General features: G+C 42.1%; 1 protein-coding gene and 1 pseudogene across 2 annotated transcripts; one reads left to right on the top strand and one right to left on the bottom strand.

The window, feature by feature from the left end:
• Positions 1–28,818: 28,818 nt before the first annotated feature.
• C14H2orf42 (chromosome 14 C2orf42 homolog) lies at positions 28,819–70,168 on the bottom strand. Of its 2 annotated transcripts, XM_065891162.1 has the most exons (10): positions 70,116–70,168; positions 53,296–53,573; positions 51,660–52,494; positions 50,835–50,945; positions 48,772–48,876; positions 46,053–46,157; positions 43,030–43,137; positions 39,355–39,455; positions 37,855–38,017; positions 28,819–29,498 (listed from the first exon to the last, which is right to left on the bottom strand). In XM_065891162.1, exons 3-10 carry the CDS (start codon positions 52,480–52,482, stop codon positions 29,290–29,292), a joined length of 1,725 nt encoding a protein of 574 aa, XP_065747234.1. In that variant the 5' UTR covers positions 52,483–52,494; positions 53,296–53,573; positions 70,116–70,168; the 3' UTR covers positions 28,819–29,289. The 2 variants fall into 2 exon arrangements, with proteins under 2 accessions (XP_065747234.1, XP_065747235.1); XM_065891163.1 differs by lacking the exon at positions 53,296–53,573 and having other exon boundaries at positions 70,116–70,147.
• LOC136134004 (small ubiquitin-related modifier 1-like) lies at positions 56,114–56,409 on the top strand (annotated as a pseudogene).
• Positions 70,169–72,089: the final 1,921 nt, after the last annotated feature.

Genomic DNA, 72,089 nt, shown 5'->3' with positions numbered 1-72,089 from the left:
TGAAAAAGAAAGAAATAAAAAGAAATAAAATTTAGATTATTTCTAGCTTTTACTACAATATTTAATACCATGTATTTGATCTAAAAGGAAGCATTAGAATGCCATCCCCAAATTTTGAGACTGCAACCAAGAGCAGACTGCAACCAAGCTCTTTCATTTTCCAAAGATTTCCCCACTTTTTTTTTTCTGCTTTAGAAAGGCAATCACTCTTGCCAGCATCTGAGTAATATTATCTTTACTATTATTATTTAGATCTGTATATAGCTTTACGGTTCACAAAGCACTTTTTCACACGTCATCTAATCGACGCACCAACACTATGAAACAGGTTGTTATTCCCACTTTACATTTGGAGAAATTGACGCTCAGAAACGCTATGTGACCTGTTGAAGATAACAATTATTGAGTGTCAGAGCTGAGACTTGGGTCCAGGTCTTGGGACTCCTAAAACCATATCCTCTACGATATACAAAGTATTATGCTGGGGGTCATGGGGGAGAGGTAGACAGCAGTAGAAGAAGGACAGGTATGGCAAAACTGTACAAAGCAGAGTGGTCAGTGCCATTGATGAGATACAGATAAAGTGCTACCGACTGCGGCCTTGCAAGGACAAAGCGGTTCCTCTCACTGGGGGACATTGTAGAGGCTTTTAGAGAAAAACGACTAAAAGTCAGGTCTTCAAGGATGATTAGGATCTGGATATTTAGAATAAGAAGGGGGCTTTCTAGGGGCACAGTGAGAGGGAAAGGAAAGTGTGGCTGATTGGGGAAAGGACCAGCACAGGGAATGGAAGATGGGGTGGGGATGGAGGAATGGAATGGTAATTGTAGCCTCACAGAGGCTAGAGCCAGAAAGGCCTTGGAGCTCATCTGGTGAGCAAATCAGAGATGGGGAGGAATTTGCTGAAGGCAGTAACAGGCAAGGAAAGGGCAGGGTCTCGCTTCTACCCTGGTCTCTGGTCACCCAGGCCAGTGCTCCTTCCATGCAAGAGACGTTTATCAATCTCCAGAAACTAAGGGGTCATTTCCATGGCATAGTCTTTGCGATGGATCAACGGCCCGCAGCAGGATGAGGGAACACAGCACCAGAGCTCGGGAGGAGACGGCCAGGAGGCTACTGCAGTGGCCTGGCAGGGTGACAGATGAGGCCCGAAGAAGGAGGAGTTAGAGGAACAAAGAGGAGGGATCAGAGAAATAAATATTGCAAAGGTCACGCTGCCAGGACCCAGCACCTAATCTGATAAGGGAGGCAATTCAGAGCAAGGGACTAGACCTGAGTTTCCAGCCCCTCAGAGAAGGAAGCTTCGGTGGTGTGAGGAGACCAGAAGCGGAGAGGGGGTGAGAAGTCAGGTGAGAAGCCAGAGAGAACAGGTAGACTGCCAAGAAATCCTGCAGCATTGTCGAGCAGTCTGCGCCTCCGGCTACTGTTTGTGAAAGATAGATATGTTGCTATAATTCTTCTGGAAAAATACGCGAGGAAGTGGTATCACTCGGGGCCTTGGGAGAAAAATGGGTGGTTAACAGACAGGGGTCTGTTGTCTGTCCCTTTTAGATTATACCGTTGGACAATGAGCCATGGGCATGTAATATCTAACAGCAAAATAAATTAGAAAAAGGTTTTCAAGTTGTGTAGAAAATGGAAGGAAAGAAGTAGGACGATAACACAAAGGAGTAACAGCTTCTTTTTTCCGAAGGAAAGGGAGACTTGAGCACCTTTGGAAGATGAAATTGAAAATGGGAGGGGGAGGGGGAGGGGGAGGTGAACAAGGGCCCGGGAGTGGAGTGGGGGGAGAGAGCTCCGAGGCCCAGGAGGAAGTCAGTCTTGCCAGGGAGGAGAAAAGACCTTCAGGAGGAGCAGGGTGGAAGGGAGGGAAATGGAAGGAACGTTGCCGGCGGATTCCATCTCAGAAAGCAGGCGTGATGAGGTGACACTGACACCCGGCGGGCCGGCAAAACGTTCATGGGCCTGGGGAGAACGACCTCTCAGACCTCACTGGTGAAAACGGGAATTGCTCCGGCTCTGGGGGCTGGATATTCAAGACAGCACCGTTTATGGTGGTAAAACACAGGAAACAAAGGGAAGAGAACAACAGAATTACTAAGCAAACCGAGGTGCTTTCATACCGTGGATTAATATTCAGCCATTATTAGAGTGAATCCCAACTGGGATTTGGGGTTTCCATGAGGTACTAGAAAAGCAAGACGCAGAGTAGTGTAGATTATATGAAGCCATTTTGGAAAACAAAAGGAAGTGTGTGTGTGTGTGTGTGTGTGTGTGTGTGTGTGTGCGCGCGCGGGCGTGCGTGTGTCTGATTTTACGTGGTCATGGGGAAAAATCACGTAAGTATATAGGTTAAAATTGGGATAGTGGAAGATGAGGAAGGGAGAGGGGGAAAATCCTTCCAACTTACACAGTAAAAGAAGCAAGTGCAACACAAAAGCAGAAACTACCGAGGACCCGAGATCGGCGATAAAGACCCTGAGGCCAAGGGTCGGGGCGCAGTCAGAGGAGCACCAGAGCAGTGGAAGCGCCCGGCAGCGTCGTTTCCAATTCGTGGCCGGCTGTGCCGGCTTCCTCCCTGCTCTTTGTTAAGGAGGACGTGAAGAGGGGAGGGCGTGCCGCGCCGCCAGCGCCCGGGGAAGGGCAGGGGAGGGTTCGCGGGCGGAGTCCAGGACCCTGCCGGGCCTCGCCCCGCTGTCCGTCGGCCGGGCCCTGTGCCCGGTTTAGCGTTTCCCCGCGGGCGGCGCTCCCCTGCCTGGGCCGCCCCGCGCCCCGCCGCCGCCGGGCAGCTGCCGCCTCCTGCTCAGACAAAGATGCCTGCGCCGGGCGCGGAGCCCCGGGGTCCCGCATGCACCCCCGCCGGCCCTCTGTCCCCCTCTTCCTGCCGCCGCCCGCCGCCCCGCTTCCCTCCGAGCGGCCCTTTGCTCCTCACCCCCTTTTTTAAAATCTCTCCCCCCACCTTTTTTTTTTTTTAATCTCTCCCTTCCGCCCCTCAGCTCCCGGTAACCTCTTATCTACTTTCTCCATCTCTACAAATTTGCCCGTTCTAGGTATCTCCTGTAAGGAATCGCACAATATTTCGCCTTTTGCGTCAGATTTATTTTGCTTAGCATAATGTTTTCAAGAGTCACTCATATTGTAACGTATATGAGGATTTCATTCCTTTTATTTTTTATTTTTTAAAATTTATTTATTTTTGGCTGTGTTGGGTCTTCGTTGCTGTGCCAGGGCTTTCTCTAGTTGCAGCGAGCAGGGACTACTCTTCCATATGGTGCGCGGGTTTTTCATTGCGGTGGCTTCTCTCGTGGAGCACGCACTCTAGGCGCACAGTCTTAAATAGTTGCGGCGTGCAGGCTCAGTAGTCGTGGCACGCGGGCTTAGTTGCTCCGTGGCATATGGGATCTTCCCGGACCAGGGCTCGAACCTGTATCCCCTGCATTGGCAGGCGGTCTTAACCACTGCGCCACCAGGGAAGCCCCTCATTCCTTTTATTTTTTATTTTATTTTATTTTTTGCAGTAGAATGTACAGGACCTGAAATTTACCATTTTAACCAAATTTAAGTGTACGGTTCAGTGACACTAAGTACATTCACATGGATGCGCAACCGTCGCCACTGTCCATCTCCAGTACTCTTCCATCATCCCAAACTGAAACTATGTACCCATTAAACAGTAAGTCCTCCAACCCCTGGCAACCACCATTCTAATTAGTCTCTGTGAATTTAGGGCATCCATCACCTTTGTGGGGTATCTGCAATTGCCCGTGTTCCCTCTTTGGGGGTTTGAGGGGGACAAAGCCATACACTGGAGAATATCCAGATGTGGATAACGAGGATGAAAAACCTGGTCATAGGAGAAAGCATATATAAGAAAGAGTAGAGGAAACTAAGAATATTCGAGAAAGTGAGGTCCTAGGATGATTTTAATTCATGTTTTAAAAATAAATAAATAAAAGGACGGCAGACATTAAAAAAAACCCTCAAAACCCTGGAGGTTTTACGTTAACAACAAATTTTTTAAAAGCCAACAACAGGCTCCCTTTCCTTCACCTGAGGACACAGCAAGAAGATGGTTCGCCATCTGCAAGCCAGGAAGAGGGTTTTCACTAGACAGTAAATCTGCTAGCACCTTGATCTTGGATTTCTCAGTCTCCAAAACTGAGAAATAAAAGTTTGTTGTTTACACCATCGGAAAAAAAAAAAAAAAAGCCAACAATGTGATGTGACTGGAAAAGACTCAAGGGACCACAAAGACTCTTCACCCAAGTGAAGGATGGCAGTGGAGAAAATGGTTAGAACTGTCCTGTCAATAAAAATATAAAGTGATTCATATTTAAAATTTTCTAAAAATAAAAAAAAAGAGGAAAACAATAAAATAAAATAGGGAATTCCCTGGAAGTCCAGTGGTTAGGACTCTGTGCTATCGCTGCTGAGGGCACGGGTTCGATCCCTGGTCAGGGAACTAAGATCCTGCAAGCCATGTGGCGTGGCCAAAAAAAATAAATATAAAATAAAATAAAATTTTCTAGTAGTCACATCAAAAAATTTTTTTAAGCAGTAAAACATTTTACTTAGCCCAATGTATTAAAAATTATTTCAGCATATAATCGATTTAAAAATTAATCATGAGATCTCTCCCATTCTTTCATACTTGAGCTTCAAAATTAGGCTGGCCACATTTCAAGTGCTCAGTGGCCATATATGGCTACTGTACTGGACAGTGCACGACTGGAACCTGGGATGGGTGTCAGACAGATATCAAGACCCATATTCCATCCCTTACTAAGGCTGTGTAATCACAAATTACTTGTTTTCTCTTAGCTGTTTCTTCATCTATAAAATGGAACTAATTATGAGGATTAATGGCACATGAAGCACTTAGTATGTGCTCAGTAAATTTTGATTATTATTAGTGGGAAATTAGGTGATTATTAATTTGAATTAATGAGATTTTGGTATTACTGTTAGTGTGACCTCATTCATTCCCATCAGATGCTGTGCTTTGGAGACAATCCAGAGGGACAAAGTTAAAAGAAATGGACAAACTGGGAAAACTTATTTGCAACATATATGATAAGCAATATGTTATTTTCGATATGTAGGAAGTGCTTGCAAATAAAATGAGGAATATGACCGGGGAATTCAAAAAAAGGACACAGGGCTTCCCTGGTGGCACAGTGGTTGAGAGTCCGTCTGCCGATGCAGGGGACACGGGTTCGTGCCCCGGTCTGGGAAGATCCCACATGCCGCGGAGCGGCTGGGCCCGTGAGCCATGGCCGCTGAGCCTGCGCGTCCAGAGCCTGTGCTCCGCAACGGGAGAGGCCACAACAGTGAGAGGCCCGTGTACCGCAAAAAAAACAAAACACACACACACACAAAAACAAAAAAGGACACAAACATCTGAAGTTTTTTTGTTTTTGTTTTTTAAAGGAAGACACATTTGAAGTTAAGTTCAACTATCCTAGGGACTGGATGAAAATAAACACATAATATCATTGTTCAGTAACAAATTGGCAACAACCAGAATTTGGTGGCACCTAATATTGAAGACGGTGTGAGGAGATCAACTCTCTATTCAAATCAAGATTTTCTGAAGTTTCCATCCTCAGATCTGATCCTAGATTGCCAGGGTAAACAAGCTGAGTTCTGGCTTCAAGGGGGCGCTAGCCAGACACCCTTTTCTACCCACCTTTTCCCTCTCCCAGGTGAAACTGAACAGCCACAAACACAAGCAAGCTTGATTTATGTTTCTTTATCACATGTGCAGTCACTTCATATTTGCTTTGCTAATAGTCCTTTACCACTGTTGTTGACATTTCACGTGGCTTGAAATAGCCCCAACATTATTCCAAATTTGGGCAGGGCTAACTGACATTCTTACTTAAGCCACAAAACCCCCAGAATATTCTTAGGCTTCGGCTAACTCCTTCAGGAATGCTTTATCTGCCAGCAGGTTCAGCTACATATTTGCGGGGCCCAGTGTGAAATGAAAACGTGGGACCCCTTCTTCATAAAAGAAGGAAAAAATGCTTTTCCCTTTCTTCGGCAGTCTCTCTCTCAACCTGTCATAACACGTTTTTATTTTGCTATTTTTTGCTATTTATTTTTCTATTTTGTGTTTTTTATTTGCTATTTTTTTGTTGCACTCTCAGGCATGGGAATACTCAGGGGGCAAGTGCAGACCCTCACAGGTGCCTGGGGCCCTGCATTCTCAGTCTGGGAAAACTTGATCTTCTGGTAGGGGAAGAAACTAACTCAGACTGATCTAAGTCGCTCTTCTGCTCTCTGCATTCTGCTCTACAGCCGTACATTGAGGTGAAAGATGCCTCATGGTGCAGTCATCTCAAAGGGAGGGAGGGTTACAGGGTAACAGGAAACAGAGAAAAAAATATGTCGGTTAGGAGTTCAAAATATTATCCCTGCGCATCCATCAGTGTCTGAGAGTTGGGTTAATGAGTCAGTCCCCAGAGAGCTGATCCACCCTTCGTGTGTTAATAAATCAGGTCTTGAGCCAGGCAAGGCTGAGGGCCAGTCAGACTAAGCTCTGAGGTGAGTTGACACCACGGGGAATCTCTGTGGATGGCCGGCCAGTCTTTACAGTGGTGACCCCATTCTGTCTCCCTTCACACACTTCTAGGAAGTTCCTAGACTGTTCAGGGGCTCAAATAGGAGAGAGGACGGTTAGCTAAAATCCTGTCTTATTGCATCACAAGAGGCCTCTCTTCAGGCACTTCCAGGCCCCTACTTTGAAGGGAAAAGCCTTCTGTACATTCAGTAAAATATAGTTATGTAGGAAGCCAGGGCTGAGGACGCCTTCAGTTACAGTTCAGTGGGACACGTTGGTCCCACTTGCTGTAAAGCCAGTTTCTACGCATGTGTGTTCCCTGCCTCCCCCACTCCCTGGAAGTCCAGCATTAAAAGAAACCAATGCAGGTCTCTCACTTTAGTCAGCCAAAGGATAAGAAATGATTCTTTCCTGACTCAGAGGGATGGGCCTAACACCCCAACACTGGCAACTACATGAACCAAAGAGGAAGGCAGGAGGGGGGCGGGGAGTGGGAAAGCACCAAGCTGGCCTCATTTGGTGTCCTTTCTGACATCTCCCCCAACCCCTGCAGTGCCCTTAGGGTTCAACTCTTCCCTGGAAGAGCTCCCTCCTGTCTGGTCGTTATGGTCACCCTCTGCCCCACCTGGACCATGTTCCTGTGACCACTTGAGCTTTGAGAAAAAGAGTGAGAAAGTTGAGGGCTTCTTATTAGTCAACATCACTCCTTTCCTGTCAGCAGCATTTATATTATTAACCATCTTCTTCTGAAAAGGCTTTTTCCTCTTTTTCAGGGGGTGAGGATATATTATCTCTATTCTGGTTCATTCATTTGTTTATTCACTCAGTCGTGCCTGTTGTATGCCAGGCATAGTAATGGATATGGGGACAAAAGGTAAGACTCCTGGTGTCTGTCTTCAGGTTCATCACTCACAAAGGATCTCCCCTTTCCCTGGCTACTTTTCCACCTCCCCACTTCCTCCTCTTCTTCCTCTCAGTGCTTAAAGATGACATCTCCTGAGGCTTTTTCCTTTGGTCCTCTTCTTTTCTCCTGCGTGCCTTCCTTCACTCCTGTAAGTCCAATGCCACCACAGTGCAAAAGTCTCTGAAATCCTACCCCCAGTTTAAAACTCTCTCCTGGCTTACATAATTGATTTTCCAACAACTGACCAGTTATCCTGGATGTCCCACAGTAACTCAATTAATATGGTCCAAGAAAACAATTCTCTAACTTTCCATCACTCCCACCCCGTCCTGCCTCCTGCCTCCTGCCCACCTTATCCTCCTGACTTGAATGCTTATGTGAGCATAAACACTCTTTCCCAGGATAAAAAATATGGTTTGTTTGACTCATTACCCATGGCCCTGCCTTTCCATAGCCAATCAGTGGTCAGTTTCTATAGATTCTACAGCCAGGCTGTGTCCCACAAATGTCTCTTTATTTTCATTCCCACCTCCACCCTGGCTGAGTCTCTCCTGGACTGCTAAAAGGCCTTCTATCTGGTTTCCATGCTTCTGGCTTTTCTTCTTTTTAATGCAGAGCTCCCAGCATGCTTTTTTCTTATCTGCAAAGTCTTCAGGTGTTCACCACTATCACCAGAATAAAATGCAGAATCCCAAACCTGACATCCAAGGCCTCATCAAAACAGCCCCATCCTTTCCCACATATTCTACTTTTCCTCAACGTAGGCCCTGAGCTTCAGCCAAAATGAACCACTATTTTCTCTTTTTTGGCTCATACCGTTTGTTCCACTTAACATGCTTTCCTAACTCCTATTTCTCCCAGTCCAAATCAAAGCCCAACTCAGATCTTTCCTATTCCATGAAGACTTTCTTTTCTCCCAAGTAGTTGAATTTTTTTTTTCTTCTCTAAAGAATCACAGCCCTCAATGTGTACCTGAGAGCCACTCATCTTGTTTTGTCTTACCTCTCCAAATGAAGCAGAATCTTGAGGCAAGAAGAGTTGATTTCCCGTGGCTGCATCTTCCAGGGCCTAGCACAGAGCCTTATATATAGAGAGTAGCAAAAAAACGAAGTAGAAAGAGCAAGAGCTTAGAATGAGGTCTGGTTACTAACTCTTAAACTTACGTCACGTCACCTAATCTTTCTCAGCCTGTTTCCTTATCTGCTAGTTCCTACCTCATGGGGTTTACTGTACATCAAGTAGATATATATGTGAAAGGCTTTACAGATGGCAAAAATAACCTACATGAATTTACTTAGTCAATAATATCAATATTTATTTCATTGAAAGGGAAAAGGTTACGGGAACATGGGAAGATATTCAGGAATAAGAAAGCACAGTGGTAAGCATTATCATAGAGGGCTTCTACTAAGTTGCCTAAAGATTCTCCCCTCCAATTGCACCTGGTTACACGGGGTGGAGACAAAGTCATCAGGCCCACTCCTAGCATGTGTGGGGCTTGGGACAAGCATGTAAATGGAGGCCCATATAGCATATGCCACATACCTTCATGACAACAAAGTTGCAAAATATGAGTGAAACTATGGTTTTATACAATTGAAAGTCTCACCAAAGTCGACTGAATTTAATTACTTTTACATATATTGGAGTATACTTTGATAGACTGGTAATATAAAGTAATAAACAGAAACTTAATTCTTAAATTATCATACGTTCCATAAAATTATTTTTCTTGTACTCATTTTGGCAAAACCTCTAAAGATGTGTTATAAGTGTAAAATACACACATGGATTTTGAAGACTCATTACAAAAAAAAACAGAAATGCAAAATATCTCATTGATAATTTTTGTATTGTTTACATATTGAAATGATAATATTTTAGATACATTGGGTTAAATAAAATATATTATTAAAATTAATTTCACCTATATCTTTTACTTTTTAAGATGTGCTACAGAAAATTTAAAGTTATGTTTTTAGCTTGTGTTATATTTCTGTTGCATAGTGCTGACCTAAGGATTAAAAATTAAAATGTATTTGAAGTGTATAAAATTTGAATAATTCATAAAATTTTAAACGGATGTAAAACATTAAAAATTATTTTTCATGTTTTCACAAATATTTCTTCTAAGATATTGAAAAATATTAAAATTAAAAGGAAAAATATGAATCATAATTAATGAATATCAAACATTTAAGTCAAAATTATTTAAATGAATTCAAAATTTTATTTAATTTTTTAAAAGTTTAAACATAATGACATATTTCTATAAAACCAGAACTATTTATAATTCTAGGAATAGATATATATATATATTGACTTTACAAAGAATTACGCATGTTACAAATACATTTATGTAAATTTAAGAGTAATATGAGTCTTTTAATATTGCAAAAGTTCATTTCCTAAGGTGTCATATGCAATGCTGTGAATATTTGGTAAGTCATGACTATGTCTGTAACCATGAACTAGAACACAAAGAAAGAAAATTGATAATCTGCACTACTGGGAAACCATACTTTATTTTGCAAGAATCTGTTGTATCTCTCCTATGGTATGTTGATGGTAGAGAAGGCCTTATCCTAATCCCCAGAACTTGTGAATATGTTGCCTTTTATGGCAAGAGAAACTTTACAAGTGTGGCTAAGGTAAGGATCTTGAGTGGGGGGATTATCTTTGTGGGCCCAATGTAATCACAAGGGTCCTTATGAGGAGAAGGCAGGAAGGTCAGAGACAGAAAGATAGATTGGAAGATTATACATCACTGGCTTTGAATATGGAGGATGGGGCCATAAGCCAAGAAATACAAGTGGCCTTTAGAAGCTAGAAAAGGCAAGGAACCAGATTCTCCTCTAGAGCTTCCAGAAGGAACCGAGACCAGCTGACACCTCAGTTTTAGGACTTCTGATCTCCAGAACTGTAGGATAATAAACTTGTGTTGTTTTAAGCCATTAAATTTGTGGTAATTTGTTACAGCCGCAATAGGAAACTAATACTCCTGCTATCTGAGAAGGATCCAACAATTAATTTGTTTTTTCTCATAATAAAGTGGTCTGTTCCTCATATCTTCCCTGAACCCCAAAGCAATCCTCCAACACAGAGGCACACAACTCACAACCTTCATAGCAATCTGGATGCAGTCTCCTTTTGTGTTGAGGACACAGGTTAACAGGTGGAGAAGAGTGTTTCCAAAGGCCTGAATACAGTTAGTCATAAGAGTAGGTGTTTAGGGTTATGAGAGGGACTGGACTGGAACAGAATACAGGATCCTGAGTGACAAAGATTCCTGTGAGTTCTTTAAATAATTTATTATTTTATGTGTTTGTGATACATGGGGCCCTCTAAAGTATAGGTTACAGAGTAGGCACTTCTTTAGTCTAAGCTCTAAAAGTAACAATTTGTTACAATTCAGTAACAAAGCAGGAAAGAGTGAATTAGTTGGGTTTTGTTTGTTTGTTTGTTTAGCACTGGTCTAATTAATTTCAAATCTAGAAGCAAAGGCATTGACAGAAGCCCTCTTTTTTTATGCCTAAAAGATCATAGAATTGTCTTGTAAAAGTTTGCAAACCAATAGTTTGATTATACTCAATGGGGTAATTCTAGAGTTATTCCTTTAAATGCTAGAACAAGGAAAGAATGCTCACTATTTTAAAACATTGTTCTAGAAATTCTAGCCACTGCAGTAAGACAAGAAAAAGAAATAAGATATTTGAAAGAAGACAAAAATATCAATATTTGCAGATGATATGCTACTTTACCTGAAAATATTAGAAAAATTTCTGAAAAACCACTAGCATTAATAGGCAAATTCTTGATTACGTATATCCCAATTACAAAATATCTACAAAATAAACATACACAAAAGTGATAGATTTTCTATATGCCAATAATATAGTTAGAAAATATAATGGTAAAAAAAAAAACAAAACCCTCAGAAACATGCAGAGCCTATGTGAAGAAAACTATCAAACATTACCTAAAGACTTAAAAGAATAACTAGAGAAACATTCTGATTTGCATGGAAAAACTAAATATTATTCCAATGTGTGTGTTTCCAATACCACCAAATACTTCTCTAATTCTTAGTGGACACTGACTACAATTTAACTCAATTCTGACACTATCTTCCTGGAGGTGGTGTCAGATCCCACAGGTTAAGTGCTCAGTCCCACAAGACTGCTCCCACTTCAGACACCAATTGCAAGTCCAGGTTGCTACCTGTGCTTCTGAGTGACCAGCTATAAATTGGGAGGCTCTCATGACCCCCTCCTTGGGTTCAATGAGTTTGCTACAGTGGGTCACAGAATGCAGGAAAACAATTCACTTACTAGATTACTAGTTTATTACAAAGGATATTAAAGGATAGGAATGAACAGTCAGATGAAGAGATGCATGGGGCAAGGTTTGGAAGGGTCCAGAACACAGAAACTTCTGTGCCCGTGGAGTTTGGCATATGCCACCTTCCTGGCAAATAGATACATTCTGATTAAGCAAACTGGAAGCTCTCTAAATCTCATCCTTTTGGACTTTTTATGGAGGTTTCATTACATATGTATGACTGATTAAATCATTGGCCATTGGTGATTGACTCAACCTCCAGCCCCTCTCCCCTTCCTGGTGGGTGGGACTGAAAGTTCCAACCTTCTAATAACATGGTTGGTTCCCCTGGCAACCAGCCATTATCCTTAGATGCTTTCCAAAAGTCACCTCATTAATATAAACTCCAGGGGACTTCCCTAGTAGTCCAGTGGTTAAGACTTCTCCTTCCAATGCAGGGGGTGTGGGTTCGATCCCCGGTCAGGGAGCTAAGATCCCGCATGCCTCACAGCCAAAAAAAACAAACAAACCAACCAAAACATAAAACAGAAGCAATATTGTAACAAATTCAATAAAGACTTTAAAAATGGTCCACATCAAAAAAATCTTAAAAAAAAAACCCAAATACACATAAACTCCAGTGTGGTTCAAAGGGGATTGTTATGAATAACAAGACACTTTTTTGCTCTTATCATTTAGAAAAAAATTCCAAGCATTTTAGAAATGGGATGAAGACAAATATATTTTTTTATTATAAATCACAATAACCCAATTACAAAGATGTCAATTTTTCTCTGTGGTAAACTGAGAAATGGTGCCCTCAAAGGATATACACGTCCTAATCTCTGGAACTTGTAAATGTTACCTTATAGGGAAAAACAGTCCTTGCAGATGTGATTAAATTAAGGATTTTGAGATGAGGGGACTGTCCTGGATTATCCAAGTGAGCCCCAAATGCCATCGCAGGTGCCCTTATGACATAGAGGCAGAGGGAGATTTGACACACACTGAGGAGAGGATGATGTGACCACGGAGATCAGGGTGATGCAGAATTTTATGTTATATGCACATCTGGTTAGAGAAATAACTTGAAAGACAGATCAAAAGTTAGCAGTAATTTTTTGCAGTGGGACGAGTATGGGCTATCTATATTTTCTTCTTTTTACTTACCTGGATTTTTTTTAAAACAATAAACATGCATTGGTTCTAAAAAAAAGTATTTAAATTTATGTGATTACTCTATTTAATTAGGAGCAATCAAAGTATCTTCAAAGTCAAGGAAGGCCAGTAGCCACCAGAAACAAGAGGCAATGAATGGATTGATTCTCCCCTACAGCCTCCAGATGGAGTGTGGCATTGTTGACACCTTCAGTTCTACTCAGTGACACTGATTTCAGACTTCTGGCCTCCAGAACGATGAGAATTAATTTCTCATCGTTGTTGTTAAGCCGTAAAGTCTGTGGTAATTTGTTATAGCAGCCATAGGAAACAAATACATCCTCAAATGGATGTATAAATTAAATATAATTCAATTTTTCATCCAATTCCATTTTTCTAGAATCTGGAAAAATTATTCTAACATTCTGAGAGAATAAGAAAATTAAAATGGCCAATACATTCTTGAAAAAAGAACTGTAATGAAGAAGGACTTATACCAGTAGATATTTAAGCATGTTAATGAAATTGTGATTACTACATGAGAATAGAGAAGCCAATCTGCAGAACAGAATAAAGTCTAAAGTCAAATCCATCTATACATATATAAGGATTCAGAATATGATTAAGATAGCATTTCAAACTGGTGGGGTAAGTGTGGCTTGTTCAGTAAAGGATATGATGTTGGGCAATTTGCTAACTACCCATTTGTAAAAAAATAATAATAATTTAGATTACTTACCTCATACCATGTATCACCATTAATTCCAGAAAGACTAAATATTTATGTGTAAAAATATCTACCCAGAGAGAATTTTTAATAAATTATTGTAAATCCAAAGGATGACATACTAGGCAGTCATTTAAAACAATGAGAAAAATATTTTATGACACGGAGAGATGATTACAACAAAAAGGCATGTACAGCACCATTCCATTCAGAATTTTATATTATATGCACATTTGGTTAGAGAAATAACTTGAAAGACAGATCAAAAGTTAGCAGTAATTTTTTTCAGTGGTACAATTATAGGCTATCTATATTTTCTTCTTTTTACTCATCTGGATTTTTTTAAAACAATAAACATGCATTGGTTCTGAAAAACAGAATTTCAATTTATGTGATTATTTAATTAGGAACAATCAAAGTATCTTCTTTTTCAAGATTAAATTCTAAAATGCCCAGTTGTAAGGTATATTTTTTCACTGAGCACCTACTATCTCTCAAGTTCTTTGTATATTATTTAATCTTTCACAATAATGTTATGGGACAGGTAATAAAAATATAAAAGAATCCCCATTTTATGGATGAGGCATTGAAGGCCTAAAATCAAGCATCAGACTAGGATTTGAAGGCACATCTGTTTTTTTTTGCTTTTTAAAAATTAATTAATTAATTTTTGCCTGCGTTGGGTCTTCGTTGCTGCTCACAGGCTTTCTCTAGTTGCGGAGAGCAGGGGCTACTCTTCGCTGCGGTGCGCAGCTTCTTATTGTGGTGGCTTCTCTTGTAGCGGAGCACAGGCTCTAGGTGTGCAGGCTTCAGTAGTTGTGGCACGCGAGCTCAGTAGTTGTGTCTCGTGGGCTCTAGAGCGCAGGCTCAGTAGTTGTGGCGCACAGGCTTAGTTGCTCCGCAGCATGTGGGATCTTCCCGGACTAGGGCTCAAACCCGTTTCCCCTGAATTGGCAGGCTGATTCTTTAACCACTGTGCCACCAGGGAAGCCCGGTACGTCTGTTTTTAAGGTCCATGCCGTCATTTGTAATACCAAAAGACTGGAAATAACCTAACTGTCCATCAGGTGAACCAGTTAAATTACAGTACATTCATACAATGTAAAACTCTGCAGCCATAAAAATAAAAATGAGAATGCTCTCTATACACTTATAAGGAAATGTTTCCAAGACATAAGTGTTAAGTCAGGGGAAAACCCAGCAAGGTGCAGGAGGTGTGCATAGCATGGCACCATTTATGTTAGAATGGAGTAAAGAAGAGTATATGCCTGTTTTAGATTGTATATGCATAAAAACATCATTAGAGGGATAAACAAAAACCTAGTAACAAAGCTATCTATTTGGGATGGGGGAAATGGACAGATGGGGCACAGGAACAGGAGAGAGACTTTTCACTATTTACCTTTTTATACTATTTTAGTTTTGAGCCATGTATATGAATTACCAATCCAAAAAAGTAAATACATATAAACATTTTAAAAGCAGAATAAAATTTTTAAAAACTCCTGTCCTTTCTGCTCTTCCACATGCCTTAGACATCTTTGGAAGGCAGTCTGCATCCGCTTTTCAATGAGACACACAGGGCAGCAGGCCTCTGGACTCCTCCGGTGGCTGGAACAACAGTGTCAGCACACAGACCAGGAAGACCGCCCGGCCAGCAAGCTGCGTCAAGCCAAGCACAACCTCTTTCCTTATCCCTGACTTAGAAAAACAAAACCAATACACAAATCCACTCATCAGCATTTCTGTAGCCAGCTGTTAACCAATCCTCTTCCTGCCCTTTACTCTTTCTTTTCTTCCTTTTTCCAGAAAAACCTGGAAAGCTCTGCAAAGCTTTGTAAAAGGACTTACTAGCTCTGGCTGCCTTGTTGTTTTCCTTCTCTCCTTTGGCCTGTGTCATCCTCTCAGGCAAGGACTGCAGTCTGACTTCCTGCCAGTTCGCCTGCTGGGTTCATTTCAGTGTCTTAAAAAAAAAACAAAACCAAAAAAAACCCAACTATATTTTCCTGAACCTACAAACCTCAAGTTAGACGTCATTTTGTCCAACTTCATCCAAAGTAGAACATCCCAGTTGTAAAATTTAGCAGAGTAAATGTATTTGGTTTTAAAACACAATCCCTTGGTTTCACTTTGTCTATCCAATCAACTCCGAGCGACAGCTCTCATAAAATATCTGCTCTTGCTAAGAATCCCACGGGGCAGGTCTATTTGTGTGTGGAGTTTAGCAGAGCAGAGGGCCCCAGTAAATTTCCATTTAGTAATTCAGTGACTGTCAATCGACACCTAATATGTATCCATGGCTGTCTGAGGCCCTGGGCTGGGGACAAAAACAAACATGACACTCAGCTCCAGCCCTCAATCTCTAATAACCCTGTTAGGGCACCTTCAGTTCATTAATGTGTCTGGACTCATTTGTTTTGTTCTTTAAATCCATTTGCAAGGTAACAAGTATATCACTAAGTTGTGGACATTTTCATGGTTAGCTGTGTGTCAGAAATATGATGTACAAGAATGGTTTTCTCCAGCCTCTCCCTTTTTTAAGATTTTGGGGAAATAGCTTTTACATTACAAAGATCAGAGTCAGAGTTCGAACTCTAGGTAACGTACTCCACACAAGATTCTCTAACCTTTTAGGGTGTTAATTAGTTGTAACAGTGTCAGAGCGTTCAGCTTTCATTAGCTATAATTCCTTGGCTCATATGCAGGATATTTGAGACATATGTCAGGTGCATTCAATGAAAGGTTCTGCTCAAATCAAATGTGAGTCTAAAAGCAAGTCATTCTCAGTGACACTGAGCTTGGCAGGGAGTCAGGTGTCTAGAACCATACCATATACCTCCCCTGAGGGTGCTGGGCCAGAACGCTGCCATCGAGCGAGTGATGCTAAATTTGTTGGGAACACGGGGCAGAAGGCCCTACGGAGACTGCAGGACCGCTCCCTATTACACAGTGTACAGCATCACCACGAATGCTACCATGAGATTCATTCTGTGCTGGCTCATTCTCAGAGGAAAACCCCAACCAGATTGAGAAGAAGGAACGCCACAGACTGAAAGCAGCAGCCAGAAGCTACTGCACCACTGTGGCTTCCACAGATACATACAAAACACACTGGCAGGAAGGAGTGTTGTGTTTCTCAGGTTTCCTGTCAGGACATCCTGGCTTGAAACACAGTTTGTCACTGAAAAATATAAGCTAATTGACAGATGGGAAACTGCCAGATTGCGTCCTTGAGAATCTCAGAAATCTGTCAGCTTGCAAAAGACAGCTCAAAAGCGCGTATGTGAATCACCCATTTCCATTAATAACAGGTAGATTTTCTTCCAGATAAAGAACATGGGAACATGGGGGGTATGAATTGATTCAAGGAATGTGGCTTGGGGAAGCTTCCATGTATGGATCCTGAGCAGCAGGGCCCTGTCGGTTTTGTTTTTTTTTGGCTGTGCCTCAAGGCTTCTGGGATCTTAGTTCCCCGTCCAGGGATCGAACCTGCACCCCCTGCAGTGGAAGCACAGAGTCCCAACTACTGAACCACCAGGGAATTCCCAGGGCCCTGACTTAAACAGCCTTGGACCAAATTTACAATAATATTTGACAAACTCAGGGACTTCCCTGGTGGTCCAGTGGTAAAGAATCCGCCTTCCAATGCAGGGGACGTGGGTTTGATCCTTGGTTGGGAAACTAAGATCCCACATGCTGCGGGGAAACCAAGCCCAAGCGCCACAACTACTGAGCCCACACGCCCTGAAGCCCACATGCCACAACTAGAGAGAAGCCTGTGCACCACAACAAAAGATCCCACACGCCTCAACAAAGATCCTGTGTGCTGCAACTAAGACCGGACGCAGTCAAAAAAGTAAAAAGAAAAAAAGAAAAGAAATTGTTAAAAAAAAAAAAAAAGATTTGACAAACTCAGGGTACAAGCATTACAGCATAAGGTGGTAGGCCCCATTTTGCTTGTAATTCTGAAGATCACCTGTGAATTCCCCATTGCCCCATGGACTTTGCTACCCGCATTGAACAGTTCAGTTCAGCATAACAGTATAAGGCTATATATTGAACACTGTAAGCCATCTCCCTGGGAGAACTGCAAGATAAAAAAGGATCCATTAAAAGGAGAGCGTAGGCCAGGGCCCTGTACTCCAGGTTTGTCAAGCTCCGGATTACACAGGGCACTCATACATTAATTAATTTATTCAGTTACTCATTCAACAAACATTTATAGAACACCTCTGAGGTTGCAAGCACTATGCTAGGTACTGGGAATGCAAAGGTGCATAAGACCCAGATCCCTGTCTTTGAGAAGTTTACGGTCAAATGGCGGAGAGCCAAGAACACCAACACTTAACAGTAAGGCAGTATGTGGATGTTTGCACAGAGTGTGCCTGCCCTGTTCCAAACGTGGTGGCACAAAGAGAGTTAGGGAAGAGTGATCAGAGACTGTGATGCTCGAGCTGAAAACCTGAAGAGTAAATACGAGCCAGCCATGGGAAGCAGGGGAAGGAAAGAATGTTCAGGCAGTGAGACCAACATGTGCAAAGGTAGGAGAGAGAGAGTAGACATGGCTGTGTGCATGGAGAAAAGAGGGTGGGGTGGAAGAGACGAGCGTGGATGAGGAAATTAGAACCAGGTGACCAAGGCTCTTGCTGTCATGCTTAGGCAGGGGCTGGGTCTCACGTTTGTTTTGTCCCCCGTGGGGCTCAGAGACACTGGTAGATACGTATTAGTTGCCAATAAATATCTGAAGACAATGAGGGGCCGCTGATGGGTTTTAAGCAGGGGAGTACCATGACCAGGTCTGCATAGGAGACAGGCATCTCCGGGGAAGACTTGAAGAGGCTTAGAGTGGAGGCAGGAAGACCATGGACGCACCTGCAGTGACTGAGGTAAGAGACGAAAATGGGCTGAACTAAGGTAGTACCAGTGGGAGTGGAAAGAAGTGGGTGGACACAGGATGGGTACATCGTATAGGAGAGAGGGGGCTGCCGTTTTTAGATCAAAGAGTATGGATATATTTATCATGTCTCATGGGCACTGCCAGACCACATGCAGAAATTATTGGTCAACCTGAAGATTCTTCAAAACCAGAAACTGAGACTATAAAGCTGGTGGTCTCCACTGCCCATTACTGTGTCTGGGTGAGATGCCACTTCTCAGGTCCCCACAGAACTTCTCTTGTGCTTATACCCACTGCCTCTTCTGTGCAGAGGAGGGAAAACACTGTTCAGAAAAGAAGGACACCTAATTATCTTTAAGTGACCAACCTCTGTCCACATGAAGAGGTTGGGTTATAAATGAAGAGGCCCCCATCTCTTTACAGAATGTCTAAGGGAACAACAGGGATCAATTCAAGTCCTTCTCACACAGAAGAGGAAGTCAGAACTCCAAGAGGGAGACAGACTTGCCCAAGGCCAGAGCTAGAGAGGAACAGAGATAGCCAAGAACACAAGTGTCATCCCCATCCCCCCCCCCCCCCCCCCCCCCACCAACAGAGGAAGTCCTTTAACTTTCCCCCAACCTTATCATTAACAGAGGAGGGAAGAGGAGGGGAGAGGTGAAGCCAGGAACGTAAGCTGAGCCAAGGTCAGTTACGGGCCACACCCACTTCCCCAGCTTCAAAGAGGACAGAGATGACTATGGACTTTGACACTTGCAGGTCGGTGCAGACTTTTGAGGCCCTGTTGTACATCCCTCAGCCTTGTTCCAGTGGGTACTGTCTGTTAACACTCGTAGTCACACTATCCACCTTTGATCTCTCCCTCCTCAACCACAAGCTTCTACTTCCCTGACTATTCTGTCTTATCATGCTCATAAACCATCAAAACATTTTCAGAATGCCAATATTTTCATCCCAATTTCACATGTGGCACCAAGAAGGAGTATGACAAACTTTATAGCTCTGAAAGCCTTGGTCAGAAAACAGTGCTGTGACACACAAGGTGGGCAGGCTGAGAACCCTCCTCAACTTCGTATCTCCAGCCTCACAGCCCCATCTGTGAACAGGGAACCTCCTGAGGAAACACATGTGGTCTCTGCAGATTCCACAGCCACCCTGTCTCAAGACCTGACTCCCCCCCCTCCCCTCCCCCAACCCCTGAGCAGGAAAAAGAGCAGAGAAGGTGCTTCTTTAGCTCTTTCCTCTTCCCCGCTTAGCTCTATCACATCTCACGACGTCAACACCTACTTTCTTAGAACCATATTTAGGGGTTTAGGGTACAATTCTGTTTTCCCCTATCATTGCACCTGGTTTTTCTGGCTTTCAGAAGAAGTGTTCCATTCATAGATCGTGGCTTATTTTTCCCCAGGCAGTGAGTTATATTCACAATCTCCTCGGTCACAACTTGGTCAGATCCCCCAACTCACAGAAAACGATCAAAGACTATGTGTACTTTTACTTTTATATTAGCTTGCACATAATTCATTAAAAATTTAGAAGAAAAACACCTCAGCACATCCTCCAACCTCCCCAGCCCTTGCTTTTTCTCCACAGCACATCTGACATACTGTATAGCCCTTCATCTAACCCTCCTTCCTTCCCTCCCTCCTTCCCTCTCTTCTTTCCTTCCTTCCTTTCATAGTCTTTCTTTCTCCTCACTAGAATGTAAACTTTTTGAAGGTAGGACTTTTGTCTGTTTTGTTCATTTCTATATCCCTAGGACACAGCTCAGCACCTGGCACATAGTAGAAACTCGATGAATGTTAAATGAACAAACTGTTGAATGAACGGTTGATTTTCCTTCCTTTTCTCTGGAGCCTACCACTCCCTCTTCTGCCACAACAGTGTTTTTTGTCTAACAGCTAAGAGATCAGATGACCATGTATTTTACATCAGCTCTAGAGGGGAACTTCACTGAAACGGCAGTGGGTATTTCTTCTCCACCTCCAACATCTCTACCTATTGAAATCGTATCCATTTGTCAAGTCCTACCGAACTCTTGTGTGGCACCATCCTTTAACCTCCTACAGTAATCTCCCCTACCTCTGAAACCACAGCACTCAATGGCTGCATCACTCATCTAGAATTTAGCACCTTCTGCCTTATGCTGATAATATAATTTTCCTGAATGTGACTGCAACAGGAAGGTCAACAATAAGACAAGGGTAGTATTTCCTTGGCAAAGCTGGCTTCCTGCCCCTGCTCCCCTTCCTTCTACCCTCTTTCCCACAGATCCCCACTTAGCAGTGCTTATCGTGCTGAATTGAACAAGGACCCAGATCTGGGCCTTACACTTTCAGGCTGGCCCATGCGAAGGGACTCACCTCTCAAACACCTATTAACCAAGTTCACACAGAGGTCGCAGGGCATATAAGCCAAATGCCAGTGTACTGACACATACCAAGGAACAGTGGACATTCTATGGACTAGAATGCTTGAATTAGCCTGACTAGCTGATCTTTTCCTCATGGGCTAAAGAGTGCTTGGTTAACAGGGACTCAGAACAAAAGTAACCGACCTAAAGTCACCTCTCTCCTTTACGGCTGGCCCCCCCCTTCCCTGCTACAGGAGCAGTCTGACCAAGGCAATCACAGCGCTCAAGTCCCCTTAGTCAAGACCTGCCCTTCCTCAGGCAGTACCAGGCCCACTTCTTTACTTCAGAGGATGGCCAAGTCCCTTCTGCTCAGTTCTCCAAACTGCTTTATAACTTAACCTAAATTACAACCACTTTCCAGCCCTTCTTTCCTGAGATTGCTCCCAGACATCTGATTAGTGTTCAGAGTGTCCTCAAACATTTGGGCAACAAATTTACAGACACGTTCTAGGTTTACTTTCATGGAGAGCTAATCATCCATTACACCTGGGTTTTACTGGTCTGAAAGCAAACTTATTTCCTGTCACTTAGGTATACAAGCTACATTGACAAAAGAGAAGACATTTCTCCAAATAAGCACCTGAGGGCCCATGCCTTGTAGATTTCAGGAAGTTCCTGTGACAGTATAGAAAGGACTGCTTTGGCAGCAAAGAGGAAGAAAAAAAACACCCTCCATTTAAAGTGGGCCAGGGTGAACTAAGGAGGCTCATCTTTTTTTTTTTTTAATTAACTAATTTATCTATGGCTGTGTTGGGTCTTCGTTTCTGTACAAGGGCTTTCTCTAGTTGCAGAGAGCAGGGACCACCCTTCATCACTGTGCACGGGCCTCTCACTATCGCGGCCTCTCTTGTTGTGGAGCACAGGCTCCAGCCGCGCAGGCTCAGTAATTGTGGCTCACGGGCCCAGTTGCTCCGCAGCACATGGGATCTTCCCAGACCAGGGCTCGAACCCGTGTCCGCTGCATTGGCAGGCAGATTCTCAACCACTGCGCCACCAGGGAAGCCCCCATCTGCTCTCTTGACCTAAAACACAAAAGCTATCTGCCTTGCTCAAAACCAAGGAGTATTTACCTACAAAGCCCTGGGTTTTGAGGAATGACTCCAAAATACCTGGGCCCTTATTAGTTTACCTTATCTTGGGAATTTCTCTATCTTTTGCTCTAGCCAAGTTCAAGAATTTACAAAAAGAAAGAAAAGAAAATGGAAAGGGGACTTCCGCGTTTGTTGTCTTTCTTTTGTCTCTTGCAGTTCCACATACAACTTAGCAGTGAGTACGGGCTGCCATTCTCAGGACATAACACAGAGAACACAGACCCCCCTGGAGGTAACAGTGAATCTAACTTACACAGGCACCACATTTCTGCCCTTCACACCATTGACTGGCAAATGAGCAATGGTTTGTAGATAGAGCAGGTGCAGGAGAGGTGGCTCCTGCCAGATGGTGCTAAAAAAAGGCCCAAGTCTGATACACAAGAGTCCTTCCATTAACCCATCCATGACCAAGGCAAAGTGTGTGGGTGGGGTTGGTCTTTCTCTGACTTTTGGGGCTTCTAGAATCTCAAAGGGTACCTTAAGTGATCCATCGCTTAACCTGGTTTTGCCTTGATACAAATGGCAGGGGTGGCCAAGAGACAGGGGATATAGAGGGGAAGCCTTTAGTGTAATATGCCTTCACTCATACCTTCTAGATGGTCCTGAGCTTCTCATACCCCAGAAAAGGGCTGACTAGGTACTGCCGCTTTCCTGCCGGAGTCCTGCAGTGGAACTTTAGTATGGCCTCTGAGAGCACTTCGTCTACCATATTCTTGCTGTAAGATGTGATGCATGCCATTTACCCTGCTGAACCTCCTCTATATAAAGGGATAATTCCACCTAGCTCACACGACCAGCTGTGGGAATCAAATGAGATAACTTGTGTGAAAAGGCAAATACAGTCTCCGATACATGCTAAATAAGCACTCCAGGATACATTACTTTTCTTTCCAGGAGATAGTCTTGCATTCTGTTTACTCAGACCAACTTCCTATAAACTACTGGAGGCTAGCTTGTCCCCAGGGCTCGGGCCATTCCAGGAAAGATGTCTTGACCATAGCAGTGTAACACGAGATGAAAAATTCCAGAAAGGGGCAGCTAGAGGAGAAAGACAACTGAAGGGTGCCACAAGGCAGAGTGTGCCCTAGACAGGGCTCCCAGCAGGAAATCCTGCGGCTTCTCACTTCAGCAGTATCACAGATGCTTGGGCCCAGAGAAAATCCCCCCCAACCACCCTTCCCTAAATTTTGACTAGACCCCAGGTTCAACTCATCAGATCATGGATGAACCCTCTGCCTTTTCCTCCAAACGCACTGGGCAGGCTGTGGAGCTCATGCTAGGAAAAGGGAAGCTTCTGTCCATTAAAAATCAGTACAGGGAACCACACAAAGCCTTTTGTTTTAAGGACTACCCTGGGATTAATGCCCCTGAAAAGTGGCTCTAAGGACCCGGTAAGAAAAAGCAATTTTTATATTTTGACTGACCGACTACCACGTGCTAGACACAGACTAGTGAGTCTGTGGAGTAGATATTTTGTAAAGGAGAAAACCGACAGAGATATGAACGACTCGCTCAGGTCAAACAGGCTGGCTAGAGCCCACGCTCCCTTTCCTTCCCCACCTGGCAAGACAGCCAGGGTGAGGCTCGGCCAATACTGGGAAAACGGGAGGGCCCGGGTCCCCGGGCGCAGCTGCTCCTTCCCCGCAGAGCCGCGCGGTCTGCAGCTCAGGGTGCGGCCCGGCCCCACGTGCCCCGCCGCCCCGGCGGACCCGTGGGCAGGAGTCCAGGATCGGCCCCGCCCGCGCGAGGGTGCCAGGAAGTCGGTGCCCGACCTCAGAGCTGATCTAAAGGCACCTGGGGCACGCCTGGGGGCCCGGCCGGCTAACGACCTCGGGAAGGCCTCGCGCCGAACCGCCGGCACCCCTCCCCTCCCAGCTCGCCTCGTCAGCTCCTTTCCCGCAGCCCGGCCCGCCGCCCTGGCCCACCCCAGCCCCACAGTGGGTCACGAGGCAGCGCCTGAGCTTCGTTGCCGGGTGCGGCCCGGTCAGTCCCGGCCGGGCCAGGGCTCGGCGCCAGCGCCCCCGCCCCCGCCGCCGCCCGGCGCGCGCCACGTCCCCGGCCCCGCCCCCGCGAGCCACGCGGGGAACCCCGGTGACGTCACCGTCCTCCAGCTCTCGCCTTCCCGCGCTCTCCAGAAAAGACGCGAAGGTGGTGACGTGTCCTGGGGTTTAATGCGGCTGCGCAAGAGACGTCCGCAACAGAACGTCCTGCGGCGCCGCCTGGTGGAAGAAAAGCACCAAACCCGCCGGAAAAGGCGGAGCGGGCGAGAGGAGAACGTGACTGACATCAGCTCGCGGAGCCGAGGGGGCGGCTGCCACGTGACCAGCCCCCGCCCTCGGCGCCGGGAGCCTTTCAATTCCTCATTTTTTTAGTACAGTGTGGAAGCTTGATTATTATGCCCCTTCTTTTAAGGTTAAAACCTTGCCTTTTCTCAAACTTATCAACATAAGTTATATTGCTGTAGAAAATTTGGGGTGGAAAAATAAAGGAAAAGATATGAAGAGAAGGAATAGCAGTACCCCTTTTCATATTTACTTCCAGACTTTCTTTTACTTTAATCTTGCTGTATGTCAGTGTAAGTACAAAAGCTCTTAAGGAGGGACAAAAAGCAGCAAAGCTAAGTTAGAAAAACACGGTAGAGACTTCCCTGGTGGGGCAGTGGTTAAGAATCCACCTGCCAATGCAGGGGACACGGGTTCGAGCCCTGATCCGGGAAGATCCCACGTGCCGCGGAGCAACTAAGCCTGTGAGCCACAGCTACTGAGCCTGCGCGCCACAACTAAGCCTGTGAGCCACAACTACTGAGCCTGCCTTACCTACAGTCTGTGCTCCGCAACAAGAGAAGCTACTGCAGTGAGAAGCCCGCGCACGGCTACAGAGAAGCGCCCGCTCACCACAACTAGAAAAAACCTGCGCACAGCAATGGAGACCCAACGCAGCCAAAAGTAAATAAATAAGAAAACACGGTAGAAGAGAGAAGTGCAGAATAGGCGAGACGAAAGGGTAATAGTATTAATAAACGTTTAACAGACTATCTTATTTACTCTGCACATCATCCAGACGAGGAAACTGGGGCTCAGAGAGTTAAATAATTTGCCTAAGGTTGCACTGTTAATAAGCGGGTGGCAGAGTGGGAGTTTGAACCCAGGGGTTAAAATCTGAACCTTAAGATGGTGGTCTGGGGAGAAGGGCGAAAAACGGCAGGGAACATATATGGTAGCTGACTGACTTTGTACTTCTGTAACTGTCGATGGGAACTAGTTCCTAGGAACATGGCTACTGCCTCCATCAGTTGGATCAGGTTTGCAGGAGTGTGCCATAAAGCAGCCCAGACTAATATGCTGCCTTGAAACACCTGGCTACATGCAAGGGCCACTAGTTTCAGAGTGTCACCGACCTCCAGCACTGCCAATGAAAGGTGGGGGTCAGCACCTGCTCAGGTATTAGGTCCTGCAACTCAAAGTGAGGCTTGCAGTCCAGCAGTGTTTCTTCAGTCCATCAACTTTCTTTATTCAGCTTGATGTTACAAATGCGGAGTCTTGGACCCTACCCTGGAACTTCTGAATGAGAATATGCTTTCTAACTAGATCCCTGGGTGATTCCTATGCACACTAAAGAACTGTTGTTATCATGTCACCCTGCTCCCTTGGTGATACAGGTGGGATGGTAGAAAGATGTGAAGGGAGCTTGTGGCGCTGGATGGTGGGAGGGCAGGGATAGGGAGGAGGTTTTGGTTTTCTGTTTTGGCTGCGCCACGTGCCCTGTGGGATCTCAGTTCCCCGACCAGGGATCGAACCCAAGGCATGGCAGTGAAAACCTGGAAACCTAACCACTAGGCCACCAGGGAACTCCCTGTAAGGAGGTCTAAAAAGAGGATCAAATACGGAGTATCAGTAAATATCACAAGATGTGAAGGAAGAAAACTAGGAAATCAGAATCTGGGAGATTAAAAAACAAAAAAGAGTATATTGAGGGGGGAAGCAGGTCCATCTTGGGAAAATTCACCAAAAAAATAGACACAAGGGCTGTTCTCTGTGACTGACCTTTCTGTGTTGTCTGTGACTTTTGCCTGAGAGGGTCCATTCACTCGAAGGGCCTGGAGGAGGGCAGCCCCTGCCCATTCCCTCACCTTCAGCACATAGAGTGGGATTTCTCTGAATTCTAGTGGAGGGCAAATTTTGGCCTGTTTCTGACATCGGACACCAGGCAGTGACAGCAGAGTGCTTCTTGGATGACATATACAGGTTGCACTCTGTAAGTGGCCAGGCCTGGGGGCTGGTGTGGGTGCATGTGTATGCACATGTGGGCTGGAGGGAAGGGAAGTGATTGGCAGATCAGACATGACAGGAATCAGTGAAAGATTGGGTGGACATATGTGAGTGGAAATTGCTAGGCCCAGAAAGTCACAGAGCTGATGACATCTGGTACCTTGAGAGAGCCAGGTGGCAGGCCTACAGAACTCCACTTAGGTGGGTGCTTCTTGGAGTCAGATTTTCTGGAGGTCTCTGAGTGGCCTGTCGCTCCTCTAGATAGTAGCAAGCTGTTGAGATGATAGCAGTTCTGGTAGAGGCAGGTGTGAACCAGAGTGTTCTGGGTGTGGGAATACAAGCTGTTCTCATCATGGTAGGGCCCCCCGCCATGTTGCCTGGAGGAGGAGTTAAGATGCCATCCATCTCAGACCCATCAGTACACTTAGTCTGAGGATGGTCCGTCTGTCTGTGCAGTAGACAGGAGGCTGCGTGGACCTGGAGGGTCTTGCGCTGCTCACTCCAGAACACAAAGAGTGGCTGCAGCATGGGAAAGCAGCAGGTGGGCAGCCCTCAGAGCTGGGAGATTCCAACGCCTAATGGAGGTGTGCAGTGGATGGTACAGATGGGAGTATGTATGGGTGGGTGCAGGGTTTGAAGAACACTGGACTGTTGGGAGTAGCTAGGACCACTCTACTCTTCTGGCATGGGGCAAGTCTGAAATGAGGTCAATACTGATGGTGTCCCAAAGGTGTCTGGATGCTGGGGGTGGGTGTAATGACCCTACTGGTACTCCTAGGACCATGCTTGACCTGGTAGAGAGGGTATCAATGTAGAAAAGGTCAATGTAACTCTGAACCCCATTTCAGATTTTGATGAACTGTGTTGGTGGGCTGGGGTGGTCCTGGGTGGAAGATCTTGGCGCTTGAGTGGGGGCCTCTTTTGGTGAATTATTTGCCCCAGCCATGTGTCTTATGGCTCCTGTGGTTCTTCTGGCCCCTGTGGTTGGAGTCAAGTACTGCTAGACCCAGCCAGGATTTGCCTGTCACTCACAGGTTTGGCTTGATCAAAAAGCTGTGACTGATGTCCTCAAAGTACTGAGGTTGAAAGACTTCTCAGAATAGGCCAACCACTGTGTTTCCTCGGGTGTTTTTGCTTTTAAAGCAAACACTCTGCCGCACCTAGTTTTAATTTCTCCTCTTCTCTATAGCTATCCAGGCCGTTCCTCTCCTTTATTTTATTTTATTTTGTCCGTGTGGCACGGTTTGTGGGATCTTAGTTCCCCAACCAGGGATCAAACCCATGCCCCCTGCAATGGAAGCGTGGAGTCCTAACCACTGGACTGCCAGGGAATCCCCACCTTCCTCTCCTTTAAAGCCCAGCACAGGTCTCATTCTCCATGGACCTCTGGACTCTCCTCAAGGATTTTCCCCATTGTCAGAAGCACTTGGGAGCTCTCCACACAAGCTAGCTCCTCAATCGTAGATAGACAACCCTTAATTTGCCTACCCATCCCCCTCTTGTAAGGGCACAGCTCCCCCTTTCACCAAAAATGATCACAGACTCCCCCACCCCCACCCCAGTTAGGCCCAGCAGAGCCTTTCTTTTGGGGATTTTGGACTTTGGATCAGGGAGAGTAGAGCAGTCAATCCTGCTCTAGTGTGGAAGTGAAAGCCATACTTTCAGGTGCATTAGGAGCCAGAATTCCTACCAGAAGGAGATGCTCTCTGCTGAGAGAGAGTGAAGCCTCAGGAGAGGTGGAGATGGGTCAGATGGACCCTGGCTGCAGGGGTTCTGAGGCCTAGCCACACCCCAGCTCCACCCCAGGATGGTTGTCCAGCCCTATTTTAATGTCCATGAACCAGTCATTCATTCGCATTTTGCCTGAGCTGGTTAGAGTTGGGTTTTTGTTATGTGCAATCAAAACAAAAAGCCTACCTAAGGACTTTTCTTGTCTTCCCAAGGACAGTGAATTATAAGGAATTTATATTATAAGGCAACATGACAGAGTGGAAAGAACATGCACTTTGGAATAAAATGAAACATTTTTAATGCTGTTTCCAGCAAGATACTTAATCTCAAAGAGACTGTTTAAATTTATAAAAGAAGGGGTGATGGCTAAACTCAAAGAATGATGAGGACTAAATGAGAAAAATGATCAAATGAGAATCTAAATGAAAATGCCTGGGATGTAGTAGGCAAACAGGAAATGTTCATTCCCTTCTTTTCTCCTTAAAGGCAGGCTTTCATTCTGTGTCTTTCAGTGTATCTCCATTCTGTGATCAATGAATTAAAAAATAGGAATTGAATTTTACCACCTGTTAAACTTTTTGGAGAGTAAAGAAGGAAAGAAAAATCAAGAAAACAAGCAATTACAAGCATTAGTTTGAAATGTCAAATACTGCCTTGACACCTGGATCTCTTTTTCCTGTTTTACTATCACCTGAATCTCCCGAAAGGTTTATAATTTTATAATTAGGCCAACATGAGATATAATTTGGAAAAACTAGTGACACTGTGCTTTGAGAAGAGAATAAAAGGGCATGACTGGAATTCTGCCAGGATGATCATCAACCTTCTGCCCTAACCAGGGTATTATTAACTTTCCAACACTGTTGGTGTAAGGCAAGTGCTGCTAACTTCTCAGAGAATTAGGAAAAGGTTGAAACAAACTCTAAAGGTGAGTCCTTCGAGAAGGTATGTGGGCTGGTTTTCTTTTTGTTCCTTCAAAAACTAGCCAGGAATACCACCCAATTTATAATGAAGACTATACACAGCAGCACCAAAAGGGCTATGTACAAGAAGAGTTTTTCTTCAACAGAATCCACTTGAATGTGTTGAGAAACCGCATCTTAGCTAAGAGTAGTTCACTAAGGAACAGAGCCATCTAAGTGCCTAACTAGTATTTAAAGTTGTCAAAGGGTGGGGATGTGCAAATTTAGCAGCGAAAGACCCTTTTGTTTTGCCTCAAGGGAAAGTGATGGTGGTCAGAGGGGCCAGTTCCAAGGGCTGGTCCAGGGGGGGCCGCTGTTCTTGGTACTCTGCCACATGCCCATTGCGGTGGTGACCATACTCAAACTTGATCCGCAGCTCGCCAATCTTGGATTGGGGAAGAATATCTGGAATCCACTCAATGATGAAAGGTGTTGGCTCCTTTTGATCTGGGGAAGTGTTGCCTGAAGAAAACAAAACAAAAGAAAAGAAAAAAGATTGATTAGTACAATTCCAAAATAAATTTGAGTCTGGACAGGACTTCCCTGGTGGCACAATGGTTAAGAATCTGCTGCTAATGCAGGGGACATGGGTTTGAGCCCTGGTCCGGGAAGGTCCCACATGCCGCGGAGCAACTAAGCCCGTGTGCCACAACTACTTAAGCCCATGTGCCACAACTACTGAAGCCCGTGTGCCTAGAGCCCGTGTTCCGCCATAAGAGAAGCCACCACAACGAGAAGCCCACGCACTGAAATGAAGAGTAGCCCCCGCTCGCCGCAACTAGAGAAAGCCTGCGCGCAGCAACAAAGACCCAATGCAGCCAAAAATAAATAAATAAAATTTAAAAAAAATTGAGTCTGGACAGATCTTACCCTGTTCACAAATTTTAAAAGGAAATTAAAAAAAAAAAAAAAAAAGGAAATGAAAAAGAAGTTAAAAAAAAAAACTATATGAGGAAAAAAAAAGGCACGGGGGGCCAACAAGAAGAATCAAGGGAAGGGAAAAGTGACTACTGCTGTATCTATCCAAAACAAAGTTTCAGGGAACTGTCTGGCATCCTCAAATAAAATAAGACCCAGCTTTTATGAAAATAGGGCCAAAAGAATCACAAGGAGAGCCCAGCCAGACTAAGAGGAAAAGACAGCTGGATGAGGTTAAAAAGGGAGACTATCAAGAAAAGGTCAAGGTTTCAAGGAAACTAGAAAGAAACAGACTTAAAATCTACATGGTTCTAAAACATATTACAAATCCATAATAACAAAAGAGTGTGGGGCTTCCCTGGTGGCGCAGTGGTTGAGAGTCCGCCTGCCGATGCAGGGGACACGGGTTCGTGCCCCGATCTGGGAAGATCCCACATGCTGCGGAGCGGCTGGGCCCGTGAGCCATGGCTGCTGAGTCTGCGCGTCCGGAGCCTGTGCTCCACAGCGGGAGAGGCCACAACAGTGAGAGGCCCAAGTACCGCAAAAAAAAAAAAAAAAGTACTGGCATATGTCTACACAGATTAACAAAACAAAACAGAAAGATCCAAAATTGATACAAAAAGAACAGGAATTTAAGATAAGGTAAAAGTGGCATTTTCAATTAGTACAAGAAATACAACTGTTTATTTCTTTTTTTTTTTTTTTTTTTTTTTGCAGTACGCGGGACTCTCACTGCCGTGGCCTCACTCGCCGCGGAGCACAGGCTCCGGACCCGCAAGCTCAGCAGCCATGGCTCAACGGGCCCAGCCGCTCCGCGGCATGTGGGATCCTCCCGGACTGGGGCACGAACCCGCGTCTCCTGCATCGGCAGGTGGACTCTCAACTACTGTGCCACCAGGGAAACCCACGAGTGTTTCTTATAACAAATGGTGTGCATCAACTACATAATTATCTGGAAGAAAATAAAAGGCAGAATCTTACCTCATAACTTACATCAAGATAAAGTCCAGAAGATCAAAGATTTAAACGTGAAAAACTCAGGTTAAAGAATGCTTTTGAAAAAATGTAAAATACTAGCAGAATTAAAAATAAGCATATGGTATCACCTTCAAAACTATGGAGACAATTAAGCATAGAAAACATAGTCCATTTAGCACAAAACAAAAGAACAAAACAAGGAGACAGAAGACCAACTCTATCAATTATAATAAAGGGGATAAACTATTGAAATTGGAGAAAAATCAAAACCAACAATATAATATTGATAAGAGATTCAATAAGAACAAAGTGTCACAAAAAAGTTAAAAGGATGGCAAACATCAGAAAAATGTAAAACAAAAGAAAGCTGGTGTCACTTGTAATATTGAACAAAGATGAATTTAGGGCAAATGTTATTTTTACATTGATAAAGTATTGCTATGTACTGAATCTACATTCTCCCAAAATTTCTCCCAAATTTTGTATCCTCCCAAGATTCATAAATTGAAAACCTAATCCCCGATGTGATAGTACTTGGAGGTGGGGCCTTTGAGAGGTGATTAGGTCATGAGGGCAGATGAATGAGATGAGTGCCCTTATTTTAGACCCCAGAGACATCCTTGCCCTTTCTGTAATGTGAGGACACAAAGTGAAGACTGCTGATGGCCGTCTTTGAGCCGGGAAGCAGGCCCTCACCAGACATCGAATCTGTTGGTGCCTTGATCTTGGATTTCCCACCCCGCAGAACTGTGAGAAATAAATTTCTGTTGTTTGTAAGCCACCCAGTTTATGGTATTCTGTTATAGCAGCCCAAATGGACTAGACAATATATTTTCATTGACATCTGTCAATAACTCTGATGTACCAAAAACACTGCATTACAATACTCAAAGGCTTTTTGCAATGTCAGAAGACATTTAGAGAAACATAACTGTAGTAGGAAATTGTCTCACAACTCTGCTATCTAAGTTGTATAAGTCTTAAAGCTACACAAGACTTTACATTGGATAAATAATAACATCTTTGCTAGCACAAATTAATATCATATATTAGGTTAGTGAGAAAATATTTTTAAATCCCTAAAATAAATAGAAATCGAAAAGGCACATCTTCTGATCTCAAAATAATAAAAGTAGAAATTGATAGCTAAGAATATAAAAATCAAACCAACTCAACCAACTGGAAATTTTAAATACAAAGTGTTGGGGACACAGAGAAACTAAACTATGATTAGAGACTATTTAGATATTAATAAGAAGAAGAACCTTAAATGTTCTTATTATCAAACATGAATTTTAAAAATTAACTGATAGGGCTTCCCTGGTGGCGCAGTGGTTGAGAGTCTGCCTGCCGATGCAGGGGACACGGGTTCGTGCCCCGGTCTGGGAAGATCCCACATGCCGCGGAGCGGCTGGGCCCGTGAGCCATGGCCGCTGAGCCTGCGCGTCCGGAGCCTGTCCTCCGCAACGGGAGAGGCCACAACAGTGAGAGGCCCGCGTAACGCATAAAAAAAAAAAAAAAAAAAAAAATTAACTGATAATTTCAAAAGGTATAAAAATTAAAAAATTCCAAGAAAGTGTTAGAAAAAATTTTTAAAGAGTTAGGAGAAATTTTTACAGACAAAAGCATAAAATAGTTCAAAACAGACATTCAGATAAATACAAGAGCCAGTTCTTTGAAAAAGACAAAAAATTCTTGGAGTATATAACTATAGACCTAGGTTTTAAAAGTTATGTGATTATCCTCTATACCAAAAATTATAAAAATGTACACAATTTAAATTTTGGATGAAAATAGGAGAATTTTTTGGGAAAAAAACAATTAAAATTGACTAAAGAAGAGGTAGGGACCGTGAGTACAAATATAAATCAGAAGAAATTAAGTTTTTAGAGAACTGCCTGCAAGTAAAGTTTAGGTCCAAGAGAATAAATTCTTTCAAACATTCAAGGAACAGATATTTCCTAAGCTATTTTTTTAAATTAATTTTTATTGGAGTATAGTTGATTTACAACGTTGTGTTAGTTTCTGCTGTACAGCAAAGTGAATCAGTTATACATATACACATATCCACTCTTTTTTAGGTTCTTTTCCCATATAGGTCATTACAGAGAATTGAGTAGAGTTCCCTGTGCTATACAGTAGGTTCTTATTAGTTATCTATTTTATATATAGTAGTGTGTATATGTCAATCCCCAAATCCCAATTTACCCTTCCCCCCAAGATATTTAATTTGGTCCAAAGCTTTCTAAAATCATTTTCTATATAACTATTACAAAACGCCAAAAAAGATAGCCTCCAAAAAAGAAACTGTAGGCAGTTAATACTTATGAATCAATAAGAAAAAATCCTAAATAAAGTATTAGCAAATAGACTCTACATAATACATATTAAAATAAAAAAGACCACACAGGATTTATTCCTGAAAGGCAAGATTACTTCAATATTAGACACTTATTCATAAAATTCACATTGTAAATCAATTATACTTAAATAAAATAAATAAATTTCATTGCACTTGGGTCAAAACAGTTCATCTTTTGAGGTTTCTCAAAAGACGGTAAAAAGGTATTTCAAGGGACTTCCCCAGTGGTCCAGTGGTTAAGACTCCCCCTTCCAAAGCAGGGATACAGGTTTGATCCCTGGTCGGGGAACTAAGTTCCCACGTGCTGTGGGGTGTGGCCAAAAATTAAAAAAAAAAAAAAAAAAGGTATTTCAAAAAATTAAATTCTAGGGAGTTCCCTGGTGGTCTAGTGGTTAGGATTCGGTGCTTTCACTGCTGTGGCCCAGGTTTAATCTCTGGTTGGGGAACTCCCACAAGCCATGTGGTGAGGCCAAAAAATAATACATAAATAAATAAAAATAATTTAAAAAACAACTACATTAAAAAAAATCAATTCTAGTTCCTAATAAAGATACTTAATAAACCAAGAATATGATATGCTGTTATAATAAAAAATTTTATCTGAAATCAATAACCAATAGTTCATTATTTAATAGTGAAACACAGAGCAGCTTTTCCCAGAAAAATTCTATGAAATGCTAATGGTATTCCCCTGAAAAGTGTTGACCGGTCAAATAAACTGGGGAAAACTTAAGTTAAATAAAGTTCAACAGGTATTTTAATTTCAGGATCTTTTTAATATGCAAATTTATAGGATGAGTTACTAAGAGGGATACATTATATTCTAAGACACTACTCCCTACTGCCTCCCTACTCCAGTTGTAACATTATCTGCGATCTGAGTATATCATACAACCAGGGAAGTTCTCATGTGGCAAAGTTTTTTTTCCCAGCAAAAAAGTTATTACAAAATTGACTGAACAAGGGTTCAGGGAGTCTTAGAATCAAGGGTCTTAGAATCAAAGAAATACAGTATGTAGCATTTCTCAAACTTATCAGATCATGGAACACTTTTTTCACAGCATACTTATCATTATCTCTTCTTCAAGACAGAGTTGGAAAATGCTATGCTGGAGGAGTTTTTACTATAGTAAAAATGATAGTTTTACTATAGTAAAATGAAAATCTCAGCTGCTAGCTTTAGTATTGTTCATTGTTGCTCTTGAAGTTGTAGCTAATTTAACAAGAAAAAAACAATGAGATATAAACATTTGATAGGAAACAAAATTATCATTATTTTTCAAGTGATATAATTGATTTCCCAGAAACAACAGGTAAACAACTATCATCGCTACTAGGAACTCATTAAGGAGGGCAATTTGATAGTAATTATATCAAAATCAAGAGCTTTCCATACATTGGCAGTAACAAGTTAGACACATGATAAATATCTTATTCCCAAGAGCAGCCAAAAATATATTTCACAAGAATTTGACAAAATAATTATAAATTCTAAATTTCTTGGTGACACAGTTCACTGCCCTGACAGTGCTTATAGCCTAGTCAGTAGAAAGACAGGTGAGTATTGGATGGCTAGGAGTGAAGGCTCTGGAGTCCAAAACTGCCTGGAGTTGAGGACCAGCTCCACCACTTTACTAGCTGTGTAACTCTGGACAGGTTACTGCACCTTTCTTGACCTCAGTTTATTCATCTGTAAATGGGGATCACAGAATCCACCTCTGAGTGGGCTGATGAGCATTAAATGGATTAATCTAGGTAAAGAACTTAAAATAACAGCTGGCACAGAGTAGGTGCTCATTAAGTGCTACTTGTTATAGTTGTCATTATTATTATTAAATTATTATACCCAAGTTAAAAATAGACAAAGAAAAAGCAATGCATCAAATACAAATGACTAATATGAAAATTTACTCTCATTAACATTTGAGGGTAATGCAAATTAAAAGAATGATAGAACATTTTTTGGCTATCAAATCAATAAAGATTAAAAAAAGAAACTCTTGGGGACTTCCCTGGTGATGCAGTGGTTAAGAATCCGCCTGCCAATGCAAGGGACATGGGTTCAATCCCTGGTCCGGGAAGATCCCACATGCCACGGAGCAACTAAGCCCGTGCACCACAACTACTGAGCCCACATGCCACAACTACTGAAGCCCGCGCACCTAGAGCCCATGCTCCACAACAAGAGAAGTCACCGCAATGATAAGCCCATGCACCGCAATGAAGGGTAGCCCCCTGCAATGAAGAATAGCCCCCTGCTCGCCACAACTAGAGAAAGCACATGGGCAGCAATGAAGACCCAACACAGCCAAAAGTAAAAAATAAAAAGAGAAACTCTTTCACGCATGGCTAGCAGGAGTAAACTGTAGAAATATTACAATCTTTCTGGACGGCAGCGCGACAAAAACAATCAAAAGTCCTAAAAATGTACATAATCTTTGACCCTCCAGTTTAACTTTTAAGAATTTACCCGAAAGAATATCCTAAATAAATTAGGAAATAATTAAGGCTATAAAAGGTTTGTCTAAAAGGAAGTTAATTATAAAAGGAAGCACTGTTCATAATAGCGAAAAGTTTGAAACAACTTAAATTCAGAATTGACTAGAGTGAGATAACGAATGAATTTTATGAAGCTGTTTAAAAATGTTGTATTCACAATAGCCAAAAGGTTGAAGCAATCCAAGTATCCAAACAGATGAATGGATACACAAAATGTAGTAGATACATATAATGAAATATTGTTCAGCCTTAGAAAGGAAAGAAAATTTGTCACATGCTACAATGTGGATGAACCTTGAAGAGATTATGCTAAGTGAAATAAGCCAGTCACAAAAGGACAAAGACTGTATGATTCTAATTTGAGTCATCAAATTCATACAGACAGAAAGTAGAATGGCAACCAGGTCTAGGGGGAGGCAGGAATGCAGAGTTAGTATTTAATGGGTAGTTTCAGTTGAGAAAGATGAAAAAGTTCTGGAGATGGATGGTGGTGATGGTTGCACAACAATGCAAAAGTACTTAATGCCAGAAAACCTTAAGCTTAAAAATGGTTAAAATGGGGGCTTCCCTGGTGGCGCAGTGGTTGAGCGTCTGCCTGTCAGTGCAGGGGACACAGGTTCGTGCCCCGGTCCGGGAAGATCCCACATGCCGCGGAGCGGCTGGGCCCGTGAGCCATGGCCACTGAGCCTGTGCGTCTGGAGCCTGTGCTCCGCAACGGGAGAGGCCACAACAGTGAGAGACCAGCGTACCGCAAAAAAAAAAAAAAAAAAAAATGGTTAAAATGTTAAGTTTTATATTACATGTTTTATAATAATAAAAAAAGTTTAAAAAATAATGTTGAAGACAGACATGGAAAGCTGTTCATGATATATTTTTAAGTGAAAAAAGCTGCTAAGATATGATCCCATGTTTTAGAAACTCTTTTTCTTTTCTTTTTTTTTTTTTAAATTTATTTATTTATTTGTTTGTTTTTAGTTTTGGCTGCGTTGGGTCTTTGTTGCTGTGCACAGGCTTTCTCTAGTTGCAGTGAGCGGGGGCTACTCTTCGTTGCGGTGCGCAGGCTTCTCATTGCAGTAGCTTCTCTTGTTGCAGAGCACGGGCTCTAGGCACGCAGGCTTCAGCAGTTGTGGCACACGGGCTCAGCAGTTGTGGCTTGCGGGCTCTAGAGCGCAGGCTCAGTAGTTGTGGTGCACGGGCTCAGTTGCTCTGCGGCATGTGGGATCTTCCCAGGCCAGGGCTCAAACCCGTGTCCCTTGTATTGGCAGGCAGATTCTTAACCACTGCGCCACCAGGGAAGCCCCTAGAAACCCTTTTCATGCACAGAAAAAAAAGTCTGAAAAGGTATACACCAAAATCTTAATGATGGTATCATCTATAGTGGGTGGGATTACAGGTGGTTTTTATTTTTCTCCTCCTTTATGCTCTATAATGAAATCTATGATTTCTGTATAATGAACAGGTATTACTTCTCTGATTTTATTTTTTTTTTAAATAAATTTATTTATTTTTGGCTGTGTTGGGTCTTCGTTGCTGTGCACGGGCTTTCTCTAGTTGCGGCGAGCGGGGTCTACTCTTCATTGCTGTGCATGGGCTTCCTCTAGTTGCGGCGAGCTGGGGCTACTCTTCATTGCGGTGCGTGGGCTTCTCATAGCGGTGGCTTCTCTTGTTGCGGAGCACGGGCTCTAGGTGTGCAGGCTTCAGTAGTTGTGGCACATGGCCTCAGTAGTTGTGGTTTGCGGGTTCTAGAGCTCAGGCTCAGTAGTTGTGGTGCATGGGCTTAGCTGCTCTGTGGCATGTGGCATCTTCCAGGCCAGGGCTTGAACCCATGTCCCTTGCATTGGCAGGCAGATTCTTAACCACTGTGCCACCAGGGAAGCCCTCTAATTTTATTTTTAAAGTACTGGCTCAGATGAAACAAAACACTTTATTCCATGACTGCCTTTACAAAATGTGTGAATGTGTCTTCTTTGTTCAAGGTCAAGCCCCAAAGTCGAGGACAGCGTAATACACACAGGTGACCCTCAAAGGAAGGTGTGCTATTGAAACCACCAATTTACTTACCAACTTTGAGAAAAGTTTTTAGTTCCAAGGGTCGCAGCACTGGTTGCTTTTCTATACGACCATAGGTTTCTGCTATGCTCTCTACTTCTACTTTAGGGCATTTAAACAGCTCATAAGTCCCATCCCGGTTCTGGATAAAACTCCGGGTGATTTCCAAAGGCATCTGCATGTGGAGACAATACCAAGAAAGGTGAGAAAGGAAAAACTTTCAAAGTAGACAAACACTGGATGACAACAGATTTTATTCATTCTTTTCTAAGTACACTCAAATTAACTAAAATCTCCCCTTGTATTTTCAAGTAAATTTTTTCAACAGTTCTGCCTTTCCTTTTCTCTCTGTAACTTTCATTTGAACCCTTCCCAAACCATAGTGAACTGAACGCCTAATACCTTCATGGTCACATGACTGCTACTGGCACAGACCTGCTCTAAAATCAGTTTTATTCCCTCCCCTACTGCTCTGCTAGCAACAATCTTCTCCTAAAAACCCTACCAATAGCACCTATAGCTGACCTCACATCCTGTGTGCTTCCACCATCCTTGGGACTAAGCCAGACAGAGCTTGAACTGAATTTTGCCTTTGCCACTAAACAGCAGGCTGAGCTTCTCATAGCCTGTTTCTCATCTGCAACATACTGTTAATACCAGTGCATGGTTGTGAGATTGAATGGGGTGATACAGGTAAGTAACGTGCAACACAGAAGCTCCACGACTTGACTTTGCTCTGGGGCTGCTGCAGTGCCTCCCTGAACCCCGCCCTTTTCAGGCTAGAAGCTGTTTCTGCGACATCCTCCATTTAAAGAAGTTCCTCAGGTGTCTTTAGTGCAAACATAGGCCTTTCCTAAAGTTCCCATGTAAGTTCTATAGTTATCAAACAATTTATTTTTCTGAATATAACAGTGCCTTGCAATTCAGCTAATCTTAATGTATTAAATCACACGATGCTGAGTTTTCCACACTATTCCATTATCATAGGAAGGGAAAATCCTCACATTTTTAGGATCTGCTTGAAAAAAATGTCTAATATTGCCCCTGTGAGAAAGGACACAAACTACTTAAGAATCATTTCTCTAATGAGAGCGAAATTGCAGTTTGGAGAGGAACACTGAATTGTGCTGGACCCACGGACTTCACAAATAGTATATCATCTCAAATTATATATATACTTTCTAGCTGCTTGCCAGTTAACCTAGGGCTTACCATGGCTAGAAGGGGATCATTATTTAATTTACAAGAAGGAACATCCCTGTTTTCTGATCCCAAAGGCAAAGAAAAAAGGATACTCCAATTTAAGATACATCCTCAAGCTACAGGGAATACCTATTAAAATCAGAGTTGGAACAATAAAGCCATGAATATTTCTGAATAATCTCTTAGTATGAAAAAAAGGAATTCTCTTTGGTGTCCATGACTCAAGGAGCTGGTGCAAACATACTTCCCGCACTTGCTTCCCTCTCTTCCCCTCTCTGCCCTCCCACTATTGGAGAAATAAACTCTTACCTCTGGGGTATCTAAGATTTGTTTAACTTGCAGGATATTCGTGATATGCCAGGTATACTTGGAAAAGGTTCCCAGTGGCAAAGCATCTTTGCGAACAAAAGCTTCAAGATAAAAAGGGGGTAAAATTAGACTATCGAAAAATAACATGCTCTTTCATTGAATTTGTTATCCAGTTTCTGGAGAGTTCAGTGAAGTGATATTCCTGCCTTATAGAATCTCAGTCCTCTAAAAAACGTATTTTATACACACACATACACACACACACACACACACACACACACACATATGTTTTGGGTTGGCCAAAAGGTTTGTTCGTTTTCTTCCATAAGATGGCTCTAGTATTGCTTAGTGGTATTTTTTTTTGCGGTATGCGGGCCTCTCACTGTTGTGGCCTCTCCCTTTGCGGAGCACAGGCTCCGGACGCGCAGGCCCAGTGGCCATGGCCCACGGGCCCAGCCGCTCCGCGGCATGTGGGATCCTCCCGGACCGGGGCACAAACCCGCGTCCCCTGCATCAGCAGGCGGACTCTCAACCACTGCGCCACCAGGGAAGCCCTGCCTAGTGGTCTTTAATTTCATTTGAAACAATCTTGTTAGATTGTATGGTGACAACTGTCATATCAGTTGCATTTAAAAAAAACATCAAAATTGGTGAATTTCTGTGTATCCATTTTAATATTGAAGATGGAAGAAAAAAAGCAACATTTTCCTTATATTATGCTTTATTATTTCAAGAAAGGTAAACATGCAACTGAAACACAAAAAAAGATTTGTGCAGTGTATGGAGAAGGTGCTGTGACTGATTGAATGTGTCAGAAGTGATTTGTGGAGTTCTGTGCTGGAGATTTCTTACTGGACGATGCTCCACAGTTGGGTAGACCAGTTGAAGTTGATAGCGATCAAGTCGAGACATTAATTGAGAACAATCAACATTATACCATGCGGGAGATAGTCGACATACTCAGAATATCCAAATTAAGCGCTGAAAATCATTTGCAGCAGCTTGGTTATGCTAATCGCTTTGATGTTTGGGTTCCATATAAGTTAAGTGAAAAAAACCTTCTTGACTGTATTTCCTCATGCAATTCTCTACTGAAACGTAATGAAAATGTTCTGTTTTTAAAACAAATTGTGATGGGTGATGAGAAGTGGGTACTGTACAATAATGTGGAACGGAAGAGATCATGGGGCAAGTGAAATGAACCATCACCAACGACACCAAAGGCCGGTCTTCATCCAAAGAAGGTGACGTTGTGTATGTGATGGAATTGGAAGGGAGTCCTCTATTATGAACTCCTTCTGGAAAGCCAGACGATTAATTCCAATAAGTACTGCTCCCAATTAGACCAACTGAAAGCAGCACTCAGTGAAAAGTGTCTGGAATTAGTCAGCAGAAAACGCTTCATCTTCCATCAGAATAACGCAAGACCGCATGTTTCTTTGATGACCAGGCAAAAACTGTTAGAGCTTGGCTGGGAAGTTCTGATTCATCTGCCGTATTCACCAGACATTGAACCTTCAGATTTCCATTTATTTCGGTCTTTACAGAATTCTCTTAATGGAAAAAATTTCAATTCCCTGGAAGACTGTAAAAGACACCTAGAACAGTTCTTTGCTCAAAAAGATAAAAAGTTTTGGGAAGATGTGTGATTATGAAGTTGCCTGAAAAATGGCAGAAGGTAGTGGAACAAAAGGGTGAATATGTTGTTCAATAAAGTTCTTGGTGAAAATGAAAAATGTGTCTTTTATTTTTATTTTAAAAACGAAGGAACTTTTTGGCCAACCCAATAGATATATTTTTTGGCCGTGCCACGCAGCTTGAGGGACATTAGTTACCCCACCAGGGATCGAAGCTAGCCCCGGCAGTGAAAGTGCTGAGTCCTAAGTACTGGACCGCCAGGGAATTCCCTAAAAAAGGAATTCTAGAAGCAAATCTATAATAGAGTTTTGGCAGAAATGTGACGAATCAAATGATAAGGATTTCTGCTATAAAAAGTCTCTGATGCTTCTTTTGAGATACTACTGATTTTTGACATCTTGGCAACTTGTTTGTTTGGTAAGTCTACACACAGAGGACTCTATTATAAAACAGCCTCTTACAACTTTAGATAAGTCAGAGGTCAAATCATAGTCCTTAAAATAACTACATAGAGTTTAAGCCTGCTCATGTGGTTGCCAATCTATTGCCCTGCCTCCCAGATTATAAAGGGGTTCCACTGAAGGACCCCAAAAGATCTAAGCAATGGGTTAAAATTAATGTATTAGGCCTAAAATGGTTTGTTTTTGTTTTTGTTTTGGCTGCACTACTCAGAATGCGGGATCTTAGTTCCCCGACCAGGGATCGAACCCATGCCCCTTCAGTGGAAGTGTGGAGTCCTAACCACTGGACTGCTAGGAAATTCCAGGCCTAAAGTTTAAACTGGAAGCATCAACACTGTCTCAAGGGACTTCCCTGGTGGCACAGTGGTTAAGAATGCGCCTGCCAACGCAGGGGACACGGGTTCGAGCCCTGGTCCGGGAAGATCTCACATGCTGCGGAGCAACTAAGCCCGTGCCCCACAACTACTGAGCCTGTGCTCTAGACCCTGTGAGCCACAACTATTGAGCCCACGTGCCACAACTAATGAAGCCCACGTGCCTAGAGCCCATGCTCGGCAACAAGAGAAGCCACCAGCCCCTGCTCGCCGCAACTAGAGAAAGCCCGTGTGCAGCAATGAAGACCGAACATAGTCGAAAAAGAAAAAAGATAAATAAATTTATTTAAAAAAAATACTGTCTCAAAAGTCAGATAGATAAGATAAGGTGTAAAGACAGAGATTTTTATGGCCCTAAACAGAGAGATTCACAGCTTGACCTATTAAAAGACAGAATTAAACATCAGTCCTGGGAATTCCCTGGAGGTTCCGTGGTTAGGTCTCTGAGCTTCCACTGCAGGGGCACAGGTTCGATCCCCAATCAAAAACTAAGATCCCACATGCTGAATGGCTCAGCCAAAAAACAAACAAACAGAAACGCTTCAGTCCCTATTACATCATCAAATAACAATTTACTGAAGAAATAGCTCTGATTTCTAGCTGTAGTTACTCTTGGGCTATTTGTCCCTGAGCAATCTTTTCCTTCTCCTTTTCTCTCCCTTATTTCCTCATACTACCAAATAAGTATCTTGAGATCTCTAGTAGAAAGGTATTATATAAAACCAAGAAATAAGTATCAGAATACTATAATTATAAAATGTTCCAAGCCTGAGAATCACTCTAAAAATAAAATCTCCCTTCATCATAAATGGGGAATCGTGAAAAACAAGTTTTAGCTTTTGACACATACTGTAATATGCTTCCAAGAAGCCAGCCCAAACAACAATTGGCGACTGCAATGCTTTTGTTGAAATTGGTTCATATCTAGAAAATATCCAGCTTCTTGGTGGGCACCTTCATTGTGCTTCATCGGTGATTCTTTTACCAACATTGTGCTTTCGGAATCTTTCCATCAACTCTTACTAGCATAAGCATGGGGCCTTTGAAGAGTGTGATCATTATTCTAAGAGCTGATGGGCTAAGGCTTCATGCTCTGAGCATGTAACTGGACGTCCTAATCATGAAAATTCCACACAATTTTTCCAAACATTATTCTCTAAGGTCAAGACATCTATTGCTATTCCTGAGGAAAAATCCCATACCTGTGGTAGAGTTGGGAAGCCGTTTTTTTGCACTTCCTATGGATATTCTCTGTTGCAGGGCATCAAAAAAGGACTGAGGAATGTGGAACACCAGTGGCTCTGGTTTGCCTATAGGAAATAAGAAGAAGCTCATTTAAAGAAACTCAGTGGGCTTCCTGGTGTGTAGGGGAAGGTGGAAGAAATGGAATTGATGGGTAGAGTAATAACTAAAAATACCACTGAGATTTTTTGCGCAGCACAGGCTCCGGACGCGCAGGCCCAGCGGCCATGGCTCACGGGCCCAGCCTCTCCGCGGCACGTGGGATCCTGCCGGACCGGGGCACGAACCCGCGTCCCCTGCATCGGCAGGCAGACTCTCAACCACTGCGCCACCAGGGAAGCCCTGAGATTTCTTTATACAGAGGCAAAAAGAAGGCTTTGATTGACCTTTATGAGTCAAGCACTGTCGCCTGCCCTACTCTTGACCCCTTGCAATTAAAACAAATACAGCACACTCTTGTCATCTACCAAAGATAACTTTTCAAATCCCTAATTTTGTAAACACTGCCACAGCACAGACTTCTCCCTTTAAAGAGGACATGAAATGAGATGAGAACATTGAGGCTGAGATGAGAAGGTAAACTTGATTCACTGCTGCTCACTATCCCAGGCACCTGCTGTTTGCATTCATTTTCTCAGATGGTCAGGACTGCCAATGCCAGAGACTGCAAAGTTAGGACACTTTATCCAATAAGCATCAGTCTCCTCTCTGATGTGAAGACAGGCAAACTGTTTGAAAATACGTAACAAACCTCCTTTAAAAAGTAGCAAGAAAAAAAAAAAGTTGCAAGACACTAGGTCAACAGAAAGAGTGTTCAGGGGAGAGGGTGAAAGAGTTCAGAGTTTTCCTTAAAAACTCTGCCCAAGAAGCAAGCTCCAACAGAGGGAAAACATCCAGAACCACATGGCTTAACATATAGCTTCCACCTGCGTGTAGAAGGTGTAGTTCTTAAAGACAGTTCACCTGCCTTTCTGAAATAAAGATCAAGCCAAGAAAAATGAAAATGAAAGGTTTTGTAGAATTCCATATTAAGGTTTTACATTCTATCAATTGATTTTACCTACTTAATTGAATGCAGAATGCCAATGACAAAACTGTCACTGCTTTTGAGCCACTAAAATTATTTTTTAATTTTTATTTATTTATTTTTGACTGCATCGGGTCTTAGTTGCGGCACGCGGGATCTTTCGTTGCGGTGTGCAGGCTTCTCTCTAGTGGTGGCGTGCGGGTTTTCTCTCTCTAGTTGTGGCGCATGGGTTCCAGAGCGCGTGGGATCTGTAGTTGTGGCGCCTGGGATCCAGAGCGTGTGGGCTCTCTAGTTGAGGGGCTCGGGCCTTAGTTGCCTCACGGCATGTGGGTTCTTAGTTCCCCGACCAGGGATCGAACCAGCATCCCCAACCAGCATCCCCTGCATTGGAAGGCAGATTCTTTACCACTGGACTACCAGGGAAGTCCCAAGCCACTAAAATATTAATATCGGGGCAGTTTAGAGAAGTCACTACAGAAAGGTTTTTAAAATCTTTCATCTTGAAATTAGATTATGATCTGCAGAGATCATTACAGCTCTAAAACTGCTAACTTACCACAACTCAGCTGATGGGATGCTAGGGTTTAGGTAAATTAATCTTGAAAAGCCCTTGTAAAAGACATAGAATCACAGTCCAGGAGAGAGCTGATGGTGACTTTGACAAAGGTGGTGGTAATGGAGATGGTGAGAGGGGGTGTTACAAGGAATGGGATGAAAAAGGACCACAGTTTATAGTTTACATTATTGTCAATGTTCTGTTTTAAGTTCTGGGAGGTGGGTTAGTAGGTATTTATTATATTATTTAAAACAATATATAAATAAATTTTTAAAAGAAAAGAAAAACATAGACTTTCTCTTTAACCTTCTCTAGCTTATTTTGTTTTTCTAAAAAGTAACTTCTGAGGTTTTATTTATTCTGAATTAATATAAATAAAACTAAGCATGTATTTCAACACCTCCATTCTTGTCCCTTCACCATGAAGCCACAACTGATCTAATCCTTCAAAACCCATGTCTTCCTACTGAGTGTCTGCTGTTGGGCTACCATTCAGTTTGGGGTGCTTTATTTTTAAAATGATATTCATAAACTTCAACATATTCAGCAAAGAACATCAAAATGATGTGAGGTTTGTAAATATGCCACGAGGAGTGTTTGAAGACCTGAGATGTATCACTTGGAAAAGAGAAGACCTGTCAGGCAGAGCAAAGGGTGTGTGCAGTGGCAGGAACTGTTATTTGAAAACGGGAACAGACTTATCCCGTGTGACTAGAGCACAGAACTAGAACCAACAGGAAGTATTATCAGCAAACATTTCCACTTAGTATGAGGAAGACCTTCCTCACAGTTCTCACTGTCTAACAATGTCATGAGCTGCCTCAAAAAGCAGTGAGCTGCTCATCACTGCACAAAGCCTGGAAAATCATCCATCAAGGATGCTTTTAAGGCAATGGGCAAGGCTTGGGTGGATGGTCCACCTCTGAAACTGCTGAGGTTCTATGAGGCTATCATGATCAACCCAAATCCAGCTTGTGTTCTCCAATCTTCCTTAGCATGTCTGTGTAATTTTATATGACTGTCTTAGTCTCACAGGTTTAGAGTTTTTTCTAAACTATTTTCTCCCTTGCTTTAAGTGTGAGGATTAGAATAATCTTCTAAGGCTTTGGTATCTCCCTTACCAAATACACACCCATGCATACCCCAAGACCAAGGCTCTCTACCTTTACTTATTATTTGCTGTGGTTTTTCTCTTCCATCTCTAAATTCATTTTGCTGGTCCTGCATTTTTATTATGTGATTATTCCTTTATTTCATTTAGATTTCTACTCTCTTGCGGCCCAGAGCACTCTAGACTAAAGCCCAATTACTTTTTCTATCAAAACAAAGTAGAACTATAACACAATTACTTTCATTTCTCCGACCTTCAGCAACAGCCCAGTTGGATGACCAATACTTACCATCAAACTGATAGTGCATGGTTTGATGGATGCGTTCTGTGACACTGGCCAGCCAGTCTTGGAAGGATAAGGTCACTTGTGCCTCATCTAACAGCTGACTACAGCCTAGGGAAAAACAAAACAAAACTCTTCATTAATGTTTTTCTTACAGAATTTAACAGTTAGTTGAAGTTTGAAAAAGCTAAGGAGTTTATACGTAAAAGAGGAACAAGCTGAAATTCAAAGAAAGTAGATACAATAAGTGAAATGGAATATTGCAGGATTCTTTTAAAGAATCCAACTAGTAAAAAAAAGGAATAGAAAGCTCTGAGAGACTAATGGGTTTAAGATTATTAACCACAAAAGATTTGCAGTCTTTCAACATCAAACTGCAAATTGAAGAACGGCCTTGTATAATGGCTGTTTTAGAGCCATTAATTGGCCCTATTCCTGATGAATATGTCTATATACCCAATGACCTACCATTCTATTCTATTTCTTCTCCTGAAATGTTTTCATATGACTGAAGTATATATCCCCTTTTATTTTTATTATTTTTTAAATAAATTTATTTATTTTATTTTTGGCTGCGTTGGGTCTTCGTTGTGGTGCGTGGGCTTCTCATTGCGGGGGCCTCTCTTGTTGCGGAAAACAGGCTCTAGGCGTACAGGCTTTAGTAGTTGTGGCCTGCAGGCTGTAGAGCGCAGGCTCAGTAGTTGTGGCACACAAGCTTAGTTGCTCCGCGTCATGTGGGATCTTCCCAGACCAGGGCTCGAACCCGTGTCCCCTGCATTGGCAGGCGGATTCTTAACTACTGTGCCACCAGGGAAGCCCTATCCCCTTTTATAAAGAGATAATGATGCCAAAACGACTATTCATTTAAGTTACAATTCTCATAAATAAATGCATATAGTGCTAATTTGGATTAAAAGCTATTTTCTTTTTTCTTTGCACCAAAGTGATAAAAATTTGTTTAAAATCTTCTACCAGATACTTTTTTTTTTTTTTTTTTTTTTTTGCGGTATGCGGGCCTCTCACTGTTGTGGCCTTTCCCGCTGCGGAGCACAGGCTCTGGACGTGCAGGCTCAGTGGCCATGGCTCACGGGCCCAGCCGCTCCGCGGCATGTGGGATCTTCCCAGACCAGGGCACGAACCCGTGTCCCCTGCATCGGCAGGCAGACTCTCAACCACTGTGCCACCAGGGAAGCCCTACCAGATACTTTTGATTTGTTTACTTCCTGACCTTTCAAAAACATTTATTCTTGGACTGTGTAAGTTCTTAATTAATTAATTAATTAAGATTTGGTCTTGTATTGTTTGCTATTTATGTATCGGTCTTGTCTTCAAAACCAGAGTATGAGGGCAGGGATAATGTCTAATTTTTAATCACCCAGCCATAGTATATGAGAGTTAAGAAAATGTCGACCCCCAAACTTACAAGCTTAACTATTCTGAGTAGAAAATTGACATATATAAATTTATAAGTTATATTCAAATTAAGTCATTCTGTCTCTTAAATGTTACTGCTTTTAGGTGTTTTCAAAGTTCACTAACTTTGGAGAACAGACTATATTTGTCTTTCTCAACAAATATTCATCAGTATAATTGTAAGATATGTTTCTTCTTCAATTTGGAACCCCTATACCAAATTGCATATGGGTAATCAGCAACAAAAGGAAAATATTTTACAAAATATGTGCTGCCAAAACATGTCAGTAATTTTTGTTGCGTTTATTATTTAAAGACAATTTGGGGGGGGGGCTTCCCTTGTGGCGCAGTGGTTGAGAATCCGCCTGCCAATGCAGGGGACACAGGTTCAGTCCCTGGTCCGGGAAGATCCCACATGCTGCGGAGCAGCTAAGTCCGTGCGCCACAACTACTGAAGCCCGTGCGCCTAGAGCCTGTGCTCTGCAACAAGAGAAGCCACCGCAATGAGAAGCTCGCGCACCAAAATGAAGAGTAGCCCCGCTCGCCGCAACTAGGGAAAGCCTTGTGTGCAGCAACGAAGACCTAATACAGACAAAAAAAAAAAAAAAAAAAAAACTGGGGGACTTCCCTGGTGGTCCAGTGGTAAAGAAATCACCTTACAATAGAGCAGACGCAGGTTTGGTCCCTGGTTGGGGAACTAAGATACCCCATGCCACGGGGCAACTAAGACCAGTTGCCACAACTACTGAGTTCGCGAGCATCAACTAGGGAGCCCGTGTGCCGCAAACTACAGAGCCCATGCATTCTGGAACCTACATGCCACAACTACAGAGCCCACGCGCCCTGGAGCCTGTGCGCCACAGCTAGAGAGAAGCCTGCACACCACAACGAAGAGCCCACGCGCTGCCACGAAAGATCCGCACATCTCAACGAAGATCCCAGGTGCCGCAACTAAGACCCGATGCAGCCAAAAATAAATAAGTAAATCTTAAAAAAAAAAAAAAGACAATTTGGTTTTGAGACTGATTCGAGACCAGTGGGACTGACAGCACAGATCTTAGCCTCAGTGCCTGCTAGTATTTATCTAGGGGGACAATATGCAGCATTTCTTTTGATTATATTGCTTTGGGCATCATTTTTTTTTTTTTTTCCACCCTGCTCAGCCTGTGGGATCCGACCAGGGATCCAACCCATGCCCCTTGCATTGGTAGCACAGAGTCTTAACCACTGGACCACCAGGGAAGTCCCCTGTCTGGGCTTCTTCAGGATGATTTTCCAACTCTTTAGCCTATCCTGGGGAAGAGAAACTTACCCTGCCTTTTTAATGAAGAAGCAACCACAGGCTTTTTCAGGCCACTTTTCCTTAGATTACTGCTCACTGCATCTTGAGGCAGCAGTGAACTGTTCATCTGTGCACCTAAACCACAAATCATTATAGTGTTTAATAAAATGTCTGCAGAATATAAATCGATTCAATATTAATTTCTGAAGTCTAAAACATATAAAAAGTCTTTGCTAATTTCTAAGTTAGCTTCAGTTTCTAGAAAGAATTAGCATTAGCCTTTATACATAACATTTTAAATGTCTCACACTCTTTACAGGAAGTTGGTGGGGGGACTAGAAGTGAAAGGAAGAAAAAACTTCACCCTTTGTTCCCACCTTTCAGACAATCACTATTAATTTTCTGGTGAACTACTGTCCATTTTCTTTTTTGTAAATAGTTTATTTTGCTGGTTTTGTGCTTTAAGTAGCTCTAAATATACTGGGATTTCCAGATTTAGCAAAAAAAAATTTTTTTGAACTTCAAACAAACAAATAATTTTTTAGTATAAATATGTTGCAAAGATTGCATGGGAAGTACTTATACCAAAAAATTATTCACTGTTTATCTGAAATTCAAATTGAACTGAGCATTATGTACTCTCTCTGGCTACCCGAGTGAGCTAACATTTCTCCAAACTCTTTATAGTCATTTTTCATGGTTACCTGGTATTCTATCAAGTGGTTTATCACGGGTCATTTAACTATCCCCAGTGGCTGGCCCTCAGTTGTTTCAAATTTTTCAATATTATAAATAACTACACAATAGGCATCTCTGGACAAAATGCTTTTCCTGTACAAAGGATTATTTCCTTAAAAAAAAGATTATTTAGAAGTGGGATTACTGAGTTAGAGGGTAAAAAAATTTTTTTTTTAATTTCAAATTTTCCTGGGAAAGACCCATAATCAAACATTTAACCACGATCTCTGCTCTTTATTGCTGCCAGAATTACCCCTCAAAATCACAGAAATAACCGTGTCGCTTCGTTTCTCCATCTTTCTCCAGCTTCCCAGCACCTGAATGCCTGTGCCTGACCCTCTGACCCACCTGCAGCAATACTCCCTCTATGGGTAGGAACATTTTTTAAGGTTCTTAACAGATACTACAAATGATTAAAGCAACTTACACTACACTAGTCATGCTGAAGAACACTGATTTTACCTTTGCCTGTGGTCTCATCGCTTAAATATCTTTGCTGATTTGGTATCCCAAAGTATCCTGTTTTAATTCGGCATTTATAAAATGCTTGCATTTCTCTCTTCACTAGTGTATTTGGAGTTTGGTCCTCAGGTGGGGACCGGTAATATTTTCCTTTTGTTTACAGCCTAGGTCGTTGTTTTTAAAATTATTTTTTAAAAGATTGATTTATTTGGTTGAGCCGGGTCTTAGTTGTGGCATGTGGGATCTTCGTTGCCACGTGCGGGATCTTTAGCTGTGGCATGCTAATTCTTAGTTGAGGCATGTGGGATCTAGTTCCCTGACCAGGGATTGAACTCAGGGCCCCTGCATTGAGAGCGCGGAGCCTTAGCCACTGGACCACCAGGGAAGTCCCTAGAGCCTAGGTCTTTTAACACTTACCGACTAGGACACTTCAGTATTTTCATACTGATTTATATGAGTCTTTAACTGACACTGATATATTTGAATTTAAAAAGAAAAAAGATACATATATGGAGCCACTTGCTGAAGATGCAGATAACAAACTATATTGCTAAGTTATCGTGGAAAATATAATTAACCATTGTCACAAATTAAAAAAAAATATCTATTGATGAAAATTTCATAACACTGTCCTAAGGCAGAGTAAGGTGTAAGACTAGTCTGATTAAGGGATGAGCAAACTAAAAGTGGAGTTTGGTCAGATCTTATACTTGGCCAGTAGAACCGACTCTTAGCTTCACTTGAGAAAGAATCATCAAGGGAGAGTAAAACTTTTTTCAGGAAACAGCAACATTATTTCTTATACTTGCTGAGATTCAGTGAAACACATAGAACACAGTAAAACCACCTCTAAAGGTAACACCACCAAACAAACAAACCAAACAGCTTCTCACCAGATACTTCCTCCTTCTTCCTCTTCTTTGGCTTAGAGGCAGTAGACTCACAAGCTGATACTGTTGATTCTGAGTGGCAACCTAGCTGGGGCACAATAACCTCCTTTAGACCTAAAATATAAGAAAATATCTGAATTATTAATACTACCCAAGAGTAAGTATGGGTCCCTATCTAGAGAAAATTAATTTCTAAAAATCCAAATCCCCAAAACAAATTATAGAGTGACTATCTGCTTTAAAATCAGTTCCTTTAAAGAACTCTCCCAAACGTATGTTTTTGTTCATAGACCATTAATACGATAAAAGGCTCTACAGAGAAATGTAAAACTAAAGAGTTGGGAGCTGCTGCCAACTAAAGATCGTTCAGAAATGAAAATGAAAAGCATCTACAAGATAAAAATGTTAAAAACATAAGATGATGTAGAAACATTTAAAGATCTTTTGAGCAAGGTACTAGTTTTCCCCATCTTCAAAGATAAGAAACAAGCAAGCAAGACAAAATAAAAGGGATTTTGTTTGTTTTTTCTTTGTTTTTACTAACATAGGGCATCTGTGGAGTAAAAAAATCAAAGCAAAGCTAACTTTGCTAGATTCATTGTTTCAATGAAAATGCACAGGTAGTCTCTTGATCATTAATTTCAACTAACCAACCAACCAAACTTTATGCAAGTATGCTCACTGGGATTAAAAGAAGGAATGCTTTTCATTTGATTTATCTAGCAACTGCTTCTGAAGGTTGCTAGGACAATCTCCAAATGCCATCAGTGGGACACTTTCATTGCCATTTTAGAAAAACAGAGTAACAGTGTCAACGACACCACCTACCGCTGGAATCAAAATTTAGGAAGTCTGAGAATTCCTGAGCCAATGTCTCGTCACTGGCAAAGGCACAGATGCAAGCAAAGAAATGAATGCATCTCTGGACCGCCTCATCCTTGGAGGCATTCGACTTCTGTGATTTCAGAGTCTGGCAGGAGCAGAAGAAACGGCGCTCAGGCAAGCTTTTGGCACTGATTTTCTGCACAAACGATGTATGCAAATACCCCAAACTATGCTTCTGGCTTGCCTTGCATTTCACCACCAAAATGTTTTTAGTAATCCTCTGTACAAGGGGACCTGTGGGTTCCGTGGCCAACTGCCAGATGGTTTGCTTGGTTTCTGGGGAGGCCTGCACTGCATTCAGGACCGAGCTCTTTAGCGTCAGAGGGGTGGCCTCTGCCTGGCAGTTCACGGCCAGCTTGATGTGCTGACACTGGTTTTCCACAACACCCTGGGTGGCAGCTTTCAAGCATGCGGGGACGTAACACCGTCCAGAGCTCAGCTGAGTGATGAGCGTCCCATCCACTGTCTGGATGGTCGTCTCTGAAACACCTAGCTCCACAAAGCATCGGTAATCAGGGCCCCGGTCTCTTTGCCGCACCGAGTAGACTTGCAGATCAGAGCCTGTTATGATTTTGACAGCTTCAACACTAGGCTGCTTCCGTGCACCATACCGGAATATGGTTCCACATGTCTTGTTCTTACAGCTCAGTCCCCGGGTTCCATTGTATGTGCCACAGCGGGGACACTTCCTGATTCCCCTCAATGTGGCCTTGCCCAAATCAGATAAGAAAGCTGGGACTTTTGTCCTTAGAGAGTTTGGTTCCATTTTTCACAGGTCCTAGAAAAGGCAATAAGCCCATCAGCCTGACTATACATGCACACACACACATGAAGTTAAAATCACTTATGATATCTAGTATACAAAGTAAAATGTAAGAAGCTATCCACTATTCTCAAATTGTACCCTCAAAGAGAACATCCACTTAAACCCTCAAGCAAAATAAAAGTGGGAGGAGATATGGGGATATATGTATATGTATAGCTGATATACTCTGTTATAAAAGCAGAAACTAACACACCATTGTAAAGCAATTATACTCCAATAAAGATGTTTAAAAAAAAAAAGTGGAGGAAACTTTGCCTTTCACATCGCTCTCTCTCTCTACATATATATATATATATATATATATATATATATATATATATATATATATATAATTTTTTTTTTTTTTGGCTGCATCTCATGGCATGAGGAACTTTCCTGACCAGGGATCGAACTTGCACTGCCCCTGCAGTGGAAGCACAGAGTCTTAACCACTGGACCACCAGGGAAGCCCTCTCTCTCTATTTTTTAAGTCCTAATGTAATAACTGAAGCATTTTTCTAGATTCAATCCTGTTCTATACAACAACCTAGATTAGTTAACCTACATCTTTTTTTTTTTTTTTGGCCACACCACGTGTCTTGCGGGGATCCTTAGCGGTGAAAGCACAGAGTCCTAACCACTGGACCACCAGGGAATTCCCTAGTTAACCTAATCTTTACATGCACAGATGTTTGACTTGAGCAAAGACTGGAGAATGGGAAAGATGAATTCCTTCCCTTCCACCACTCCCCACAAAACCCAGCCCAATCCTACCTCTATCAGTTGCCCGAGCATCCAGAAAAAGTGTGAGCTGAATTCATAAGACCTAAAAGGTGTTTCATTAGTTTGTGATGATCATATAGGACAGACGAAGACATAATCATGTGCATAGTAAATGACGCTGCTTAACTCAAAGTCTTCTGAAGTTTGAGCTCTGTGTTGTAACAGTGCAGACATTCTGCCTTCTCCTTCTCGACCAGCCAATGGCAAAGCTCATGTCCAATGTTCTACAGTCAAAGATTCTCACCGCCCTAAGTGGAGACCTTGGCAGTCTATAAGTAACACAGGAAAAAAATATTAAAGTTATACAAAGACAGGATGATTCTTTCCTCCCAGAAAAGGAATCTAAGTCTTTCACAAATACTTGAGAAATATTTGATAGAAATTGTTATAGTTGCTTTATACTTTGAATCGCAAGAAGGTAAAACAGTGTTAATGTCATTACACAGGGAGTTGTCAAGAACCCCTAGAGCCATGGTATATAATTGGTTGAACACTCATCCTTCCTAATAGTAATGCACTGCATTTTTAGAGTACTTTATGCTTTTCAAAGTGATTTCACATTCATTATTTCATTTGAATTTCGCCATATTAGTATCTTATTTGAGCCAAACAATTGCTCTTCAGATGAAAATCAAAAAGTTAAGTAACCTGCCTGAGGCCACCCAGCAAAATCAGCAATGTGGTTTCTACTAACCCAGTGTCTGCTAAAAAGAGTGCGAATCTGTTTTTGATTTCCCCCAATATTACGAAAATTTTCAAACATATAAAAAAATTGAATTATACAGTCAACCTTCATATACCCACCCACTAGATTCTACAATTAACATTTTACTATATTTGCTTTATTACATACCTATCCAACCCTTTCTCCATCTGTCAATCCCTTTCATATTTTAATGCCTTTCAAAGTAAGTTACAGGTATCAGATCGACATGCATATTATTAACTAAAGTTTAATAGTTTTAATGCTTTTTAGAAAGGTAAATCTGCTTATGATTTTGAAGTAGGGAAAAGCTTTGCTTTTCCTCCCTGACCCCAAAGAATGGTCTTTTTTTTTTTTCCGCTGCGTTGGGTCTTCGTTGCTGCATGCGAGCTTTCTCTAGTTGCGGAGAGTGGGGTCTACTCATCGTGATGCGCGGGCTTCGCATTGCGGTGGCTTCTCTCGTTGCGGAGCATGGGCTCTAGGTGTGTGGACTTCAGTAGTTGCAGCACGCGGGCTCAGCAGCGGTGGTGCACGGGCTTAGTTGCTCTGCGGCATGTGGGATCTTCCCGGACCCGGGCTCGAACTTGCATTGGCAGGCGGATTCCATTCATTCATTTATTTATGGCTGCGTTGGGTCTTCGTTGCTGCGCACAGGCTTTCTCTGGTTGCGGTGAGCGGGCGCTACTCTCCGTTGCGGTGTGCGGGTTTCCCATTGTGGTGACTTCTCTTGTTGGGGACACGGGTTCGTGCCCCGGTCCGTGAGGATCCCACGTGCCGCGGAGCGGCTGGGCCCGTGAGCCATGGCCGCTGAGCCTGCGCGTCCGGAGCCTGTGCTCCGCAACGGGAAAGGCCACAACACTGAGGCCGCGTACCGCAAAAAAACCCTTGTCCCCTGCATTGGCAGGCAGATTCTTAACCACTGCGCCACCAGGAAAGTCCCAAGAATGGTCTTGATAAAAGACTCTCCCTTCACATCTTCTATAGTCCACTGATTAACAAACTGGAAAGTACAAATAAAAAAAGCCTAAGAAGGCCCACCTTCTCATTGGCTATGAACTAATCCCCCAACTGTAATATCTGCTGAGTGAATAAAGCTTTGTGAAATATGATTTACAGCAGGGCTCTGCACCGTGGCACTACAGACGTGTAGGGCTGGGTAACTCTTTGTTGCAGGGGGCTATCCTATGCATCACAGGATGTCTAGTAGCATCCCGGGTCTCCACCACCAGATGCCAGTAGCAGTCAACACACTTTCCCCAAGTTGTAAAAAAACAAAAATGTCTCCAGATATTGCTAAATGTCCTCCTGGGGGCAAAATCACCTGTTACAAACCACTGACCTAGAGACATTAGCCTGTTTACACAGCATTTCCTTCTTAGGTCAATAAACTTCTTTGATAGGTACTGTCACTCAGCCAAACATGAGTTCTTAGGAGAAAATGTTGTTCCAAAGTCAATTATCTCTGTGACCAAGTCTTTTAACTTCTGAGCTTCAGATTGTTTTATATATAAATCAATTTTTTAAAAACCTTTTTATTTTTAATATTTATTTTATTTTATTTTGGCCGAGTCGGGTCTTTGTTGTGGCACATGGGATCTTCGTTGTGGCATGTGGGATCTTTCGTTGCGGCGCACGGGCTTCTCTCTTGTTATGGCGTTTTCTCTTTTCAAGTTGTGGCGCGGGCTCTGTAGTTTGCGGCACAGCAGGCTCTCTAGTTGAGACACACGAGTTCAGTAGTTGTGGCGCGTGGGCTTAGTTGCCCTGTGGCATGTGGGATCTTAGTTCACCGACCAGGGATTGAAGCCACGTCCCCTGCATTGTAAGGCAGATTCTTTACCACTGGACCACCAGGGAAGTCCATATAATTCAATTTTAAAATTACACTGATGATGATGATGTCATATTATCATTAAAGTGTAAAAACAGAACAACTTTGCTCATTAAGGGAGGAATTACTTGCCAGTTATAGTTTATTTTGTAAATAAATCATGTAGAGCCGCTGTGTTGTGCTGTGGGGAAGGGAGACGGATTTGTAGACCCCAGAGCGAGGTTCTGCCTACCCGAGGCCGCTGCTGTGCGGAGACCCCAGGGGAAACCACAGTCACCATGTCTGATCAGGAGGCAAAACCTTCAACTGAGGACTTGGGGGATAAGAAGGAAGGAGAATATATTAAACTCAAAGTCATCAGACAGGAGAGCAGTGAGATTCACTTCAAAGTGAAAATGACAACACATCTCAAGAAACTCAAAGAATCATACTGTCAAAGACAGGGAGTTCCCATGAATTCACTCAGGTTTCTCTTTGAATTGCTGATAATAACACTCCAAAAGAACTGGGAATGGAGGAAGAAGATGTGATTGAAGTTTATCAGGAACAAGCAGGGGGTCGTTCAACGATTTAGATATTTTTATTTTTTTCTTTTCCCTTAATCCTTTTTATTTTTAAAAATAGTTCGTTTGTAATGTGGTGTTCAAAACAGAATTGAAAACTGGCACCCCATCTCTTTAGAACATCTGGTAATTTGAATTCTAGTGCCCATTATTCGTTATTGTGTGTTTTCATTGTGCTGATTTTTGGTGATCAAACCTCAGCCCAGTTCATATCGCCCTCTCCTTTTTAAAAATTACACGTGTGCACAGAGCACCCGCCTTTTCCAGGACTGTGCATTTACAGGCTTGTGATAAATAAGACTGACTAACGCGAGTGCTCATAATGACTTTCCAATTGGCCCTGAAGTTCTAGCATGTGATCGCTTTGCTCCTGGACTGTGACTTTCCGTGGGAGATGGAAGTTTTTCAGAGAACTGAACTGTGGAAAAATGACCTTTCCTTAACTTGAAGCTACTTTTAAAATCTGAGGGTCTGGACCAAAAGAAGAGGAATAGCAGGTTGGAGTCAAGGTGACAGAGGTGGTGAAAATAATGACTAACTCCAAAGATGGCTTCACTGAAGAGAAAGCATTTTAAGATGAAAGAAAAATCTTGTCAGAAGATCCCAGAAAAGTTCTACTTTTCATTAGGAGTTAAAGTTATTCATGCAGAAGTGTATACAGCAGAGCGCTGCTCTTTTTGACTTTATTTATGCTTTTTGGCCTAGGATATGGGTTTTAAATGGACATTGTCTGTACCAGCTTCATTAAAATAAATATTTGTAAAAAAAACAACAAAAAAAATCATGTAAATCTATGATCTTTTCAAAAATGCAAATTGAAAAAAATGTTAAAAGACAAGTCATCTTACAAAATAACAGTGCAAAAGCAAACTAAAAAGCTAAAGACCCTTTTATGCCCCACTATTGTCACTACAACTATCCCTACATGCCCCCCCAAATCCTCACTTTTCAAGAGTAAACAGAACAGTATTCCACTGTAGGGTTATATCATTTTGTTTATCCATTTACCACCTTATAGATACTTGGATTGTTTCCACTTCAGGGCTATCATGAACACTGTTGAGAACATTAACATGCAAGTCTTTGTGTAGACAAATGTCTTCATTTCTCTTGGGTAGATACCTAGAATTAGAATTACTGGGTGGTAGGGTAAGTTTACGTACAAGATTTTAAGAAACCGCCAAGCTGTTTTCCAAAGCGACTGTGCCATTATACATTTACACCAGCAACACATGAGGGTTCCTTTCTCCATTTCCTGGCCAACACGTGTTACTGTCTCCTTGGTTATAGCCATTTGCCTATAGTGGGTGTGAAGTGGTATCTCACTTGGTTTTTATTGCATTTCCCTAATGAATAATGATGTTGGCAAAATTTCACGTGCTTACTTAGCCATATGTCTATCTCTCTGGGGAAATAACTATTCAAATATTTGGCCCATTTAAAAATTATGACTCATTATATTTGATTGCATAAAAATGAAACTTTTCTGCATGGAAAAAAGTACCTTAAACTAAGTTCGAAGATGAAAACAAACTAAGCAACAAAAGCAGTGCAAGACTTGTATGATGAAAACTACAAACCATAATTGAAAGAAATTAAAGACCTCCTAAAAAATGGAAAGACATCTTTTCATGTTCATGAACCAGAAGACTTGATATTGTTAAGAGGCACTATTCCTCAAATTGATCTACAGGTACAACATAATGTATCCCTATCAAAATCCCAGATACCTTTTTTTTGCAGAAATTGACAAGATGATTCTAAAATTCATAGGGAAATGCAAGGGACCTGGAAGAGCCAGAACAATCTTGAGAAAGAACAAAGTAGAAGGAGTTACACTTCCTGATTTCAAAATTTACTACAAAGCAAATTAAGACAATGTGGACAGAGAAGGACAAATACTGTATTACATCACTTATATGTAGGACCTAAAAAAGCCAAACTCATAGAAGCAGAATAGAATGGTAGTTGCCAGGGGACTAGGGGATTGGAGAAATGGGGAGATGTTAGTGAAAGGGTACAAACTCTTCTAGTTATAAGATGAATAAGTTCTGGGGATCTAATATATAGCATAGTTATTATAGTTAGCAATACTGCATTTATACTTGAAAGTTGCTAAGAGTAGATCTTACATGTTCTTACCACAAACAAGAAATGGTAATTATGTGATGTGATGGAGGTGCTAGTTAATGCTATGGTGGTAATCATTTTGCAATATAAGCATATCACACTTTAAACTTTACACAATGTTATATGTCAATTACATCTCAAAAAAGCTGGAGGAAAAAAAGACAATGTGACTTAGACATACAGATATACAAATCAGTGAAAGAGAACTGAGCATTCAAAAGTGAACCCTCACATTTATGGTCAATTGATGTTCAACAAGGACACCAAGATCATTTAATGGGAAAATAACAGTCCTGTCAACAAATGGTGCTGGAACAACTGAAGAGCCACCTGCAAAAAAATGAAGTTGGACCCCTGCCTCACACTGTATATAAAAATTAACAAAGTGGATCATAGACATCAATGTAAGAGCTAAAACTCTTAGGAAGAAACACAGGCATAAATCTTCATGACTGGGACTTCCTTGGTGATCCGGGGGGAGGACTCCACGCTCCCAATGTGGGGGGCCCGAGTTCAATCCCTGGTTGGGGAACTAGATCCTGCACGCATGCCACAACTGGGAGTTTGCATGCCACAACTAAAAACAGTGCCGCAACTAAAGGATCCCGCATGCCACAATGAAGACCCCGCATGACGCACCTGACACCCAGCGCAGCCAAAATGTATAAACAAATTTAAAAAAAACTTTTTTTAAATAAATAAATAAATAAACCTCGAGACCTTGGATTAGGCAATGGTTTCTTAGACATATCACCAAAAGCATAAGTGACAAAAGAAAAAAAATAGAAAAATTGGTCTTCATCAAAATTAAAAACATTTGTGCTTCAAAGGACACATCAAGAAAGTGAAAAGATAGGGACTTCCCTGGTGGCACCGTGGTTAAGAATCTGCCTGCCAATGCAGGGGACATGGGTTTGATCCCTGGTCTGGGAAGATCCCACATGCCGTGGAGCAACTAATCCCGTAAGCCGCAACTACTGAGCACAAGCACCACAACTACTGAAGCCCGCATACTCTAGGGCCCACATGCCGCAACTACTGGAGCCTGCGTGCCTAGAGCCTATGCTCCGAAACAAGAGAAGCCTCCGCAATGAGAATCCTGTGCATTGCAACAAAGAGTAGCCCCCGCTCACCACAACTAGAGAAAGTCCGCACGCAGTAATGAAGACCTAATGCAACCAAAAAATAAATTAAATTAAAAAAAACAAGTAACTGAAAAGATAACCTACAGAATGGGAGAAAATATTTGCAAGTCATATATATGATAAGGGACTTATAAGATAACAATAAAAAGACAAACAACCCAATTTAAAAATGGGCCAATGAGACTCCTCCTTGCGAGAACACCAGATTCACAACTAACTGCTGAACAATCATCGAAAGGAAGACACTGGAACTCACCAAAAAAGATACCCCACATCCAAAGACAAAGGAGAAGCCTCAGTGAGACAGTAGGAGGAGTGCAATCACAATAAAATCAAATCCCGTAACCGCTGGGTGGGTGACTCACAAACTGGAGAACACTTATACCACAGAAGGCCACCCACTAGAGTGGAGGTTCTCAGCCCCACATCAGGGTTCCCAACCAGGGGGTCTGGCAATGGGAGGAAGAATTCCTAGAGGATCAGACTTTGAAGGCTAATGGGATTCAATTGCAGGATTTTGACAGGACTGCAGGAAACAGAAACTCCACTCTTGGAGGGCACACACAAAGTAGTGTGAGCATCAGGACCCAGGGGAAGGAACAGTGACCCCATAAGAGACTGAACCAGACCTACCCACTAGTGTTGGAGGGTCTCCTGCTGAGGCGGGAGGTGGCTGTGGCTCACCGTGAGGACAAGGACACTGGCAGTAGAAGTTCTGGGAAGTACTCCTTGGCGTGAGCCCTCCCAGAGTCCGCCATTAGCCCCACCAAGGAGCCCGGGTAGGCTCCAGTGTTGGGTCGCGTCAGGCCAAACCAACCAACAGGGAGGGAACCCAGCCCCACCTATTAGCAGACAAGCAGATTAAAGTTTTACTGAGCTCTGTCCACCAGAGCAACACCTAGCTCTACCACCACCAGTCCCTCCCATCAGGAAACTTGCACAAGCCTCTTAGCTTCATCCAACAGAGGGCAGACAGTAGAAGCAAGAAGAACTACAATCCTGCCGCCTGTGGAACAAAACCCACATTCACAGAAAGACAAGATGAAAAGGCAGAGGGCTATGTACCAGATGAAGGAACAAGATAAAACCCCAGAAAAACAACTAATTGAAGTGGAGATAGGCAACCTTCCAGAAAAAGAATTCAGAATGATAGTGAAGATGATCCAGGACCTCGGAAAAAGAATGGACGCAAAGATCGAGAAGATGCAAGAAATGTTTAACAAAGACCTAGAAGAATTAAAGAACAGACACCAGAAGAATTAAAGAACAAACAGAGATGAAAAATACAATAACTGAAATGAAAAATACACTAGAAGGAATCAATAGCAGAATAACTGAGGCAGAAGAACGGATAAGTGACCTGGAAGACAGAATGGTGGAATTCACTGCCACGGAACAGAATAAAGAAAAAAGAACAAGAAGAAATGAAGACAGCCTAAGAGATCTCTGGGACAACATTAAACGCAACAACATTCGCATTATAGGGGTCCCAGAAGGAGAAGAGAGAGAGAAAGGACCCGAGAAAATATTTGAAGAGGTTATAGTCGAAAACTTCCCTAACATGGGAAAGGAAATAGCCACCCAAGTCCAGGAAGTGCAGAGAGTACCAGGCAGGATAAATCCAAGGAGAAACACACCGAGACACATACTAATCAAACTGACAAAAATTAAAGAAAAAGAAAAATGATTGAAAGCAACAAGGGAAAAACAACAAATAACATACAAGGGAACTCCCATAAGGTTAACAGCTTATCTCTCAGCAGAAACTCTACAAGCCAGAAGGGAGTGGCATGATACATTTAAAGTGATGAAAGGGAAGAACCTACAACCAAGATTACTCTACCTGGCAAAGATCTCATTCAGATTTGACGGAAAAGCTAAGAGAATTCAGCACCACCAAACTAGCTCTACAACAAATGCTAAAGGAACTTCTCTAAGTGGGAAACACAAGAGAAGAGAAGGATCTACAAAAACAAACCCATAACAATTAAGAAAATGGTAACAGGAACATACATATCGATAATTACCTTAAATGTGAATGGATTAAATGCTCCAACCAAAAGACACAGGCTCGCTGAATGGATACAAAATCAAGACCCATCTATATGCTGTCTACAAGAGACCCACTTCAGACTTAGGGACACATATAGACTGAAAGTGAGGGGATGGAAAAAGATATTCCACACAAATGGAAATCAAAAAAAAGCTGGAGCAGCAATACTCATATCAGATAAAATAGACTTTAAAATAAAGAATGTTACAAGATGGGCTTCCCTGGTGGCACAGTGGTTGAGAGTCTGCCTGCTAATGCAGGGGACACGGGTTCGAGCCCTGGTCTGGGAGGATCCCACATGCCGCGGAGCAACTAGGCCCGTGAGCCACAACTACTGAGCCTGCGCATCTGGAGCCTGTGCTCCGCAACGAGAGGCCGCGATAGTGAGAGGCCCGTGCACCGCAATGAAGAGTGGCCCCCGCTTACCACAACTAGAGAAAGCCCTCACACAGAAACGAAGACCCCACAGCAAAAATTAATTAATTAATAAACTCCTACCCCCAACATCTTCTTTAAAAAAAAAAAAAAGAATGTTACAAGAGACAAGGAAGGACACTACATAATGAATGATCAAGGGATCAATCCAAGAAGAAGATATAACAATTATAAATATATATGCACCCAATATAGGAGCACCTCAATACATAAGGCAACAGCTAACAGCTATAAAAGAGGAAATCGACAGTAACATAATAATAGTGGGAGACTTTAACAGCTCACTTACACCAATGGACAGATCATCCAAACAGAAAATTAATAAGGAAACACAATCTTTAAATGACACAATAAACCAGATAGATTTAATTGATATCTATAGGACATTCCATCCAAAACCAGCAGATTACAATTTCTTCTCAAGCGCGCACAGAACATTCTCCAGGATAGATCACATCTTGGGCCACAAATCAAGCCTCAGTAAATTTAAGAAAATTGAAATCATATCAAGCATCTTTTCTCACCACAACGCTATGAGATTAGAAATCAATTACAGGGAGAAAAACATTAAAAACATAAATACATGTAGGCTAAACAGTACATTCTAAATAACCAAGAGATCACTGAAGAAAACAAAGAGGAAATTAAAAAATACCTAGAGACAAATTACAACGAAAAAACAAAGATCCAAAACCTATGGGATGCAGCAAAAGCAGTTCTAAGTGTGAAGTTTATAGCAATACAAGCCTACCTCAAGAAACAAGAAAAATCTCAAATAAACAATCTAACCTTACACCTAAAGGAACGAGAGAAAGAAGAACAAACAAAACCCAAAGTTAGTGGAAGGAAGAAATCATAATGATTAGAGCAGAAATAAATGAAACAGAAACAAAGAAAACAATAGGAAGGATCAATAAAACTAAAAGTTGGTTTTTTGAGAAGATAAACAAAATTGATAAACCATTAACCAGACTCATCAAGAAAAAGAGGAAGAGGACTCAAATCAATAAAATTAGAAACGAAAAAAAGAAAAGTTACAACAGACACTGCAGAAATATAAAGCATCCTAAGAGACTACTACAAGCAACTCTATGCCAATAAAATGGACAACCTGGAAGAAATGGACAAATTCTTAGAAAGGCAAAATCTTCCAAGACTGAACCAGGAAGAAATAGAAAATATGAACAGACCAGTCACAAGTAATGAAATTGAAACTGTGATTAAAAATATTCCAACAAACAAAAGTCCAGGACAAGATGCCTTCGCAGGTGAATTTTAACAAACATTTAGAGAAGAACTAACACCCATCCTTCTCAAACTCTTCCAAAAAACTGCAGAGGAAGGAACACTCCCAGACTCATTCTGTGAGGCCACCATCACCCTGATACCAAAACCAGACAAAGATACTACAAAAAAAGAAAATTACAGACCAATATCACTGATGAATATAGATGCAAAAATCCTCAACAAAATACTAGCAAACAGAATCCAACAGCACAATAAAAAGATCATACACCATGATCAAGTGGGATTTACCCCAGGGATTCAAGGATTCTTCAATATATGCAAATCAATCAATGTGATACACCATATTAACAAACTGAAGAATAAAAACCATATGATCATCTCAATAGATGCAGAAAAAGCTTTTGACAAAATTCAACACCCGTTTATGATAAAATCTCTCCAGAAAGTGGGCATAGAGGGAACCTACCTCTACATTATAAAGGCCAGATATGACAAACCACAGCAAACATCATTCTCAATGGTGAAAAACTGAAACCATTTCCTCTAAGATGAGGAAAAAGACAAGGATGTCCACTCTCATCACTGTTATTCAACACAGTTTTGGAAGTCCTAGCCACAGCAATCAGAGAAAAAAAGAAATAAAAGGAATACAAATTGGAAAAGAAGAAGTAAAACTGTCACTGTTTGCAGATGACACGATACTATACATAGAGAATCCTAAAGATGCCACCAGAAAACTACTAGAGCTAATCAATGAATGTGGTAAAGTTGCAGGATACAAAAGTAATGCACAGAAATTTCTTGCATTCCTATACACTAATGATGAAAAATCTGAAAGAGAAATTAAGGAAACACTCCCATTTACCATTGCAACAAAAAGAATAAAATACCTAGGAATAAACCTACCTAGGGAGACAAAAGACCTGTATGCAGAAAAGTATAAGACACTGATGAAAGAAATTAAAGATGATACAAACAGGTGGAGAGATATACCATGTTCTTGGATTGGAAGAATCAATATTGTGAAAATGACTATACTACCCAAATCAATCTACAGATTCAATGCAATCCCCATCAAATTACCAATGGTGTTTTATTTACAGAACTAGAATAAAATATCTTTTTTTTAACATCTTTATTGGAGTATAATTGCTTTACAGTGGTGTGTTAGTTTCTGCTTTATAACAAAGTGAATCAGCTATACATATACATATGTCCCCATATCTTTTCCCTCTTGTGTCTCCCTCCCTCCCACCCTCCCTATCCCACCCCTCTAGGTCGTCACAAAGCACTGAGCTGATCTGTCTGTGCTATGCGGCTGCTTCCCACTAGCTATTTATTTTACGTTTGGTAATATATATATGTCCATGCTATTCTCTCACTTTGTCCCAGCTTACCCTTCCCCCTCCCCATATCCTCAAGTCCATTCTCTAGCAGGTCTGTGTCTTAAAAAAATCTTATAATTTATATGGAGACACAAAAGACCCCAAATAGTCAAAGCAGTCTTGAGGGAAAAAAAATGGAGCTGGAGGAATCAGACTCCCTGACTTTAGACTATACTACAAAGCTACAGTAATCAAGACAATATGGACTTCCCTGGTGGCACAGTGGTTAAGAATCCCCCTGCCAATGCAGGGGACACGGGTTTGAGCCCTGGTCCGGGAAGATCCCAGATGCCTCGGAGCAACTAAGCCCGTGAGCCACAACTACTGAGCCTGTGCTCTAGAGCCTGTGCTCCACAACAAGAGAAGCCACCACAATGAGAAAGAGTAGTCCCCGCTCGCCACTACTAGAGAAAGCTGGTGCGCAGTAATGAAGATTCAACACAGTCAAAACTAAATAAACAAATGAATAAATTAAAAAAAAAAGACAACATGGTACTGGCACAAAAAAAAGAAATGTAGATCAATGGAACAGGATAAAAAGCCCAGAGATAAACCCATGCACCGATGGTCAACTATTCTATAACAAAAGAGGCAAGGATATACAATGGAGAAAAGACAGCCTCTTCAATAAGTGGTGCTGGGAAAACTGGACAGCTACATGTTAAAGAATGAAATTAGAACACTCCCTAACACCATACACACAAGTAAATTCAAAATGGATTAGAGACCTAAATGTAAAACTGGACACTATAAAAAAAAAAGAGGAAAGCATAGGAAGAACACTCTTTGACATAAATCACAGCAAGATCTTTTTTCATCCACCTCCTAGAGTAATGGAAATAAAAACAAAAATAAACAAATGGGGCCTAATGAAAATTAAAAGCTTTTGCAAAGCAAAGGAAACTACAAACAAGATGAAAAGACAACCCTCAGAATGGGAGAAAATATTTGCAAACGAAGCAACTGACAAAGGATTAATCTCCAAAATATATAAACAGCTCATGCAGCTCAATATTAAAAAAACAAACAACCCAATCAAAAAATGGGCAGAAGACCTAAATAGACATTTCTCCAAAGAAGACATACAAATGGCCAAGAAGCACATGAAAAGCTGCTCAACATCACTAATTATTAGAGAAATGCAAATCAAAACTGCAATGAGGTATTATCTCACACCAGTCAGAATGGCCATCATCAGAAAATCTACAAACAAATGTTGGAGAGGGTGTGGAGAAGAGGGAACCCTCTTGCAGTGCTGGTGGGAATGTAAATTGATACAGCCACTATGGAGAACAATATGGAGGTTCCTTAAAAAACTAAAAATAGAATTACCATATGACCCAGCAGTCTCACTACCGGGCATATACCCAGAGAAAACCATAATTCAAAAAGACACATGCACTCCAGTGTTCATTGCAGCATTATTTACAATAGCCAGGTCATGGAAGCAACCTAAATGCCCAATGACAGATGAATGGATAAAGAAGATGTGGTACATATATACAATGGAATATTACTCACCCTTAAAAAGGAATGAAATTGGGTTATTTGTAGAGACGCGGGTGGATCTAGAGACTGTCATACAGAGTGAAGTAAGTCAGAAAGAGAAAAGCAAATATTGTATATTAACGCATATATGTGGAACCTACAAAAATGGTAGAGATGAACCGGTTTGCAGGACAGAAATAGAGACACAGATGCAGAGAACAAACGTATGGACACCAAGGGGGGAAAGTGGCGGGGGTGGTGGTGGTGGTGTGATGAATTGGGCGACTGGGATTTTCATGTATACACTAATATGTATAAAATGGATAACTAACAAGAACCTGCTGTATAAAAAAATAAAATAAAATTCAAAAAAAAAAATGGGTCAATGATCTGAATGGATACGTCTCCAAAGAAGATATACAGATAGCCAATAAACACATGAGAAGATATTCAATATCACGTCACTAAGGAAATGCAAATCAAAATGTCAGTGAGATGCCACTTCACAGCCCCTAAGATGACTAAAAAAAGATAGACAATAACAAGGGTATAGAAAAACTGGAACCATCATACATTGTTGATGGTATTACAAAATGGTGCAGCCACTTTGGAAAATAGATCGTTCTTCAAAATGCCAGAGTTACCATATGACTCCCAAGAGAATCTTTATCTATATCTATCTATATTTATATTTGCCCAATGGAATTGAAAACATACAAAAATTTGTACTGGTGTTCACTGTAGTAGTATTCATAAAAGTCAGAAAGTAGAATCAGTCCAAATGTCCAACAACTGATGAATGGGTAAACAAAATATGATATATCCATACAATGAAATAGTATTTGGCCATAAAAGGGAATGAAGTTCTGATACATGCTACAGCATGGATGAATGAGCCTTGATATATTAGGCTAAGTGAAAGAAGCCAGACAAAAAGCCTTACATTCCATTTAAATGGAACATCTAGGATAAGCAAATGCACAGAGACAGAAAGAGGAGTGGTTGCTAGGGTTGAAAGGCGGGACTGGGAGTGACCGCCATTGAGTGTGATGTTTTTTTCTGGGGTAATGAAAGGTTGCACGACTCTGTGAATATACTAAAAATCGCTGAATTGTAACATTTTAAAAGGGTGAATTTTATGTTATGTGATTTATGTTTCAGTAAATCTGTCATTAAAAATAAAGGGAAAATATTTGGAATACAAATAACAAAGGGTTAATTTCCTAAAATAAGAATTTTTACAATAAGAAAAAAGAAGCAAACCCACTAGAAAAAATGAGCAAAGGGCATAAAAAGACAGCTTATGAAAAAGAAAAAAAAATGATTTTTTTGGCGGTGTGGCTTGTGAGATCTTATTTCCCCAACCAGGGATCGAACTCAGGCCCCCAGCAATGGAAGAACGGAGTCCTAACCACTGGACTCCCAGGGAATTCCCGAAAAATTATTTTAAACGTCCAAAATTCAACCTTACAATAAGCAAGAGGCAAATGAAAACAAGACTTCAGCAAACTGACATAAAAGATAAATGTTATCACATGAGGATGTGGAGAAATAGGCACTGTACATTATTGTGGGCGTGTAAACTGCAATATCGTCTTTAAAGGGATGTAAATAAAATAAACTTAAAACACACTTTGGCTTAGCAATTCCACTTTTAAGATTTCATGAGTTCTAGTCTCACATGAACACAAAATATGTACAGGGGTACTCCATGCAAGGCTGCATAACTGCACAAGAACAGAAGCGGCCTAAGAACTAACTAAATAAATCATGGTGTAACCATACAATATGCTACTATAGAGCCCCTAAAACGAATCCGATTTATATGTATTGATAAGGAACAAATATCAAGATATACTGTGGAGTAAAAAAAGGTATAATACTTGGTGTATAATGTGATACTCTTAGTTTAAAAAAGAAAAAAGACACATACAGAATATGTTGCCTCAGAAGAAGTGACTGGGGACTTGAGAAATAGAAAGTGGGAAGGAGATATACATTTCACTGTTCCATAAGATTTGAATTTTAAACTTGTACTAGTATCACTTATTACAGATTCTATATTGAAAGCATATATAAACAAGTAACACAATTTGTAAATGACAGGGATAGAGTAGGATTAGTTAGTTTAGAAATCCCACTAGGGAATTAAAGAGAGAAAGGGAATTTTAAGGGAGTTTGGGAGACTGATGTAAGCTAATGACCACTCAAGAAAAGAATCCAGTAACCTAGCAACAATCCACACTATCTTGAAGGAAGACCAGGTGCATCCAAGCACCAGACACACTCAAGCCACAAATCCTGGTAGTTACAACACAAGACAATAGATATGGGGTCTGAATCTTGTTACATGAAGTCAGGGAGTTAATGATCCTTGAAGAGTAGCATTTCTGCATGTAGCCAAGACAGGAATATAGATGAAAGGGGAAAGAAACTAGGTGAGAGGGGACATTATACAAAAACTTGAGATGAATTACCATATCTTAGTATAATTTACCACCCTTTTGCTAATATACATAAGATTTAAATAGTGCCAAGGCAGTCCGGGTTAGACCAGATAGGGTCAAAGGAGGAACCGATGATGTAAGCCTTGACGTCTGCCCAAGACTGAGGAAGAAGATGGTGTTCTCCCCTCCCCACTTTTTCTTTGATTATAAAAATATAGCCCTCTTTGTTCTCAGGGCTGTGCTCCCCTGCTGTCCAGCTCGTATCTCTCACAAGCCTCCTATGCTAATAAACTCACTCTTCACCTGCCACTTTGCCTCACGCTGAATTCTCTGAGCTTCAGTAAGTCCTGACACCAGGTGAGCAGTTTCAACTAAAAGACAGTAGGTTCGAGTTCCCTCCTAAGTCAGGGATTGTGGGTTCAATTCCCAATGTGAGGTGCAGGGGGGTTGGAGTCCTGGTCTGAGTTTTGGTTGGGTCCCACCCAAGAAGGAGTGCAGTTTCATAAAGAACCTGTATTTGAATCCTGCCTAGGAAAGCGTCTCCTCTCCCTGGCAAGTTTACTCAACAGCCTCCTCAGATGGTGTAAACGGACTGGTGCTGGAAGAGCTACCCCACGAACACTCCCTGTAGTGCTGGGTTTTCAGCCCCGTACTATTCGGCTGTAGAGCTATATACAGTTTGGTGAATGCTGTTTAAGGCTTGTGAAGCACAGTAAGTGAAGAGAACGATCACCATAAATAAAACATAAACTTGCTAACGTTTACTGAGTACAGGTAAGCTTTTCCCATGCATTTACTCATGTATGCTCACCACGATCCTGTGAAGTAGGTGTTATTTTATCTTAAAGATGTAGAAACTGGCTCAGAGAAAGTAGTGATTTGATTAATGTCCCTCAGCCGGCCTCTAGATAATCTAACGTGAGTTTGGAATCTGCTGGATTCCGTCATACCACAAGTGAGAGGAAGGGGCAGCACTAGAAGCCAGGACTCTCAACTCCAGGTCCAGGGTGCTTCCATTGCCCCGCACTGCCTCGGAATAGTGGAGAAAGGCCTCCGGGGCCACGCAGACAAGACCCCTGTCATCCGGCCTGCGGGACCCGCACCTCCCACCTGGCTTCCGGGATGCGGCCAGCCCCCGGACGCACCCCCCCGGGGACCTGCTTCCCGGCATCCTCCCCGAGCGACCGCTCACTTCCGGTCCTAAGTAGGCCCAAGCAGAAGCATCACCTGCCTGGCACCCTGCTCTTGGGAAACGCTATCCGCCGGGATTCCCAGCTCTACGCCCTTGTCCCATTGCCGCCCCCGCCTTCTGTCAACACAGCCCCCTTACCTGCCCTGCGCCCCCCACCCCGCCGTCCCAGGCCCCCAGCTGATGACCGCCCTCACCTCCTCTCTCTTCGCCTGCCACGGCCTTTTACAAACGCGGCCAAACTGTTCGCTGTAACGACAGTCGTTATTGGTCAGAGCCGCCCACGCGCGGCGAGAGCCCACCCACCTCCGCTAGCGTTGTCTGACGGGAATTGTAGTTTCCTCCTCCTGGAGGCGGCTGACAATTGGGGAATCCGGTGGTGGAATCTGCGCCTACCTGGCGGCAGTACTATTTAGGTTCTTTGCTGTGGAAAGAGTGCTTCCGGCCAACCCTGCTGGTACTGGAAGGCAGACAACTCTAGGGCTGGTCATGACTGTTTCAGGCCTGAGTGAGTCCTATTTCTGAGTAGAATTCCATTGGTCATTGATGCAAAAATCGCCTTAGATTTTCTACATTATTAGCAGATGCCGGCTGCGATTTAGTGTTCTGTCAAGGGGGTCTTGTCCACCAAAGAATTCACTGCTTCTATCACTTGTGTGTTTGCATCAAGTTATCTTTTTCTCCCTTAATTATACTCTGACATATTACTTGAACGTTTTCCCGTATAAGGCGTTGGAATTGGGTTCTGGTATGACCTAGTTTTGGTCCTTGGAATCGCACAGAATAAGTCTAATAAATAAGTCTAATCAAATAAATAAATTTGTGCTCCTGAGTACAAATGTGTTAAGGGTGAGGCCTGTGTGTGTGTGTTGGAAAACTCTGGAATGAGATTTCCTGCACCTTTAGCCTTCATCCTGCTACTTATTAGTGGTGGCACTGTGGGCTGGTTGCCTGAGAACTGTCAACGGAAATAATAAAAATATTTAAAATAAAAAAAAATGTGAGAGCTCTGAGTTTCAGTTTTATTCAGGGACTTACTTAGGACTATAGTCAGGGAGACAACCTCTCAGATAGCTTTGAGGAAGTGATCTGAAGAGGTATGGGGCGAGGTTAGTACATCTGTGATTTTGGAGAAGGGGTATGTGCAATCGAGCACACAGCTTGGTAGAAGATTGCTGCTGGTCACAAGGCACAGATAATGATTTCAGTGTTTTTCTAAGTATGGGAAGATGCAAGAAACTGGGTTCATAAAATCTCCCGAAAATATCTATATGAAGTCCTGTTCTGCCAGTTTTCCCAGAGCATGGAGTGCCCCATTTCTGATCTCCACCCTGAACTCCTTTCAGGGTGTGTTGAAGGTCAGTGACTGCAGTGGCTAATGACTTAATCCTTGTTGAGCCAGAAGGTGAGTGACATTCTTTAGCTGGTAGAACCGTAGTCTTCTCAACTGTTAATAAGAGAAGTGGTCCCTTTCATGATTAAGGTTTGCTATGTTGTTTCTTAAACTGGAGGTATGGGGAGAAGGGCACATTTTTTTCAAGGAAATTTTTCCAATTTTGTCTTTCCATTTCAATTATAAGGTTTTAAATGATCATCAGTATATCCTGTATCATCTAGATGATCACCTAATAATACTGTGGGGTTTCAATGCCTGGTTGTGTTTATGATTGTATTAGTACCAAGTGATTATCTAAAGCAGTTGTTCTCAACTGGGAGCACTGCTACACATCTAGTAGATGCCATGGAAGATCCTGCAATGCACAGGACAGCCCTTACAACAAAGAATTATCTGGACCAAAATGTCAGTAGTGCCACAATTGAGAGACCCTGTTGTAAAGAGTGTTTAAATTTTTTTCAGTGGAATTGCCCAAATGTGTCCTAAGAGGTCTGTGGGTTTTCTGCTGAGACACATTATCTGTTCCAGTCAGAAAGGAAGCTATCAAGCAACCCCATTCTAAAAGAGGTTTCTTTCTTCCAAGCCAGACACTCAGGGTTCTTCCATTCCTTCTTCAAAGAAGGGTCTTTGAAGAAACATTGCCATCATCGAAGTCCTTTCTGAGCCCTCTTCTCATAAATAGGATTCTCAGAATTGCACAATATTCTCAAGTTATGGTTCATTATGGTATGTTAATTTTCAGTATGTTAATATTTTTTACCCAGTCACTTAATTC

This window comes from Phocoena phocoena, chromosome 14 (genome assembly GCF_963924675.1).
Source record: "Phocoena phocoena chromosome 14, mPhoPho1.1, whole genome shotgun sequence".
In the NCBI taxonomy this organism is placed as follows: Eukaryota; Metazoa; Chordata; class Mammalia; order Artiodactyla; family Phocoenidae; genus Phocoena; species Phocoena phocoena.
The sequence above is the reverse complement of the archived record's forward strand: the minus strand, read 5'-3'. Positions and strand labels throughout refer to the sequence as shown.

Bases quoted from the DNA above. Each gene is read 5' to 3' on its own strand.
- C14H2orf42 (XM_065891162.1), bottom strand. From the start codon at position 52,482: ATGGAACCAAACTCTCTAAGGACAAAAGTCCCAGCTTTCTTATCTGAT. The intron at 48,877-50,834 runs GTGAGAAGCTGT...TTTGTGGTTTAG, and splicing joins GAAGAAGGAGGAAGTATCTG to GTGCACAGATGAACAGTTCA. The intron at 39,456-43,029 runs GTATGGGATTTT...TTTATCTTGAAG, and splicing joins GCTTCCCAACTCTACCACAG to CTTTTGTTCGCAAAGATGCT.